We start from the raw sequence: 68812 nt of genomic DNA on the forward strand, positions 1-68812 counted from the left end.
AGCCTCTCTGACTTAGGCACTGACACTTCCGGGCAGAAATCGCTCCTTCCTATTTGCCTCATGACCTTTGGAGTGGAGGCAGCCTGTCCTGGCCACCGTGTGCTGAGGCAAAAACAGACAAAGTACAAGCACCAGAAGAAGGAAGGGGTGTGTGTGTGTGTATATGTGTGTGTGTGTGTGTGTGTCTTTGCATGCGTGTGCAAGCTCCCATGTGTGTTTCCGAATGTGCGTCCCAGTAGCTTGCATCTCCATGGGTACATGTCCCCGTGTGTGTATTGTTCTCGTGTGTACGTGTGAGCCTACGTGAGCCTCTGTGCATGTGAACGTGTAGGAGCGTGTCCCTGTACTCTTCTGCGTGCGAGTGTGTACGTAGCAGGGTCCCTGTACTTTGTGAGTCCCTCCCTGTGTGGGTATGAGCACGTCTGTGTTTCTGTGACCCTGTGTGGCCCGTGGGGCTTGGCAATGCTGGGCGGAGATTGGAGGGGCCGGCCAGACTGCCAGCTGGCACCTGCCTCACGCCCAGCCCTGCTTGTCACCTGCGAGACAGTAGGCGATGGGCCGTGTGAGACCTCATGACCTGTCACCACTGGGACAGAGCAGGGGGGTCCCAAAGGCTGGGAGAGATGAGGAGGGTGGTTGTGCCAGGGAGACTGTGGACCGCGAGTCGGGGAACCTAGGCCCCCACCCGGGCCGTCAGCCCTCAGCGTCCTCTAGAAGACGCCTATCTTGGTCTTGGGCACTAGGGCACCTCCCACCTGCCCTCGTGACCGGTAGATCTGGCTTTTCCCTGTTTACCTGCGAGCCCCCCACTCGGTATCCGCTCTCCATTTCTTCCTTCCTTTTTTTTTTTTTTAAGTTTTATTTCATTTGTACCTCTTTTTACTATTTATTTATATTTATTTTTGAGAGACAGAACGTGAGCAGGGAAGGGACAGAGAGAGGGAGACACAGAATCCGAAGCAGACTCCAGGCTCCGAGCTGTCTGCAGAGAGCCCGGTGCGGGGCTCAAACCCACGAGCTATGAGATCATGACCTGAGCTGAAGCTGGACGCCCAACTGACTGAGCCACCCGGGTTCCCCTCCACTTCTTCCCTTCTAACGTACCCCAATTTGTGGGGAAGCAACGTGCCTATGTAAGCACTTGACTTCTGAGCCTCCCTTGCAGCTAGGGATGGCCTATGACATGGTTCTAAGATGTATGCACCTGTCTGTGACCAGGAAGGGGTTTACTCCTGTTGACGACAGGGGACACACGGCGTGCCAGGTCCTTCTCCCTCTTTTATTCTGCCTGGAACATGAATGTGATGGCGGGATCCCAGGAGCTGTCTCGCAGTCATGAGTTAAGAGAGGGAGACTGTCATGAGTATAACGGCAAAGTGGAAAGAGAGCCTTTGTCCCTGACAACTAAACCAAGGTCAACAAAGTGCTTTGGATTTCTCCCAATGAAAGAAAAAGACACCTTCAAGTGCATAAGCCATGTTGGTGGTTTTCTGTTGCTGGCAGCCCAATGCAATCTTAACCGATCATTCCAGGTTGAGGGCTGGGAGGACAGGATGCCCGGCACTCCCCCACCGCCCGCGGTGGGCCCTGTCTCCCTCCTCAGAGACCTTCCCGCCTCCAGCCGCTGCCATTAACACCGGGATCCGTGTTCAGATCGGGCCTGGAATCAGTTATCATTTAGACCGACTCTCCATTTCCAGTCTTGGAGAGGCTTCCTGCTGAGTGACAGGAGAATAGATTGCTACCCTCGTGACAAAGAAGGGACTGAGGTTCAGAGAGGGCTGGGGCTTGCCACGAGTCACCAGCTGAGGAGATGACAACTTGGTCCCTAATTCTGGTGAGTTCTGTGGGCCCCTACAGGGAGTTCTCGTTCCCACCTCCCCTCGCCCACCTGCCTCACGGGGGCCTGAGATGCCCCCATGGAGAACAGGCAGTGTCCTTTGCAGGTTCATCCACTGAACTGCCCCCTTCTCGGGAGGGGGCGTTCTGTCTATGGGGTCCTCAGGGCACCCTCTCCGGTGGGTGGCACTGGACCCAGGAGGGCTTGCTGAAGAAAGCAGGGAAGGAGAGAGTGGAGGGGACCCAGCAGACTGACAGTCGCCTCCCCTCGGAAGAGGGGGCCCCGGGAGCAGCTTCCGTTGGCCCCTGTAAACGTGGGTGTGAGCCGTGGCCGGGCCACGTGGGCTTTCTCCGCTGGATGCCCCCGCCACTCGCTGGTGACTGAACCAGATTACTCACAGCTGCCTGCCTTAGTCAGAGAGGCGTGTCCGTCTGTAAAGAATGGGAACCGGGTACATGGAGTCCCGGACGCAGACACAGTCCCCCACCGAACCCCTCATCCCTGTGCTTTGTGGACTTGGGTCGCTTTCTCTCCTGAGCTGAGCTTAGACGTAAACTGTGACGATGAGTCCGTCTGGAAGGAGAAGGCGAAGACAGAAATGGTTACATACCTGAGATGCTGCTCAAATGTCCCCGGGCTTAAGGAGGAGTCCGTGTGGGTAACGATGGCTGGTCTAGCGCCTCTGAAATGCCAGGCGCCTGCCTGGCTGTCACTTCCTAAGTCTGTAAAACCGCTCAGCCAGAGAGGTCTGAACATCCCCACTGCACAGATGAGGGCATGGAGGTCAGGGCTGTCCAGTCCTGGCTCCCCCACGGCCTCTGCCCACCTCTCTGGCCCCCTTCTCTCCTCCATTCTCTGGGCCCCTTGGCCCGGCCGACACGTGCTTGTCCCTTGGGTCCCAACTTACACGTCCATCCTTGACTTCCCCGGCTGGACGAGAGGCTCCTCCCGGCTCCCAGGTGTCTCAGCACCCCTCACCTTGGTACTTAACACAGGGGACCATGGCTGCCTGGGTGAGATGTGGTCTCCCCTGGGAGCAGGCTGGGGCCGTGACTCTAGTGCACAGCACAGACAATAAAGAATGCCTTGGTCGTGATGTGGCAGGGTTGAAATCCAGGTGTTTCTGGTCCCAAAGCGCATCTTCTTAAAGCTCTGGGACTGGATGGGGGCACCTGGGTGACTCAGTCGTTTAAGCGTCCGACTTCAGCTCAGGTCACGGTTTCGCGGTTCATGAGTTCGAGTCCCGCATCGGGCTCTGTGCTGACAGCTCGGAGCCTGGAGCCTGCCTCGGACCCTGTGTCTCCCTCTCTCTCTGTCCCTCCGCTGCTCACACTTTCTCTCTCAAGAAGGAAAAAAAAGAAACCCTGTTCTTTTGCTCATCCATAGGATGCAATTCCTCACCCATTCATGTTTTATCCAGAGATTGAAGCCCTTTGATCACGCGTTCAGGCTCCACTTGTGATTCTGGTTCTCTTGTTGTTTCCACAGCATCTGCAGTGGCCTCCTCTGCTGGTCTTAAATCTCCAATTTGTAAAAAAAACCAAAACAAAACAAAAATGCACTACCTATGAGATGCAATAGAGAGAGGGATACCCACACTCTCTCCCTGGGCTTAGCTTGCCCAATGAGAGCCCACTTTGAACCTTTACTGGGACTGCTAACTACCCCCACTGCCGCAACGGGGGGCCCCTGGAGGTTGTTTCAAGGAGTCTGATGTTAGATGTTCCCAAAGTGATGAGGGTTAAGGTTCTGCAGCTCAGGAAGGCACTCAGGGCTTGGGTCAGAGATCATGTGATAACACAGGACCAAAGCATCTACCGCTGAGCTCATCGCCTAACCCCTGACCTGTTCCTCTTCCAGGGAGCCCATCTGGGGGACAACATCTCCACTACCTGCCCAGAAACTCTGACATCTCCTGCACTTCTCTCTCTCCACACACCTGTTTCAGGGACGTTGCTCTGTATTCCTGCTGCCACTACCCAGTCCAGACCCCCATCATCACTGTCAGCCTGGACTGTCACAATGACCTCCTCCTGGCCTCCAGTCTCTTTCTCGAGTATGCCCTCCATAGCGTTTGCCAAAATTATTTTTCTGAACCAGGAATTGTAAACCCAAATGCCCACGACGGTCGGACAGGAGACACGAGCCAAGAGAGTTGAGTTTGTGTATCTAACGCACATGCTAGTCTTCATTCCCACAAAGATAACGTTTGTGTTACTGAAACCCAAGTTCGGTCGCTTGTCTCTTGAAAGCCAATGCTCGAGAGATAGTGACGGCGGGAAAGGAAAGGCTGTTTTATTCAGGAGGCCAGCAACCTGGGAAGATATGGCGGACCAATGTCCAAAGACCATCTCTGAAGTCTCCGAGCAGTGGGTCTAGAAGAGGGAGGCACAGGGAAGTGTTGGGGGCTCAGCGTGCAGGGGAAACAGTGGTATTCTCGAAAGGACCTCAAGCAGACCTGCTGGTGTCAGGAAAGGCTATTTTCTTTTCTTTCCTTCTTCCTTCCTTTCTTCCTTTTCTTTCTTTCCTTCCTTTTCTTTCCTTCCTTTTCTTTCCTTCCTTCTCTTTCGTTTCTTCTCATCTTTCTTTTCCCTTCCTTCCTTCCTTCTTTTAAAATTTATTTCTTTATTTTGAGAGACAGGGGGAGAAAGAGAACCCCAAGCAGGCTCTGTGCTGTCAGCGCAGAGCCCGATGCGATGCTCAACCCCATGAACCAAGAGATTATGACCTGAGCAGAAATTAAGAATCAGATGCTCAACCAACTGAGCCACACAGGCACCCCAAGGCTAATTTCTAGTGTGGTCAAGCTTGATCTTCTAGGGACATCTGGGTCCTTGTTTCCCCAGGGTTAGTGTTCTGTTGAAATCTCAAAGAAGCTATAATTAGTCAAACCCCAGGTTAGAGGGCACAGGTCAGTGAATTTGCATTATGCAGCCTTTAGGCTACTTGGAACATTTTACTTGCTCTCCTGGCTTTTTGTTTGTTTTGGTTTTTTTTGAGACACATGTCCTCTCGGCCTCATTTGTTTTCCTGCTTTTAATACATGTAGAAAACAGTGGTGCGAGTAAAATGGTAAATAGCATCTGACACTTGGACCATGCTGGGGAGGGCATTAGGGAATGGTGGGGACTGTAATGAACTAGAGAGCCATGCCCTTCCAGTGGGGGTGGTTCTGCTCAGTTATAATCCATCATTGCCATGTGTAAATGCGGGACTGATGTTGACAGGTCTTCTGGTTTTCCGAAAGAAACCAGAGATCAGGATTTTTGTTAATGTTTTATTTTTGAGAGAGAGAGAGAGAGACAAAGCATGAGCTGGGGAGGGGAAGAGAGAGAGAGTGGGAGACGCAGAAGGTGAAGCAGGCTCCAGACTTTGAGCTGTCAGCATAAAGCCTGACTTGCTGCTTGAACTCACAAACTGTGAGATCATGACCTGAGCCGAAGTCGGCCGCTTAACAAACTGAGCCACCCAGGTGCCCCTCCCCATTTTTAACATAGGCAAATAACTCCAAGCTTTAAAAAAGCTCTGTGTGAGTCATTCCCCCATCCTGCTGGCAAGTCAAAATGGTACGATCTCCAAGGACAGAATTTTGACATTAATTATTAAAATTATAAGTGCCGCAGTCTGTAACTTGGCACCTGGACTTCTGGATATCCACCCAGCAGGTATACTGGCAACATGCAAAATGATGTGTTCAAGATGATTTATTTCAGGACTGTTTGCAACAGCAAAAAATCTGAGTGAATCTAAATGTCCACCTACAGGGTGCTAGTTAAAGAGATTACTTTGTAAAGGGATACTATTTAGCTGTAAAAAATGAGATGGTTTCTTACATAGGACATCAACAGCACAAGGGACAAGAGACAAAAATAGGTAAGTTGGAATTCATCACAATTAAAAACGAAAAAATTTAAAAACCTTTGTGCTTTAAATTAAAAAAAAAATTTTAACATTTATTCATTTTTGAGAGACAGAGAGAGACAGAGTGGAAGCGGGGGGTGGGGTAGAGAGAGAGGGAGACACAGAATCCGAAGCAGGCTCCAGGCTCTGAGCTGTCAGCACGTAGCTCAACGCGGGGTTCAAATCCACAAACCATGAGATCATGACCTGAGCCGAAGTCGGACACTTAACCGACTGAGGCACCCAGGCACCCCAAAACCTCTGTGCTTTTAAATGATACCATCAAGGAAGTGAAAAGGCAATCTGCAGAATATTTGTAAATTATATATCTGATAAGGAACTTATTTCCAGAATATATACAGAACTCTTACAATTCAACAATACAAAGGGAAATAACACAATTAAAAACCAAACAAAGCATTTGAATAGACATTTCCCCCCCAAAAGACAAATGGCCCATAAGCACATGAAAGATGCTCAATATCATTAGTCATTAGGGAAACGCAAATCAAAACCACAATGACGTACCATTTCACACCCACTAGGATGGGCTACTAAAAAAGGAGGGTGGAAATGACAAGTGTTGGTGAGGCTGTGGAGAAATGAGAACCTTCAAACTGCTGGTCAGTTTGTAACATGAACACAGCCACTGGGGAAAAGTTTGGCAGTTCCCCCCAAAAATTAAATGTGAAAGTTTGCCGTATGACCCAGCAAGCTCGCTGTAAGGTATCTAGCCAAGAGAAATGAAAACACGTCCACACAAACACTTGTACTTGAATGTTCACAGCATCATTGTTACAATAGCCAAAAAGTGGAAACAAATGTCCACCAACTAATGAACAAAATGTAATCTATCCATACAATGTAATATATTTGGTCTTAAAAAGGAATGAACAAGACAGGGATGTCCACTCTCGCCACTGTTATTCAACATAGTATTGGAAGTCTTAGCCTCTGCGATCAGACAACACAAAGAAATAAAAAGCATCCAAATCGGCCAGGAGGAGGTCAAACTTTCACTCTTGGCAGATGACATGATACTCTATGGAAAACCCAAAAGATTCCACCCAAAAACTGCTAGAATTGATTCATGAATTCAGCAAAGTTGCAGGATATAAAATCAATGTACAGAAATCAGTTGCATTCCTATACACCAACAATGAAGCGACAGAGAAATCAAGGAATCGATCCCATTTACGGTTGCACAAAAAACCATAAAATACCTAGGAATAAATCTAACCAAAGAGGTGAAAAATCTATACACTGAAAACTACAGAAAGCTTATGAAAGAAATTGAAGAAGACACAAAAAAATGGAAAAAGATTCTATGCTCCTGGATAGGAAGAACAAATATTGTTAAAATATCGATACTACCCCAAAGCAATCTACATATTCAATGCAATCCCTACCAAAGTAACACCAACATTATTCACAGAGCTAGAACAAATAATCCTAAAATTTGTATGGAACCAGAAAAGACTCTGAATAGCCAAAGCAATCTTGAAAAAGAAAACCAAAGCAGGAGGCATCACAATCCCAGACTTCAAGCTATACTACAAAGCTGTAATCATCAAGACAGTATGGTGCTGGCACAAGAACAGACACTCAGATCAATGGAACAGAATACAGAACCCAGAAATGGACCCACAAACGTATGGCCAACTAATCTTTGACAAAACAGGAAAGAATATCCAATGGAACAAAGACAGTCTCTTCGGCAAGTGGTGCTGGGAAAACTGGAAAGCGACATGCAGGAGAATGAACCTAGACCACCATACACAAAAATAAACTCAAAATGGATGAAAGACCTAAACGTAAGACAGGAAGCCATCAAAATCCTCAAGGAGAAAGCAGGCAAAAACCTCTTTGATCTTGGCCACAGCAACTTCTTACTCAACACATCTCCGGAGGCAAGGGAAACAAAAGCAAAAATGAACTACTGGGACCTCATCAAGATAAAAAGCTTCTGCACAGCAAAGGAAACAATCAGCAAAACTAAAAGGCAACCGACAGAATGGGAGAAGATATTTGCAAATGACATTATCAGATAAAGGGTTAGTATCCAAAATCTATAAAGAACTCATCAAACTCAACACCCAAAAAACAAATAATCCAGTGAAGAAATGGGCAAAAGAGATGAACAGACACTTCTCCAAAGAAGACATTCAGATAGCCAACCGACACATGAAAAGATGCTCAACATCACTCAATATCAGGGAAATACAAATCAAAACCACAATGAGATACCACCTCACACCTGTCAGAATGGCTCACATTAACAACTCAGGCAACAACAGATGTCGGCGAGGACAGAGAGAAAGAGGATCTCTTTTGCATTTCTGGTGGGAATGCAAACTGGTGTGGCCACTCTGGAAAACAGCATGGAGGTTCCTCAAAAAACTAAAAATAGAACTACCCTGCCAGCTAGCAATTGCACTGCTAGGCATTTATCCATGGGATACAGGTGTGCTGTTTCGAAGGGGCACATGCACCCCCATGTTTATAGCAGCACTATCGACAATAGCCAAAGTATGGAAAGAGCCCAGATGTCCATCGATGGATGAATGGATAAAGAAGATGTGGTGTATATATATATATATATACACACACACACACACACACGCACACACAAGGGAGTCTTAGTCGGCAATCAAAAAGAATGAAATCTTGCCATTTGCATTTGCAACTACGGGGGTGGAACTGGAGGGTATTACGCTAAGTGAAATTAGTCAGAGAAAGACAAAACTCATATGACTTCACTCATATGAGGACTTTAAGAAACAAAACAGATGAACATAAGGGAAGGGAAACAAAAAGAATATAAAAACGGGGGGGGGACAAAACATAAGAGACTCTTACATATAGAGAACAAACAGAGGGTTACTGGAGAGGTTGTGGGCGGGGGGGATGGGCTAAATGGGTAAAGGGGACTAAGGAATCTACTCCTGAAATCACTGTTGCACTATATGCTAACTAATTTGGATGCAAATTTTAAAAAATTAAATTAAATTAAAAAATAAATAAAATTAAATTTAAAAAAAGATAAAAAAACAGGAATGAAGTTCTGATACATGCTGCAAGGATGAACCTTGGAAAAACATTATGCTAAGTGAGAGAAATCGCACACAAAAGATCACGTTGTTAAGATTCCATTTGTAAGGAACGTTCAGAATAGGCAAATCCAGAGAGACAGAAAAGTAGATGAGTGGTTGCCAGGAGCTGGGGAGGGGAAATGAGGAGCGACTCCTGAAGGAGCTCTTTTTGGGGTGAGAAAAAAGTTCCAAAATTAGGTGGTGGTTGCACAATTTTTATGAACATAATACAAAAACCCACTAAATTGTACGCTTGTAATTTTTTTCAAGTTTATTTATTTTGTGAGAGACAGAGTGCAAGCAGGGGAGGGGGAGAGAGAGAGGGAGAGAGAGAATCCCAAGCAGGTTCCACCCTGTCAGTGCAGAGCTGGACACGGGGCCCGGACCCGTGAAACTGTGAGATCATGGCCTGAGCCAAAATGGAGCCCGGTACTTAGCTGACTTAGCCACCAAGGTGCCCCTTTACGCTTTTAGGTCTTATAGCATGTGAATTTTCTCTCAAAAAAAGCTATTATTAAAAAAAAAAATGGGGCGCCTGGGTGGTTCAGTCGGTTAAGCAGCCGACTTTGGCTCAGGTCATGATATCACTGTTCACGAGTTCGAGCCCCACATTAGGCCCTGTGCGCAGACAGCTCAGAGCCTGGAGCCTGCTTCAGGGTCTATGTTCCATCCTTCTCTGACCCTTCCCTGTTCACACTGCCTCCCTCTCTCTCAAAAATAAATAAAATAATTTAAAAATAAATAATAAGTAAAACCTTTAAAAAAATGAGGGACCACTTTGGTTATTGATATTTAATGATCTTTAGGAAAGGTGTATAGAATTTGTATTTATTAAAGAGGAGTTGGACAAAAATGTGTATTTGTATTGAATTTGAATTCTAAGAGACAACAAAAGTGACTGCCTGGGGTTAGGGCCAAGATTTTTCGCTTAAGCCTTCTTATAACAAGTTTTGAGCCATGTGAGACATTAAAAAAAAAAATTTTTTTTAAGGTTTATGTATTTTTGAAAGAGAGAGAGAGGGAGACACAGAACCTGAAGCAGGCTCCAGGCTCTGAGCTGTCAGCACAGAGCCTGACGCGGGGCTCGAACTCACAACCGTGAGATCATGACCTGAGCCAAAGTCGGACACTTAACTGACTGAGCCACCCAGGCGCCTCGAGATGCTTTTTTCCTAAAGAAATGGTCAGTTGTGTCCAATGCAGCAGAGCTCAGTAAGGCAAAGACCGAAAAACATCCATTGGATTTGCCTATAGTTAGACAATTGATGACTTTTCCAGGACAGAGTCAGGGCCCAGTGAGGGTAGAGGCAAAGAAGGCAGCTCGTAGTAGATTGAAAAGTAGATGAGAGGGGCACCCGGGTGGCTCAGCCGGTTAAGGGGCCGACTTCGGCTCAGGCCGTGATCTCACGGTTCGTGGGTTCGAGCCCCATATCAGGCTCTGTGCTGACAGCTCAGAGCCTGGAGCCTGCTTCCGATTCTGTGTGTCTCTTTCTCTCTCTGTCCCTCCCCAGCTCACACTGTTTCTCATTCTCAAAAATAAACATTAAAAAAAAAAAAGTGCATGAGAATCAGTTTTTGTCAGAGAATGTTGAATAGCCTATAACTGTATACCCAGCCTAGCTGAAGTTTTTATAGAGAGGTAACTAAAGTCTATGTATGACTCTCTTACGGTACTTTGTTTTCTTCCTGAATCAGACAGGACCATCACACAGATGCCCACCCAGTCCCCTGACTACGTGAGTTTCTGTGTTTTGCTGTTTTATGACCTCTACTTATACTGAAGGTCACTGCAGGCCTCATATTAGACATACTCGAGTTAGGGAAGATTGTCTACTGTGCCCCCTAAAGAAAGGCCATCCAAGTACTATTTTCAGACCTCAGTGACAGAAAATGTTCCCTTTCCTCAAGTACGGTTTATTAATATTCAGTGCAACAGTTAATATGGCTTTTTGTTATGCTGTGAGAAAAACCAGAAACAAATTCATAGCTCAACCTTAATTAACCGGGGAGACCCATATGGGATCTTTATATGTCTAAATACTAGATAGCTATTTTTCCAGGGGCTGACCTTAGACAAATATGTTTTTCCTTGACTTTTAAAAGACGCAGTATCTACTTTTTCATTTTAATGTATGATCCCAATAAACCTCTTAAAATTCAGTGCTGGGGCGCCTGGGTGGCTCAGTCGGTTAAGCGCCCGACTTCAGCTCAGGTCACAATCTCGTGGTCCGCGAGTTCGAGCCCCGCGTCGGGCTCTGGGCTGATGGCTCAGAGCCTGGAGCTTGCTTCCGATTCTGTGTCTCCCTCTCTCTCTCTGCCCCTCCCCCGTTCATGCTGTGTCTCTCTGTGTCTCAAAAATAAATAAATGTTAAAAAAAATTTTTTTTTTAATTCAGTGCTAAAAAAAAAAAAATGTATGGAAGAGTTACCAAGGGGCAGGAGCGGGGTGGGGGGGAACTGTCACCATTAAAGAGAAGGGGCTTCTGAGCAGCTGATAGTTTTTTTTATCTGAATTCAATACAACTGTTGTGTTAAATTTGTGAAAACTGATTGAACTATACACTTACGTCTGACTTTCTGTACGTAAAAAGTAAACAAAACAAAACAAAACACAACAGTGTGGAATATAAACAAAACAAAGGTTTTAAGATTTTATTTTTTTAGCCTCTACACCCTACGTGGGGCTTGAACTCACAACCCTGAGATCAAGAGTTGGCACGCTCTACCAGCTGGGCCAGCCAGGCGCCCCAACAAAACAAAATTTTTAGGAACAGTGTAGGGCTTGCCAAAATTCGTTCCTGGTCTGGATCCACTTTTCAGCCGCTAGTTAGTGATGTAAGGAGACCCTCTCTGCCCGGCACTCGGAGTCTAACCATGGGGTTCCACCCACCGGTCATTGATCATTATTCAGGGCAGAGCCTGCGATCCTGTACTTCTCGCCTCCATACCGTTGTCTGAGCCCTTCCCTCTTCTCACTCGGCGTAAAGAGCCACCTTTGGAGTCCCTGCTCCAAAGCCCTTTTCCTTACAGCACTACCTCGAGCTTCCTGAAAACCTTTCCTCCCCACCATGTTCATACTTGTCCCCGTGTCACCGCTGCCTCCTCCGCACTGAGCTTTTGAGGGATGGTGCTCGATGAGTATTTGCTATACGGACGAACGAACTACCGGCTCCGGAGTGGGGCGGGGCACCTGGATCCCAGTACTGCTTCCTCCCTCTCTGGGCTCGGCTGACCCGCTCGCTCTCCCCCTCAGCTCCGCCGCAGCCCAAAGAGCGGAGACCACCGCAGAACCACCGACGGAGAGAACACGCAGGAGGCCGGGAAAACCCGAGCGGACGCCCGGGGACTCCGGAAGCTGGGCGGACGACCAACCACCGGAAGTCAGTGGCGGCTTCAGGCCGGCCGCTCTAGAATCCCAGAGGCCCAGGGTCTCTGTGGTTGGACGCGTCGGATCAACCCTATAGTTTGGCCGGCGCATTACCAAGAGCCGAGCTCCCAGCCGATCGGGAAAAGGAGGGGGTGGTGCATAATTCCTCGGGCGATGGGGACTGATAGAGGGAAAGGGGCCTAAGAAGGGAGATTTCATGAGCCGACCGAGAAGGTGACAGATCCACGCACCTCAGCCCTTCCAGCTCCCGGTACCAGAGGTGACTAGCGAGCAAAGCGCAGGATGGCAGTGCGCGCGCACGCACGGGGACGTTGCCTTCCATTCACGCGGCGCCCGGGGCTGCTACTGCGCATGCGTCAGAAGACGGCGCTGGGCGGAGGGTGCACCCCTGCGAAGCGCCGAGAGCCCTTTGGGCGGCTCCCTCGGGCAAGCTGGACAGCGGCGCGCGCGCGCGGGCGGAGGCGTGGCTTCCTCTGCAGGTGGGTTCGGATTGGACGCAGCCAGTAGAAGGGGTGGGAACCTCCTCAGAGACCGCCCAGCGATTGGCTAGAGGCTGGAGGGAGCGTGGTCTTGGGAGGCGGGGCGGGGGGACCGGCTGGGCAGAGCACGACGCTGAGGTGGTGGCGGCGGCCTTAAACAAGTGAGCGAGCGACTCTTTTAGTACCCCTCCACCGGGCACGGGAGATCGGGGAGGCAGGGGCCACCGGCGACCTCCGAAGGCCCCGAGGAGGTGTCGGAGTGGGGCGCCATTCGGTGAGTGTTGACCGAGAAAAGCGAAGTGCCCCGCCCCTCCCTTTCTTCCTGGACCGCGCCTGGCGGCGCCTCCCCCACCTCCCACCCAGCGTTCCACCCCGGACCTGAGCTCTGGGTTCCAAGTCCGGGTGTGGGACGACGACTGCGTGCCAGCCGCTCTCTTTCGCTCCCTACCTGGCCCCCGTCGGCTTGGGGAACTTGGTAACTCCCTGGTACTGCTCCCCAGCCTCATAGAGGGGAAACTGAGGCCTGGGAGGGCGGCGGGCCCCTCCTCACCAGCGTCTCCGCACAGAAGCCATGGCCGAACCCCTGAAGGAGGAAGAAGGCGAGGACGGCTCTGGGGAGCCGCCCGGGCCGGTGAAGGCGGAACCCACCAACACCGCTGCCTGTGTAGCGGCCAAGAACCTGGCCCTGCTGAAAGCGCGCTCCTTCGATGTGACCTTTGACGTGGGGGACGAGTACGAGATCATTGAGACCATAGGCAACGGGGCCTATGGGGTGGTGTCCTCAGCGCGCCGACGTCTCACCGGTGAGCTTCCCTATCGTGAACCGCTTACAGATCTGGAAGCCGGTTCCCTAGAGAGTGAGAAACCTGCTCCATCTCAAACAGCCAGGAAAGCTGGGATCTACATTCTGGCTGAAGGCAACAAACACCGATGAAGTGTCTTCTGGGGTGCCAGGCTCTGTGTTGGGCACAGTTCTCGGGAGCTGCCGTTGGTGGTTTTGCCTATTTCTTTAGAAAAAAAAAAAAAAAATGACAATACCAATTAGACCAGAATGGAGATCCCATCTTTGGTTTCTAAAAGAGAAAAGTGTTCTGGAGCCAGAGACTGGCGCAAGGAATTGGTGGTGGGATGGGTGAGGTCTGAGATGGAGAGAGAGTGTAGGTAGGGAGAATGAGCACAGGTTATTTAGAGTCAAGGCTCTGCTACTGATTAGCTGCACAACTAGCTAGTTACTAGCAGGTAACTAGGTTACCATGGGGGGTTATCATGTCCGACATTGAACTACTAGTATCTGTCTCAGGACAGATGTGAAGGGGAAATCTGATAATGTATGCAAAGTGCTTAGGACAAGGCTTGGCACATAGTAGGTTCTTGTTATAGGATAGTTGTTATTCAGTATATGGTAACTGCATTCTAGAAGGGAGATGTTGGGGGGGGGCTGGGTGGCTCAGTGGGTTCAGCTCAGATCATGACCTCGCGGTTTTGTGAGCTGGAGCCCCGCACAGGGTTGTGTGCTAAAAGCCAGAGCCTGCTTCAGATCCTCTGTCCCCCTCTCTGCCTCTCCCCCACCTTTGCACATACTCTCTCTCAAAAATAAATAAAACACTAAAAAAAAAAAAAAATAGAAGGGAGATGCTGAGAGTGGCCTTTTGCCAATCTGCAGCCATTCTAAGGTACGTCATGGTATCTTCCTTTTCCCTGCTCCCCAGGCCAGCAGGTGGCCATTAAGAAGATCCCTAATGCTTTTGACGTGGTTACCAATGCCAAGCGGACCCTCAGGGAGCTGAAGATCCTCAAACACTTCAAGCACGACAACATCATCGCCATCAAGGACATCTTGAGGCCCACGGTGCCCTACGGGGAGTTCAAATCTGTGTAAGGAGCAGGGATGGGAGAGAAAGGCAGAGGCGGGACCTTTTCTGAAGGCCGGGGCCATGTTGCTGAAGTTTCCGAAGGGCAGCTGAAGGCAGGCTGGGAAATGTCCCGTGATTCCAGGACCAGTGTCCCTTAGGGCTTTCCCCGGGACAACCGTGATTACTCGTGAAGAGTACAGACGTTACGGTTTTATGAAATCTCGGTATGTGGGACGGCAGACGCGGGACCTTCGTGAGATAACGTCACCCTTTTGTTCCCATGGCAGATATCACTGGTCAATCACAGAGCACTTTCTTAACAAAACCTGGGCAAGCCTGCGCAGTTTTCACATAGTCTTTCAAGCAGCCACACCAAACAGTGGAGATGGCCCCCAAACTAGACCTATCGGCCAGCCCTGGTTTAGTCCAGCCCTGGGGAAACTGGATCTAGACAGAAAAATGATTTAACTTCACTTGAAGTTATGGAAGAGTTGGAGAAAATCCTGACTCTTCATACCATGCCATTGGCCCCTGCAGAGTGCAAGGATGAGGCCATTACCTGTCGCGCTGGGAGGGAGTAGTGAGGCTGAGGCTGGGGCTGCCGCGCCGGCGAGGCAGCCATGCCTGTCTTTCTTGCCCCCTCTAGCTACGTGGTCCTGGACCTGATGGAGAGCGACCTGCACCAGATCATCCATTCCTCCCAGCCACTCACTCTGGAGCACGTGCGCTACTTCCTGTACCAGCTGCTTCGGGGCCTCAAGTACATGCACTCGGCTCAGGTCATCCACCGCGACCTCAAGCCCTCCAACCTGTTGGTGAATGAGAATTGTGAGCTCAAGATCGGTGACTTCGGCATGGCCCGCGGCCTGTGCACCTCGCCGGCTGAGCACCAGTACTTTATGACTGAGTATGTGGCCACGCGCTGGTACCGTGCTCCTGAGCTTATGCTCTCACTGCACGAGTACACGCAGGCCATCGACCTGTGGTCTGTGGGCTGCATCTTTGGTGAGATGCTGGCCCGGCGCCAGCTCTTCCCAGGCAAAAATTATGTGCACCAACTGCAGCTGATCATGATGGTGCTGGGTACTCCATCGCCGGCCGTGATTCAGGCCGTCGGGGCTGAGAGGGTGCGGGCCTATATCCAGAGCCTGCCGCCACGTCAGCCCGTGCCCTGGGAGACAGTGTACCCAGGCGCTGACCGCCAGGCCCTCTCACTGTTGGGGCGCATGCTGCGTTTTGAGCCCAGCGCCCGCATCTCCGCAGCCGCTGCCCTTCGCCACCCCTTCCTGGCCAAGTACCACGATCCTGATGATGAGCCCGACTGTGCCCCGCCTTTTGATTTCGCCTTTGACCGTGAAGCCCTCACCCGGGAGCGCATTAAAGAGGCCATCGTGGCTGAGATTGAGGACTTCCACGCGCGACGCGAGGGCATCCGCCAGCAGATCCGCTTCCAGCCTTCCCTGCAGCCTGTGGCCAGTGAGCCTGGCTGCCCCGACGTTGAGATGCCCAGCCCCTGGGCTCCCAGCGGGGACTGTGCCATGGAGTCCCCTCCGCCAGCCCCGCCGCCGTGTCCTGGCCCTGCACCTGACACTATCGATCTGACCCTGCAGCCACCCCTGCCCGCCAGTGAACCAGCCCCTCCGAAGAAAGAGGGCGCCATCTCAGACAACACCAAGGCGGCCCTCAAAGCTGCCCTGCTCAAGTCCTTGCGGAGCCGACTCCGAGGTGCCTTGTGGAGGCAGCGGCTGGCCAGGGAGTGGGGCTGCAGAGGGGGTACTCCCAGCTTGGACAGGCCACAGACTCTTACCCTCCCCCTGCCAACTTCTCTGCAGATGGCCCCAGTGCTCCTCTGGAAGCTCCTGAGCCTCGGAAGCCGGTGACAGCCCAGGAGCGCCAGCGGGAGCGGGAGGAGAAGCGGCGGAGGCGGCAGGAGCGAGCCAAGGAGCGGGAGAAGCGGCGGCAGGAGCGGGAGCGCAAGGAGCGGGGGGCCGGGGCCTCTGGGGGTCCCTCCACTGATCCCCTGGCTGGGCTGGTGCTCAGTGACAATGATCGCAGCCTGTTGGAGCGCTGGACTCGCATGGCCCGGCCCCCAGCCCCCACACCGGCCCCGGCCCACGCCTCAGTCCCGGCCCCCACCCCAGCCCAGCCCACCAGTCCTCCGGCTGGCCCCCCACCGCAACCTGTAGGCTCCACCTCTGGCCCCCCACCGCAGCCTGCTTGCGCACCCCCTGGCCCTGCTCCCCACCCTGCCAGCCCTCCGGGGCCCGTCCCTGGCCCTGCTCCACTCCAGAATGCCGCCTCTAGCCTCCTGGCTCCCCAGTCGCTTGTGCCACCCGCTGGGCTGCCTGGCCCCAGCTCCGTAGGTGTTCTGCCTTACTTCCCATCTGGCCCGCCCCCTCCAGACCCCGGAGGGGCCCCTCAACCCTCCACCTCAGAATCGCCCGATGTCAACCTGGTGACCCAGCAGTTGTCCAAGTCACAGGTGAGAGGCGAGGCCCGGGCTGTGGGCTCTCCTGGATCTGGGCCCAGAGAAGATGGGTCTGGGGAGTCCTTGCTGTTTGGTGGGGATGGGGGATAGGAGAGTCTTTGGTGTATCTTTATTCCATGAAAACTGAGTGGCAGATGGGGCTTATCTCTGAACTTGTTCTCTTGCTCTTAGAAGAAGCGTAATGCCAACAAGCAGGCTGTCGGGAGACAAATAAGATGCTTCCTGGGAAGAGGGCTTGGACCAAGCTGGTCCCTAATTAGCACTCGATGATTGTCAAGGATTGTCAAGGGTGGTGCTGTCATCTCCCACAGGTGTCCAGGCAGAGTCGCCGGCAGCATCAGGACGGACTTGTAGACGTCTGTCCGCTCTTGATGGTGCCTGTGTCGTAACCTGCCATCATCCGTTGCAGGTGGAGGACCCCTTGCCCCCGGTCTTCTCGGGCACTCCGAAGGGCAGTGGGGCCGGCTATGGTGTTGGCTTTGACCTGGAGGAATTCCTAAACCAGTCTTTCGACATGGGCGTGGCTGACGGGCCACAGGATGGGTAAGATGGCAGGACCGAGCTTCTGGAATGGGGCTGTGGGTAGGGTTTCCTGTTGGAGGAGGGGCTCGCCTGTGGGATGGGCAGGGAGCCAGCCTAGGCTAACAGTGCCTTTCCCCTCCACTCTCCCTGCTTCCCTTATCCCCGCAGCCAGGCAGACTCGGCCTCACTCTCGGCTTCCCTGCTTGCTGACTGGCTGGAGGGCCATGGCATGAACCCTGCCGACATTGAGTCCCTGCAGCGTGAGATCCAGATGGACTCCCCAATGCTGCTGGCTGACCTGCCTGACCTCCAGGAGCCCTGAGGCCCACGGCCTGTGCCTTGCTGCGGGGGGCGGACCCAGCTACCGGACTCACAGAAACGTCTCCAAGGGCTGGAGCCTTGGGCCCAGCAGCAGAAGCTTGGCTAGATTATTCTGCAGGTTCATCTCAGACACACTCTGCAGCCTTAAGCAGCCACCTGAGCCACCACCAAGCCATGGAAGGATCAGGAAACCTCTACTCCTTGAGCGATCCTTTTCAGTATTGTATTTTTATTATTATTATTATTATTATTATTATATTAATATTATTACACAGTCTTTTTGCCATCAAAATGAGGCCTGTGAAATATAAGGTTCCCTTTAGTGCCTAACTCTAGGTGTCTTTTTGGAGTTGAGAGCAGGGTGTCGTAAGTAGGGGAGCAAGGGGGAGCCGGGTCCCCCCACGTTTGGGGGCCGAGCAGACAACACTTGCACGCACAACAGCCAAAACCAGTTCATTCAGATCCTGAGGTTTATTGGGATCTTCGCTCCCCACCTGCTTCCAGCCCCACAGGAGGTGGTCCTCTGCCCCCTCATGTGGTCAAACCTCAACCCTGGGGTGGGTGGGGGACCTTGTGTCTATGCCTACCGTGGTTGTACCTGTTTTCGAGCGGCATGCGGTAACTGTGCTGAAATACAGTTTTGGCATTGAGCTCTGGGGGCTGGGACAGGCAGGTAGGGGAAGCTGAGTATGACAGTGAGATGGGGCTGGGGGTCCATGGTGCTCACCGTTGGGGGATGAGTTGGTGGGAGGGAAGCGGAGGACGGAGATACTCGGAACGGTGCGGGGAGCGCCGGGCTGTGGCGGCAGTGGCCACATGTGGGTAGCCTGGCGCACGCCGTGGGTATTGGTCAGGCTACGCCAACTCAGTCTAGCACACTAGGGTGGCTCCAGACCGAGGAGCCCGCGGTGAGGAAGCTGGCTGAGGTGGAATGCGGAAGCCCACAGCCGAGGAGAGCGGTTCGGCCTTTGGGGTAGGGCAGAGGCAAGGAAGAGTCTCGCGGAGCCCAGTCGGGTCTGGGCCAGGACGGCTGCGCCTTTCGGAGGAGGCCTGGGTCAGCTGCTGGCCGCGTGGCCTGTGACGAAGGGAACAGAGGCCTGGCCTGGAGATGGACACCCTGGGGGTGATGGGATCCGCTGGGGCGAGAGCCGTGAGATCCCCTGTGAGAAGCAGGTGCTAAGAGAGCAGTAGGCAGGGGTGAGGCAAGGGCGCAGAGGGAGCACTCATGGAAACCTGGAGCAGCTAGGAGGGGGAACTCGGGGCCTGACGGGGGCCAGCCCCTCAGGCCCGGCGGATTTTCATCTCGGTGCGCTTGAGGGAGTAGTAGAAGCCCTTCCACTGGGCCCAGTTGATGCCATTAGCATAGGAGAGGTGGGAGCCGCCCAGGTAGAAGCCGTTGAGGTTGGCAAAGTGGCAGCTGCGGAACCAGAAGGCTCCCGAGGAGAGGGCTGCACAGTTCTGCACAAAGAGGTCCTGGTCCCGGTCGAAGGTGGAGAATTTCTGGCCGCTGTGGTAGGACAGGGAGTCGCCTGGCGGAGGGGAGGAGGGATGGGGCCACTGAGGCGGGGTGCAGGGCCCCGTGCTGGCAGGGACGGGGATGGCGGGGACGGGGGACGCTATGCGAGGCGTCACGTGGCAGCCTGGCGGGACGGGGCACCCTCCCTGAGTCCGCCGTTGGGTAGCTGTGCTCCTGCAGTGAAGGGAAACAGCTGCTCCCCGCAGCGCTGCCTGGAGTGAGGGGACGCGGCTTCTCCCAGGGCCGAGGCCCAAGCTGGGTGGGAGCCAGCAGGGCCCTTTCGGGCCAAGCGGGGAGGGAGGGGCCCAGAAGGGGCTGGGAGCCAGCTGGGCAGTGCCAGCCCTGCCTTCTCCCCGCCCCCCCCCCCCACAGCCCCTTGTTAGGGCGGCAGCAGGGGGTACCTGCCCCGCCGTCCTCGAAGCCTGCCACGTAGAGGGTGTAGCCGTCCTCCTCGGCACTGACCGCGTTGGGCGAGATGGAGAATTCGGCGTACTTGGCCGAGGCCGTGTTGTTCTCAAAGTCCTCCAGGTCCACTCGTAGCTCGTACTTCTGCTTCAGCGTCAGGAGGTGCAGGTTCTGCAGCCCTGGGGGGGGGGAGGGGCAGCTGCTCAGCAAAGCTCTGGCTCAGGGCGGCCCCCAGCCCACCGGACGCCCCTGCCCCCGCCTTACCCAGCCAGTACTCCCCATCGGCACGGCCAAAGCCCAGCTTGTAGTCATTCCAGCCCCGGAAAAAACTCACGGAGCCATTGAATCTCTTCTGGAAAACCTGGAGCACAGAGGACAGGCCTGGACGATCAAGAGTCCAGGGGGCGGGGGCCTCACGCAGGCACGGACCCTGTGGTGCTGAGGGGCTTCGTTAAAGGACCAGACTGGGGCCTGACACGAGCCACACACTGGCACCGGGCCCCTCGGCGAGCAGCTCCCGAGTGCCAGGGAAGGGTTAAGAGGGGGAGTAAGTGGTTCTAGAGTTCAGGCAGCTGGCAGTGAGTTCCAGTGTGGGCTGTGTGACTTTGGGCAAATGACTTCACCTCTCTGGGCTCCAGTTCGTCTATGGAAGTAACCTTTCTCCCAGGATTATTGTGAGGATACAGGCACTAGCCTGCCTTAGGCACCTGGAATTCAGTGTTGGCGGCGGCTCACAAGCTACACCGCGGATATCGTGACCCCATTAGAGATGACAAAACCGAAGCTCCCGGAGGTGAAGCTCGGTCACACAGCCGGGGCAAGAACCTGGCCTCCGTTCCTTCCTCCCACTCACCGTCCACTTGCCGCCCCCGGTGGTCATGTCACAGAAGACAGGCACAGGCACGCTGGGGCCCGAGGGGTAGATGAGGTACACGCCGTCCTCCTGGTAGCCCTGGGCGTAGATGTCATCGCAGTCCAGGGGCTGCTGAAGGCAAAACTTCTCCAGAGCTGGGGGCAGGGGCGGAGAGGGTGAGGAGAGGAGACCAAGGCATACCCGGCACCCCGCAGCTTGCCCCCGTTCCTAGGGGCACAAGCAATCATGGCATTTCTTCCGGGGTGGGGCAGGGGGGATGCTCAAAGATCACCTCCACCTGCCCCGTGCTGTAGAGGAGGGGATGGCATCCCGGCTCCCAGAAATGACGGCTCAGAGTACTCTCTCCTCGCCCAGACTGCTGGCCGGGCTGCTTACCGTCTCCCCGGATCCCAGAGGCCTGGGGGGCGCAGGGGGGTGTGGAGAGAAGCAGCAGCAGCGGCAGGGCCAGGAGGGCCTGGGACAGGACGACAGGGTCACCTCACCGCAGCCCCCCCCTCCCCCCCCGCCCTGCAACCAGCCCCAGAGCTCCTTGCGTTCTCTGCACCGGTCCCTCAAGCAGACCACCCCCTGTCGGGAGCCCCTTGCCTTCCCCCTCTGGCCCTTTTTTCCCAGCCAGAGGAACACCACGCTCTGGGACAGGCCCGGGGCCAGAGGAACACCACGCTCTGGGACAGGCCCGGGGCCTCACAGCTTAAGAGTCTCCCCTGGATCACAGGAATGTCCTGTGCCTTCATAGCCCCCTCTCTGGTAAGGGCCCTCTTCCCCCAAGGGGGCTCAGGCCCCCGGTGCCGTGAGTCCCCTGCCCCGGGCCCAGTACCTTCATGCTGCCAGTTCAGCTCGGAGCGGCTGGGTGTCTGCTGCCCCAGACTGCGCCCCAGACTGCACCCGCCCAGAGTTATGTGCTGGGCCCTGGCCAGCCGCCCTGGCCCCGCCCCCTGTAGCTGCAGAGCCCCCCTCACCCCTCCCCGGCTCTGAACCAGCATCTGCTTTCACGGTCAGGGGGGCCAGGGGATGTGGGGCCCGGGCCAGGGGACCACCTGCGTCTCATTAGGCCTGTCGGGTAGATTACTGGGGAGTTCACTCCCTGCTGAGTCACCCCGCTCCCTGGAGCCCCTCTACCACCCACCCCCTGGACCTGGTACCCCCAGCCCATCCCCTGCTTCCCAATGTCCCCCCCCCCCAACACACACACCCCCCAGATGTCTGTTTATTTTCTTCCCCGGCCTGTGTTTCATCAGCCTTTGGGGGAAGGCTAAGGAGTGGTGGGGAGGGTGTGGGCATGCCTGGGTTCTGGGGAGGGGAGGCCCATTATGGGGGAGCAGAGGGCTGGGGAGGCAGCTTAGGAGCTCCTGATGTGGGAGCCTGTCTGGGGCTGGAGGGGGATAGGGGCAGCGGGGGCCAGGCCGTCTCCTGGCAGGGCTGGGACATTTCTGAGCCATGAGCACAGCCTGCAGGCGTCCAACTGCTGTCTGCCCCAGCTCAAGCCAGGGCCCCTCTCCAGCCCCCTCCCAGCCCCCCTTGCTCTGGCCCCTCAGGCCCCCTCCTTTCCCCTCCCACAGTGTTCCCCGGGGATCTGTCTGGCTCCTGCACTGAGCGCACCGAGCGAGGGGCCTCTCTTGTTCTCTTCACCTCACCCCACCTCCCTTCCTTCTCCCAAACCTTTTACCTCAGCCCCCATCCCACCGCCGCCTCCCCACTAAGACCCCTCTTAAGTAGTGTCTCATTTTCTCAGCCCTGAAAGCCTGCCTCTTGCCTCCTCGCCCCCATTGAGCCCGGGTGTCCTCCTGTCCGCCTCCCAAGCATTCCTAGGGCCCACCTGCTCCTTTCTCCATTTAGGTGCCAGGCCTCCTTCGAGCCCTCCCAGGTGCTCGTCACCCCCAGCCTCTTCATGGATGCCCCTGCTTCCGTTCCCTCCGCTTCCTTCCATCCTCTGCGCAGGCTGCCAGCACAATCTTTCTGGAGGGCTGCTTTGTCATCACCTGCTTGAAGCCTCTGGTGGTTCCCTATCGCCTCAGGGCTGAGACTGTTGCTCACCTTGGACTCGAGAGGAATTTTAAGTCCGGCTTAGGCTTACCTTAAGGACCTCATCCCCTGACTGCCTGTGACTCCTCAAGTACAATCTGGCCACACCAGATTTCTCGCCGTGGAGCTCCCCCCTCCCCCGCCTTTGCCCACTCAGTTGTTCCCTGAGGGGCCCACCCGGTAGAGTCGTCTCCACCAGGCATTGGGTGCAAACGGGCCAGGTCTGTGTCATTCCTGCACGCTTTGCACACATCACAGACTGGCATGTGTGTTCGGTCACAGATCAAATATCTTTTGAGCACCCACTTTGTGCTGGCTGTTGGGGACACAGTTTCTGCCCTTAAGGAGTGGCAAACACCGGCATTAGCTCATTGCAGATGTTAACGTGGTTATACAGGAGCCTCTGTGGAATGGATGAACAAATGAGGTATCCAGAGGCACAGAGTAAGAAAGGGCTCTGGCCCAGGTCCCCTCTCCTAAGTCAGTAAGCCCCTTGGATGAGCCCAGGTGGCTTCCTTGACTTCGGCTGTGTAATCGCTGGTAAGCGTCGTCTCTCCCCCTAGTTGTGTCGTGCCCTGGAGCCAGGTTGCCAGCTTTCAGATCCCGGCTGTGCCACCTGTTAGCTGGGAGACCTTGGACAAGTGCTCTCTGCTTCAGTTTCCCCCTTTGTAAAATGAGGATAGTAATAGTATCTCCTTCCCAGGGCTGTGCTAAGAAGTAATCTAGAACAAGCGCCTATATACCATACGCCACAATACCCACGACGCGTGACTCTATCTACAATCGGTAAGTAAGAAATTTTAGTTATCATCGTTAACGTCACGATTGTGATCTCAGGTGAACGGTGTGCCTTCCATGTGATTTTTCTCCTTGCCTGTGGAAGAGATAGTTGCCTGCCTCTCCGCATCCTCCATCGTTCCCTCAGTCCTTTGTAAAGGCAGGGAGCTACTCCGTCTTCCTGCCGTTTGCCCTGTTGCCGGGCACGATGGCTGGAGCTCCAGCCACCTCTTTGGCGAGTGAGGATGAGGCCCCGTCAAGAGATGGCAGAAGGTGGGTGTGTCTGGCTGGCTCATTCGGTAGAGCATCCAACTCTTGACCTCGGGGTTGTGAGTTTGAGCTCCACGTTGGGTGTAGAGAGCACTCAAAAAAGAAAAAAAAAAAAAAGAAGAAAGAGAGAGATGGTGGAGCATGATCAGGGAGGAGCTGGGTCCCTCAGGACTTCGTGGAGTGGGTCCAAGGCCAAGCTCTGGACTGCCCTTCCCTAAGCCTCATTTACGTGCAAGAGAAAGACACTTTTATCTAGCTTAAGCCTCCGTTGTTTTTCTCCTGTTACACACAGCTGAATCTAATCCTAATACATCTCTCCTTTCAGCAAATGCCAGCTAATTTTAGCACAGGCTACAAATAGGAAAATCATGAAAAATCAGTCATCAAAACAAATAATAAAATATGTAGTAGAATACAACTAATAAAAAAAAATGTAGGCAGAAAAAATTAAGCAGGGAGGCATCAGTCATATTTTGCCTTTTTTTTTTTTTTTTTTAACTTCACAAGAACGTATGTAAGTGTGGCAAAGCAGGCACTCTGTTCACTGGATGTGGTCGGGAATTCGTTGAACCTTCCAGAGAAAGGCTTGGTACATACCAAGAGTCAGGAACACCTCTCTGAAGCTGCTGTCTGAAGGAAATACTCTGACATTTGACAAGGCGCGTGTACTGGTCAGTGGGCATATTCGTGGGCTGCCCACCACGGGAATCTTCTTCCCGTGTTTGGGGGATCCCCCCCCCCCCCGGAATACCTGTGCTTGCTCTCCCAGCCTTCCTTGCGGTTCTGTTGAGGGCACCTGACCTCGGTTCAGCCAACCAAAAGCATTGCCCTGGGCTTTGTTTAGGGAGAGCTTGGTTTAAGAAGCAGGAGATTGAAGAATTCACTCTTGGGGCGGTAGTGACCCCCGAGGCATCTGACTTCTGGTCCTCTGGCTGGTTGGTGGTGGCTTTGCAAGCACGGTGCCGAGTCACATAGGCTCTGGCTCGGGCTGCAAAGCCCTGAGCTTGGTTCTCAGCACCTCTTGGCAATTGGTTTTCTCTGCCCACGATCTGCTTGCAAAAGACCCCCTTCTCATGAGTGAAGATGTTTACATGAGGGCTTTTTCACGGCCAACAGCAGACGCCAACCCTGACCAACTTTGTTGGAAGGCTTTCGGGGCCTTGGAATTGTGGAGGACTAGCAAGACTGGGGACCAGTGGTTGCTTAGGCTGCTCCAAGGTCCTCAGTGGTGGTCTTGTAGTGGGGACAGTCTGTCAGGGTGGTGCTGCTCCCTGGACAGGCCGGGTCTTGGTCAGCCTGCGAGCCAGGAGGTGGGGAGCGCCCGTCCCACTGGCCTTGCTTCGGTCGCTTGCCTACCCACTTGGCATTTGCCCCTCCACCTCCTCATCACTGGGTTCCCGTGGCCCCTGGCTTCTGGCTGGTTTTGGCCAGTGGGAGGCACCAACAGGAGGTGGAAGAAGAGGGAGGTTGGGGTGTTTGTCCCTGGCTCCCACCCTGCCTAGGACTGTGGTTTCAGCAATGGCTGGGCCCGCCTCCCCACCTCCAATTATAGCTCTTGCCGTAACCCCCTTCACTGGCCCTGATAACTCCATATCCTCCCCTTACCCCTGCCGCCTGGGATGCTAAGGCCCCCACCACTGCTAGTCCCAGGGTGGCTTCCTTAATGCCCACGCCCAAGTAAGTAGTCCATTAAATTCCCTTACAAACAGAAGCTGAGGCTGCCTTTGTTTCTTGCCAGGACCCTGACAGACACGAGGGCTTTCTTAGGTTTTGTTCTAAAAGCCCAGCTCCCGTGGACTGTCTTAGACAACAGCCAAAGACAAGACCCCCGCACTGTCTGTGGGTGCCGGGCATCGTGTCTCCATAGGACTTTCCTAACTGCCTCATCACCCGGCCTTCAGCCCGAACCGGGAGAGGGCTGAGGAGGGGAGTTTTTGAAGGGAACTCCTAGGAGCAGAGGGCACTCAAGGAGGGGAGAGGGTGTGTCCCCCAACTCGGGCCATGAGAGGGGGCTCCAAGAAGGGTGAGGCTGTCTGTAGGAGAGACCCTGGCTGAGCGGCTGCAAAGGGCCGCTACTGCAGCAGGGGGAGGGGCTGTTGGGAAGAGGGCTGGGGCCCTCAGGGTCACTGGCAGGACAAGGATGTAGTGTCCCTTGAGCACCTCTAGGACACAACAGGCACCCTTTAATCCCTATGTAGGCAGCAGCGGACAGACATGACTTTCAACCCTGCTGGAGCTAGAGGGGGAAAAAATGACAACGTGAAATGATGAGCATAGTGAAAAAGAAAGCAGAGGAGGGATGGGAAGGAAGGCCATGGTGAGAAGGGGTGACGGCTGACTCGGGGTCCCAGGTCCGCCGTCGCTTTTGTGGTGGGGGATGCTTCCCTCCCCATATTCTCCCTCTTTGTCAAGGGGGCAATGAGGAAGCGTTTGGTGTCTCTCCCCGCTTTTCTTGGTAGTTTGGGGCAAGTTCAGTTGACGGAGCTCAGAGGGTGGCCAAGAGTAAAGCAGGTTGGAGATGCGGAGGGAATCGATTGCCAGGCTAAGTCACTCGAAGCGGACCCTGAGGCCTTTGGAACTGGGGTGTGTTGAGGCATGATCTTGCGTCTCCTGTTTGCCCCCTGGGATTTATGTAACCTGGGGGCTTGATTTTATTTTGGTGGGAGAGAGGTGTGCATGCTGCCTACCAGGGAAAACATACAGGTGATAGGTTGGTCTTCCTTTCTTAAAATAAAGGAGGGGCGCCTGGGTGGCTCAGTCGGTTAAGTGTCCAACTTCGACTCAGGTCGTGATCTCATGGTTCGTGAGTTCAAGCCCCACGTCAGGCTCTGTGCTGACAGCTCAGAGTCTAGAGCCTGCTTCAGAATCTGTGTCTCCTCCTCTCTCTGCCCCTCCCCTGCTCGCTCGCTCTCTCTGCCTCTCAATAATAAATAAACGTTAAAATTTTTTTTAAATAAAATAAAATAAAATAAAATAAAATAAAATAAAATAAAATAAAATAAAATAAAATAAAAAAGGAATGCATAAGCATAGTTGGGAAAAAGGTGTGCTGAAAGGCCCTTCCTTGAAAAACAGCATTCCCACCCTTGTGTTTGAGTCCTTCTGGTGGGTCTTTTCCGTTTCATTGTGTGGCCACTTGGGGGCCCTTCCACACTGGAGGCTGTGTCCTCATTCTGAGAATGTTCCGCTCTGTTGCCTGTTCTCCATTTTCTCTGTTCTCTCTCTTTTTAGCTTTAAAAATATTATTCTTAAGTAATCTCTGCACCCAGCGTAGGGCTCAAACTCATGACCCCAGGATCAAGAATCTCACGCTTCACCGACTGAGTCAGCCAGGCACCCCTCTGTTCTCTTGTAATTTTATTAGTTAGATGCTGGACCTCCCAAATCAATCCTGTATTTGTTCTTATCTTTTGTCTGACATTTTTCATCTCTGTGTTTTTAATTCTAATTTCTGGAGCCCACCCTTAATGTCCAACATTCCTATTGACTACAATATTAGCTTTTCATGTTATTTTTATTTTCCAGGTCCCTCTTGTTTTAAGGCTTTATTTGGGGTATAATTTACATATCATAAAATCTACCCGCTCCTTTAAAAAATATAGTCTTTATTTTATTTTAGTTATTTTTTTTAAGAGAGGGGGGTGCAAGTGAGCAAGGGGGCATGGAGAGAGAGATAGAGAGGGAGACAGAATCCCGTGAGGGGCAGACAGAGAGAGAGAGAGGGAGAGAGGGAGTGGGGCTCACCCAAAGCAGGGCTTGTGTTTTACCCAGAGTGGGGCTCGTGCTTACCCAATGTTGGATTCGAACTTGTGAACCGTGAGATCATGACCTGAGCCAAAGTCAGATGCTTAATGACTGAGCCACCGAGGTGCCCCAGTAGTCTTTATTTTTTTGAAGACTTTTACGTTCACGGCAAAACTGAGAGGAACGTACAGAGGTTTCCTATGTAGCCCCTGCCCCCACACATGCACGATCAACGTCCCCTAGCAGAGTGGGACATTTGTTACAGTGGGTGAACCTTCACTGACACATCATCGTCACCGCAAGTCCATAGTTCACACAGGGCTCCCTCTCGGTGTCGTACATTCTATGGGTTTAGATGGATGTATAACCACATCCCACCACTAAGCATCATATAGAATAGTTTACTGCCCTAAGGACCCTCCGTGATCCACTGATTCGTCCCCGTATCCCCTGGCAACCGCGGATATTTCTACTGTCTCCATAGCTTTGGCTTTTTCATAGTATCACGTAATTGGGATCATACAGCACGTAGCCTTCTCAGAGGAACCTCTCTGACTTAGTGATGTACATCTAAGGTTCTTTGCTGCCTCTCGTGGCTCGGTAGCTCGTTTCTTTGTAGTGCTGAATAATATTCCATTTTCTGATGGACCACAGTGTACCCACTCACCTACAGAAGGACACCTTGGCTGCTTCCAAGTGTCGACAGTGGTGAACGAAGCTGCTATGTTTGGGTGAATAGCAAGGGGTGTGGTCGCTGGGTCATATGATAAAGAGTACGTTTAGCAACATAAGAAACGGCTGAACTGTCTTCTCCAGTGGCTGCACCCCTTTGCACTCCCACCAGCAACGATTGAGAGTTCCTGTCATGCCACATCCTTGCCAGCATTTGGTGTTGTCGGTATTTTGGCTTTTGTGGTTTTGTTGTCTTAACTTGCAATTCTCTAACGACATGTGATGTGGGGCCCCTTTCCACATGCTTACTTGCCATGTGCATGTCTTTTAAAAAACTTTTATTGTATTTTATTTTTCGAGAGCGACCGGGTGCAAGTGACTGAGGGAGGAGAGAGAGGGAGAGAATCTCACGAGGGACAGAGAAGCACGCTCACCCAAAGCGGGGTCCCAGACTCACCAGATCCGGAACTTGAACTCATGAACCGTGAGGTCGTGGCCTGAGCCGGTCAGATGCTTAACCAGCTGAGTCACCCAGGCACCCCATCTGCATGTGTCCTTTGGTGAGGCATCTCTTCAGATCTTTTGCCCATTTTTAAATCCGGTTGTTTTCGTGCTGTTGAGTCAATTGCTCCTTTTTAACGCATGCAGTGTTTTTGGTTTTGCTTTGTTTTGTTGTGTTTTATGAACGTGCATCTTCTCTTCTTTGGAGATACCAATCACAGCTGTGAGGTTTTCTTCCGTTTCCTGCGTTATCTCTACTTCCTCCATTTTTTTAAACGTTCACTTATTTTGAAAGAGAGTGTGTGTGTGAGCTGGAGAGAGGGGCAGAGAGAGAGGGAGAGAGAATCTTAAATAGGCTGCATGCTCAGTGCAGAGTCTGATGTGGGGCTCGATCCCATGGCCGCGAGATCATGACCCACGCCAAAATCAAGAGTCAGACGTTCCACCGACTGAGTCACCCAGGTGCCCCTCCTCCATTTTGCTTATTTGATTTGGTCGCCATCTCGTGTGTTTGAGGCTTTCTTCAAATACCTGCTGCTGATTTGTTCAAGTTTGGGAGAAGGCTCTGGAACCTGTTAGGAAGCTCTGTGGACCCAGGTGGGGCTGGGCCTCACTGTGGCTGACGGGTCAGAAGGTGTATCCTCCATAGAACAGGAAACCTCACTATAGTGGCACAACCAGCTGGAGGTATTTTGTTTCTGTTTTTCCACAAGAAAGAAACAAACTACAGAAATGGACAGAGCAGGGCTACTTGAGAAGCTGTAACTTTTTTCACTTCCTTCCTGTATTTTCGGTGGATTTTGGAAGGAAGAGGAAACGAATGTGAGAGATAAATCCACCAGATTTAACCCCCCGGACTATTTGCGTATCTCGTTTTATTTTAAAGCATTTCTTGCTGTTGGCACAACGTTCTGCCTTCTATCAATGAAGAAGCTGATGCTCAAAGAGGTGGCGGCACCGGGGCTCGAACCTGAAGCCCATTCTTTTCCCATGTTTCTGGGAGCCCCAAGAGACTTGTGATCCCATGGGACAGGAGGACATTAGGTACGCGGGACACGTGTGGGAGCAGGCCAGGCCACATTCAGTGAGGCCGTGGTTAGAGGGAGATCCAAGTATGGAGGAAGACAGAGACTCCCAGCCCATGGAGGGTGAGGAAGGCTTCTTAGGGCCCCAGGCGGCTGGCATGACACAGGCCCTTGCGGGTGCACACAGCACTCTCCGTGGTGCCTGCCACACAGTGCCTGGTCGGCCAGGTCCTGGCTTCTGTCGCTTTGTTTCCCGTACCTGCCTGCCCGTCAGCTCCCTGAGGACGGGAGCTGGCCCTGAGCCTGTCCCCCGGCACCTGGCAAACACCGGAGAGCCACCTTGAGGTGCTGATGGGCGGGGTGGGGGCAGCTTTCCCTCCAGATGCTAACACCTGCTAAAGGAAAGAAGTCTGGGTTCTGGGGTCCCAAGAAGGAAGGAGCAGAGCCATGGAGGGGTTTCCGGGAGGGGATGGGGAGTCCAGGGGCCTGGCGGAGGGAAGGGTGAGAGAGGGAGAGCTGGTGTTGGGGGTCAGCTCATAGCACAGGAGGGCTGTAAGCCTGGAGCAAAAGTGATGTCACTTTGTAAACTGTGAAGTGCTCTCCATATTCAAGAGGCTTCTTCCTGAAGATCGTTTGGTAAAAACAATAGAATTGGGCGCCTGGGTGGCTCAGTTGGTCAAGTGTCTGACTTCGGCTCAGGTCATGCTCTCATGGTTCTTGAGTTCAAGCCCCGCGTCGGTCTCTGTGCTGACAGCTCGGAGCCTGGAGCCTGCTTCGGATCCTGTGTCTCCCTCTCTCTCTGCCCTTTCCCTGATCACATCATATCTCTCTCTCTCAAAAATAAATAAACATTAAAAAAACTTATAAATGAATTGGGAAATGGTTCCTCCTCCTTCCATTTTCCTGGGAGATATCGTATAAAATTCATGTTTACTTATTCTTTAAAAGTTTGGTAGAATTCTCCAGTGAAACCCCTTGCTCCTGGAGATCTTTTCCTTCCTGAAAACATACTGTGTCACTTTCTTCTGCCTTCATGGCTTTTTTTTTTTTTTTTAACTTTTTTTTTTTTTTTTCAACGTTTATTTATTTTTGGGACAGAGAGAGACAGAGCATGAACAGGGGAGGGGCAGAGAGAGAGGGAGACACAGAATCGGAAACAGGCTCCAGGCTCCGAGCCATCAGCCCAGAGCCTGACGCGGGGCTCGAACTCATGGACCGCGAGATCGTGACCTGGTTGAAGTCGGACGCTTAACCGACTGCGCCACCCAGGCGCCCCTGCCTTCATGGCTTTTGAAGAGGAATTTGCTGTCATTTGAATTGTTTTCTCCTGTAGATATGTGTTGTTTTTCTCTGGCTGCTTTAAATATTTTTTTCTTCTCTTCAGTTTTCAGAAGTTTAATTATGAACTGTCTTGCCTAGAATTTGGGGGGGTTCTCCTGTTTGGGATTTGCTCATCTTCTTTAATCTGTAGGTTTATGCCTCTTGTCAAATTTGGGAGGTTTTCAGGCAGTATTTCTTTGAGTACCTTTTCTGCCCCTCCCTCCTCCTCTCCTAGGACTCCTATGACAGAAATGTTAGATCTTTTGTTACAGTTACATGGGTCCCTGACTCTTAAATTTTTTTTTTTTTCAACGTTTATTTATTTTTGGGACAGAGAGAGACAGAGCATGAACGGGGGAGGGGCAGAGAGAGAGGGAGACACAGAATCGGAAACAGGCTCCAGGCTCTGAGCCATCAGCCCAGAGCCTGACGCGGGGCTCGAACTCACGGACCGTGAGATCGTGACCTGGCTAAAGTCGGACGCTCAACCGACTGCGCCACCCAGGCGCCCCTTAAATTTTTTTTCCCCATCTTTTTTTTCTGTGAGTTGTCACTGGTCTGCCTTTGTCCCATCCATTCTGCTGCTGAGCCCGCCCACTGAGCTTTATATTTCTGTTATTGTGTTTTTCAGGTCTAAGATTTCCATCTGATTCTTCTTTACAGCTTTTATCTTTTTTGGTGAGGCTTTCTCACCAAAGTGAGAAAAGTGAGGTATTCATTTGTTTCAAGTACGTTTGTAATTGCTTGTTGAAGCATTTTATCATGGCTGCTTTAAAATCATTTCAGGTAGTGGGGTGCCTGGGTGGCTCAGTTGGTTAGGCGTCCGACTTTCGGCTCAGATCGTGATTTCAAGGTTTGTGAGTTCAAGCACTGAGTCGGGCTCTGTGCTGACAGCTCAGAGCCTGGAGCCTGCTTCTGATTCTGGGTGTCTGTCTCTCTCTGCCCCTCCCCTGCTCATGCTCTGTCTCTCAAAAATAAACATTAAAAATTTTTTAGGGGCGCCTGGGTGGCTCAGTCAGTTAAGCGTCCGACCTCAGCTCAAGTCATGATCTCGCGTTTCGCGAGTTTGAGCCCCGTGTCGGGCTCAGTGCTGACAGCTCGGAGCCTGGAGCCTGCTTCAGATTCTGTGTCTCCCTCTCTCTGCTCCTCCCCCACTCACACTCTGTCTCTCTCTCTCACAAATAAACATTAAAAAAATTTTTTTTTAAATCTTTTCAGGTAGTTCTAACATCTCTGTCAGCCTCTATTGATTGGTCTTTTCATTCATTGTGAGATCTTCCTGATTCTTGGTATTGAGACAGAGAAACTGGAGGGACCCCATGAAGAAAAGCTAATTTTTTCTTTCCCCTTTTTCCTGCCCCTGTTCTCGCTATGACCTGCACGCCCACCTTACATATGCCTTGTAGAGCAGATAATGTATGTTCTCCTTGTGAGGGTCAGGGAGTTCATGATTTCTCTGGAGTCTCTCAGCACAATAGATAACATCGAAGGAGTGACCAAGTGACCTTTGTTCCTGGATTGCTGAGAGGACACGTGCACCTCCGTCTTCAGTAAAAAGACTCCCTCTTCTTTCTGAGTCTCCCAGACGCCCTGTCTGTATCTGCACTCCCTCTACAACTTTAACAGGCTGTGTTCTCATTTCCTCTTGGCCCACGGTTGATTTCTGTGCCGTGCGAAGCCAATGACCCTCTTGGCCGGTCCGGTGGGACCCCCTCTGGGTCTGCAGACCACGCGTCAGTGTGATCAGTGATTTTCAAACGAAACCTGGAAAATGTCTGATTATGTTGTGAGACACTGCGTCCTATTTAAACCTATCTGAGCTGGCTTTCTGTGGCTCCCCTCTGGCAGGGAGAAAGGGGCACTGCCTCAGTATGCCCGGTGAGGGAGAAGTCCAGGTTTCTCTTTCTGCCTCATTGACAATGCCAGCAGGGGCTCCCTGTGACTGCTGGGCGGATCAGAGTTTTGGCTCCCCATGTGGCCTCTGTTAACACTTCATGGTCAGGGAGAGCACTTGTTTCCGGCTGGGAGGAAAGTCAAACCCCTCCACTTGGCCTTCTCTTGACAACAGCCAGGATGTCTGGTCTTTCCACCCAGTCTCCACTGGTGTGAGTGGGGGTGGGGCTGCATCTTTTCTGTGTTGTCTGGCTGAAGTATTATTATCTAAAAGTTTCCTGACTTCAAAATAAAATAAAATAATAAAATTAAATTGTAAAAAAGGAAAGGAAGAAAGGAAAGGAAAGGAAAGGAAAGGAAAGGAAAGGAAAGGAAAAAGGAAAGGAAAAAGGAAAGGGAAGGGAAGGGAAGGGAAGGAAAGGAAAAAGAAAGCTTCCTGACTTGCCAGGCTGTCCCTTTCCTGGGGTTTTGGCTAGAGAAACAGGCTTTTGTTGTTGTCATCGTTGTTCTTGTTTTTGTCTGTGCCCACTGGCATTTCCAGAATGCTTGCTCTGCCAGCCCCCAGTCTGTGACAGTGAGACAAAAGGAAAACCCAGGGCATGCACCTCTGTGTCATTCCTTGGGTTCTGAGGTTCCCAACCCGTTTGCTTTCTTTTCTCTTTCCGTGTCTCTTTCTTATATTGTCAAAAAGGAACCAGGGGCACCTGGGTGGCTCAGTCATTTGAGCATCTGACTCTGGATTTCAGCTCAGGTCATTGTGAGAAATAAGGCCACTGACCCAATCAGAGGAGGGACGCAGACACTCGAGCGCAGTGAAGCAAGGCTTTAATCAGGTTCTTGCAAGAGCAGGTGTCTCATGGACAGGCACACTTGGGGCAGTTACCGCAGGCAATTTATCTCCTAGCGTGCAAGGCCCTCCCCTGACTCCTCATTGGCTGAGCACTACAGAGGTGAGTCCCTCCCCTGGTTCCTCATTGGCTGAGCACTACAGAGCTTACAGCCTTCAGTTCTTTGGTGCATGCTCGTTGCAAAGCCCGCAAAAATAAGCCTGTGAAATGGAGAGGGGAAGAAGAACCAGGAAGTGAAGTGTCTAAGGGTTTGGGACTCCAAGTGCGGGCGGGTGGGGATGCGGTTGTACATATTTCCAACAGGTTGTAAACTTATTGTTAACTAGACAGCGCAGCTTTTATTTGGTATTTCAGAAGATGAATCCTCTCACTTCTCGCAGTCATGGGACTGAGCCTCACATCAGGCTCTGCGCTGAGTGTGGAGCCTGCTTGAGATTGTCTCTCTCTCCCTCTGCCCCTCTCCCCCACTTTCATGCTGAGTCTCTCTAAAAAAAACAAACAAAAAAACACCACAGAGCCAAAATGGAGTCACTATATTAAGCTCCATCAAGACTGAACACCGAACGTAATTGCAGTTTCAGCCTCTCCCATGAGTAGAATTTTAAACCAATCAATCTGGAATTTTTCTGGTCAGCACTAGTGAGGTAATCTGCATGATACCATCCCCCTGCCTTCCCCTAAGGGAAGGTGACCTTGCCTGAAACAGTCTTTTCTTTCGCTAATAACATCCTGTCCCACCCATTACTGGCCCATAAAAGCCTTCCATTTTGTGCAACTCCTTGGAGTACCCTTCTGTTTGTTAGGGGGGGATGGTGAATAGAGCCAATTAGATATTTAAGACTACTTAGTTGAATTTTTGCTCTTTAACCGTCTCTAATGTCCACAGTGTCTCATATCTTGCACAGGAAGAGGAAGAAGTGTATCTTCTCCATCTTCTGCAAAGCGCAAGTCCCTTAAACCGAATTATAACGAGGTGTTAACGTCCATGCAGTGCGGCAGACCCGTCTTCACAGACAGGTACACCCGCTCACCACCACCCAGTTGAAACATACCCGGCAGGCTCCCTTCCCTGGTCCTGGGAAGGACTCATGTTGACTCACAGTCTTTAAAAAACCCCGGCTGGCTGGGTGGAGGGTGGGTTGGTGAAGGGCAGGGGAAGGAGTGGACTTCTCAGGCCGGTCATCCGTTCCCAGGGGCCACCGTGGGTGGGGCGGGAGTGGCCTGTGGCCTCGGCCCTGCGTCTGGCTCCCAAGGCTGCTCAGGCCTCTCGGCTGACCGGGTCCCTCTGCTCTGGCACTGGGATATCGTTAGGATGCTGCACACTGGGTCATCTGATCGGGGTGGGGGGTTCCTGCCCTTTTGCCGCCAGACTCACTGTCAGAAGGCGGGGGGTGGATGGAGCTGGGGACACGTGGGCACAGTGGGGTGAGCCACCAGGCTTGCCTCCAAGGCTCTTTAAGAGCTAGCATTTATCGGGCGCCAACTGCACGTTAGGCCGTCTGCAATAACCCTGCACAGGAGCAATTATTACCTTCAGTTTTACTGCCGGGAAACTGAGCTCGAGTGAGAGGAGTTACTTGGCCTGGGGAGCTGGGTGGAACCAGTATTTGAACTGAGGCCTGTTTGATGCCAAAGTCTGGGTGCTATCCAGTGCCCCCCACAACCTTGCTGGTCTGGTCCCGCTGAAGGAAGGTGTAGGCCAGCTGGCCGGGGAGGTCTATACGCAGAGGTCTGGACCGCAGCCGGCCCCCGGCTCTGTTCAGTCTGACTGTCTGCTTATGTCCAGCTGCGAGGCACGGGGGAACCTGGGTCCAACTGGGCAGAATCTATGATGGGAAGTTTGCTCCTCAGGGGCCAGCTGGCTGCGACTCCCAGCTTCTTGGCTGACCGCCTGGATGCTCCAGACCTGGGTAGGCGGCATGGGAGTCGGAAAGGGGGTGGAGCAGGGGAGCGGAGGGGTCTGGAGCCAAGTCTACAATCTGATGGGGGGGGGGGGGCGGGGAGATGATGCATGAGGGCGGGTTGGCTGCCCGCAGCCAAGGCCCCCTGCCAGCCAGTGTGAACCTCCAGAAGGGTGCTTGTGGCATCTTCTGATGTCACCACTATCACCTCCTTCTTCCTCTCCTGCTGTCCCCGAAGTCAGTTAGTGCTCCCCAACCTGTACATCCTGCTTGACCCTGCCTTTGCCACAGACCTTCCTATCTCTTGATATTTGAATTTTGGCTTCTCCACTTTTTCATTACACTCAGCAAATGTCTGTTAGGCCACCTTAGGCCTGACTGTTTCAGTTGCTGAAGCATCAGTGAAGAAACTGATGTGAGTGTTGAGGAAGTCACTTAACCCCTCCAAGCCTCAGTTTCCTCTTCTGTAAAATGGGGGAAGGGTTCATTCTCACGTCAGGGGTCGTGAGGGTTAACAAGAGGTGGCTCCCATCTCCAGGTGCCTCTTGCCCTTCCTCCCGACCCCCCCAGACTGGCCCCCAGCTTCTCTCCCCTTCTGATCTTCCACACGAGTTGCCAGGACGAGGGCCCAGATGCTCTGCTGAAAACTCTGCCCTTTTGGTTCCCGGTTTTATTTTTAGGGGACAGAGTCTAGTTTTCTTAGCCTGATAGCCAGGACCTTTCTGGTTCCTGCCAGCCCCTCCAAGCTTCTTTCCTCACTCTGTCCACATTCACATGCTAGTTATTGTGAGAAATAAGGCCACCGACCCAATCAGAGGAGGGACACCGACCCTCGGAGCGCAGTGAAGCAAGGCTTTACTCAGCGTTCTTGCAAGAGCAGGTGTCTCATGGACAGGCACGCTTGGGGCAGTTATCGCAGGCAATTTATCTCCTAGCGTGCAAGGCCCTCCCCTGACTCCTCATTGGCTGAGCACTACAGAGGTGAGTCCCTCCCCTAGTTCCTCATTGGCTGAGCGCTACAGAGCTTACAGCCTTACCCGGAAGTCACCTATGCCCGTGTAAGACAAAAAGTAGTCTCATTGCAACAAATGTTCATTCCTGGGGTGACGCAGAGACTTCAGTTCTTTGGCGCATGCTCATTGCAAAGCCTGCGAAATGGAGAGGGAAGAAGAACCAGGAAGTGAAGTGTCTTAGGGTTTGGGACCCCGTTGGTGGTGGGCGGGGAGGGGGGGGTTGTACATATTTCCAATAGGTTGTAAACTTACCGTTAACTAGACAGCACAGCTTTTATTTGGCATTTCTGAAAATGAATCATCGCCCTTACTTCTCACAGTTATCCACTTGGGGCCTGTTATGAGCTGAATGGTGTTCCCTCAAAATTCACATGTTGAAGTCGTAACCCCCAGTGTCTCCGAATGTGATTCTATTTGGAGACAGAGTCTTTAAATAGGTAATTGAGGTAAAATTAATTGGGGTGAGCCTTTAAAAATTTTTTTTAAATGTTTATTTATTTCTGAGACAGAGAGAGACAGAGCATGAGCGGGGGAGGGGCAGAGAGAGAGAGAGAGAGAGAGAGAGAGAGACAGAATCAGAAGCAGGTTCCAGGCTCTGAGCTGTCAGCACAGAGCCTGACGCGGGGCTCGAACTCACAAACCATGAGATCATGACCTGAGCTGAAGTTGGTCACTCAACCGACTGAACCACCCAGGCGCCCCCGGGGTGAGCCTTTAAATAGGTAATTAAGGTAAAATTCATTGGGGTGAGCCCTAATCCAATAATTTGTGCCCATATAAGAGGAGACTGGGACACAGACACTCACAGGGAAAGCCACGGGAGAACCCAGGGAGAAGGCAGCCATCTATAGGTCAAGCAGAGAGGCCTCAGAAGAAACCAGCCCTGCCCCAAAACCCCCAAACAACAAATAAACAAAAAGGGGCGCCTGGGTGGCTCAGTCGGTTAAGCGTCCCAACTCTTGATTTCGGCTGTCGAGCCCCGTATTGGCACAGAGCCCGCTTGGGATCATGACCTGAGGGGAAATCAAGAGTCCAACGCCTAACAGATTGAGCCCCCCAGATGCCCCAACAGCTTGGGTTCTAAACAGAAATCGACTCAGCAATCAACAACAGCTTTGCCTAAGTCTCTGAATTATGTCTCATTACTTCATCAACTACTTATTTATAGCTGGGTATTTAGGATGCTTTAAAGCTTCCCCTTTAAAAGGACAAAAACAACAACAACAACCCTGTTTTTGGCAACAAGACAGATAGATGACCTCAAAACTCTGGAGCAAACTAGGAATGCCCAGTAGACCGCAAGAAGCGTCTTTTAACCTGCGTGGCTGCAGTTGGCAAAGATCAAAGCGCGTGATGAAGCGCTGTGTCGGTCAGGACGTCCTTAGATCACATCATCCAGGTGGGAAGTGTGTCAGAGCAGGAACGTTCGCTACAGCACCGCGTGTTACAGCAAAACGTTAGTGATGCCCTTGATGTCTGTCACTAGAGGACTTGTGGGAGACTAGTTAAATATACTCAAAGGTGCCTAAAGAGAGGTAGCTGTCCAGAACCACAAGTGGTCTCCTCCGGTCCATTCAGGCGAAGTAATGGTTCAGGGACACGGATCTGATCACATGCCACCTGCTTAATATCATTTATGGTTCCCACTGTCACGCAGCAAGAGACTCTACATGGTCCCCTACAACCTGTGGCCTGTGGACTGCGCTCTGGGTCCCCCCACCCTGCCTCTGCTCTGACTAGCCCCCCTGCGGTGCCACACCCGCACTGGCCTTTTTTGCACGTGGCGTGGAATCCCCCCCTCCCGGTATCTTTCGTGGGGTTAACTCCCACTCATCCTACAGCGCTGAGCCTCAGCGGCCCCCAAGTCTGGGACAGGGGCTTCCCCCGGAGGCCCACAGGTCCCTGGGCTTCTGTACCAGCACTGACCGCGCTGAGGGTCAAGCTGCCTGTCTCCTTGTTTGAGCCTAGTCTTTGAGCGCCTCGGGACAGGGACCCTCTTTGTTACTTGTAGCTCCAGCATCGGGCTCCGTGCTTGCTTGGTACAGAGGAGGCATCTTCTGACTGAAGCAAAGGGCAGGAGAGAGAAGGCTGGGGAAAGTTCCCTGCAGGAAGTGGGAGCCAACCTGGACCTGGCTGAGAATGGTGAGGGTGTCCCAGGCAGGGGAGTGGCAGGGGCAAAACGTGGAGGTGAGATGTCGAGAGACCCTCTGGACACGGTAAAGCCCACAGGACCGGGTGGGCAGTCGAAGGGGCGACACAGGCCTGGGAGTCAGGGAGCCTGGTTCCCCCTGCCAGGCCTGGCACAGGAAGTCTCTTCAGCTTTCTGAACGTCAGTTTCCCCATCCAAAAAATGGGGCTAATAATCACCGTGTTGTGGGAATCCACTGAGGCGGTTCATGTGGCAACATACGAATGCTATACTGCTAAGTAAATGTTGGTTTTTTTTTTTTTATCATGAAAATTATTTCAGGAAGCCTGGGATCAAACTGATGATGGGGGCTTCGAAAAGGAGGCAGGGGGAGCTCAGACTTTCCTCCAGCTTCTGACGGGAAGTCCCATACGCTGGCACACAGCAGGGAGGTGCAGCCAGGTTTACGGGTCAGGGTCACGAGCAGCCACACATGGGCCTGGCCCCTCTAGCATCTGAACTGTCTCCTGCCCATCCGTAGAGTTCTGGGACTGGCCTTGATATCGCTCTTTGCTAACTGTCCCCCTGGGACCCCAGCTCTGAACACAGATGTTGAAACTAGGCACCACTTATAAGCACGGCCATCTGTGGAGTGGGAACATGTGGCCTCCCGACTGAGCTGGCCGCAGCCTCCCCCCCGTGTCATCAGGGTTTCAGGCATCTGGGCTGCAGCCTGGAATTGGCCTTTCAATCCAAGGGGGTGTCTCAGGGCAAGCCTGGGGCACCTGTGATGAAAGAGGACTGACGGACACTGTCGGGGGGGGGAGGGGCGTCCACTTAGCGGCTACTTTGTTTTGTCTCCACAAAAGCAGGAATCCCACACATGCTCGGCCTTATCTTGCTCTTTACTCAAAACTCAAAGATGCCGGCCAATACGGCAGGTGCTGTGGGAGCTGGCGCCTTCTTCCAGCTCCGTTGTCTCCGGTCTGGTTCTCGTTCCACTGCTCTCCTTCAGCTGAAGGAGGCCTGACCCCTGGGGCCAGCTGTGTGGGCCGGGGCTCTGAGGCTTGCACAAGGGGGCCCGGCACGGAGGCACCTTGGTAAAGGCCACGGTGAGAGTGAGGGCGACCACTGGGCCCACAGGGCGTGGGGAGCACCTCAGGGGCCAGGGTGAAGGCCAGGGCATGAAGGCAGCTGTGCTGGCATGGGCACCAGGGCAGCTGGGGCTTCTGCAGCACCCGCCGCACCCAGCTCACCACACCTGACAGCCCAGGGGCTGTTGGCTTGACAAGATAGTGGGCTCCTGAGCCCCGCAAGAGAGCACTGTGGGGCGGGACACGAGGGATGATGGCAAAGGGTTGGGGGCTTATGTGCCCCTGTGGGCCTTGGCCCCTGTTCCCCTTGCCTCTCGTCGCTTCGTAAGCTACACAAACTAGGCTCTTTATCTCACACCTCGGGGTCTTTGTGAGTACTGGTGTCCCTGCCAGAAATGTTGTCTTCCCGCTCCCATGGCTTTGCCGGCCAGCTTGTGTTTGTCATTCAGGCTTAGCTTGGGCATTGCCTTGTGGAGGATGCCTTCCAGATGTCCAGATCTGCGTGAGGTGCCTTTGTTTGGTCCTCCTGCCTCACCCCTGCCTCACCCTCGTCAGATCACCCAGGACTTGTCTAATGATTTTTCTGCCTCCCCACCACTAGACTGGAAGCACCATGAAGGTTCACTAGTCTACGCCTGGGGCCAGCATGATGCCTGGTATATAGTGCTTAATCCATGTTTGCAATGTGGATGGATAAGTGTGAGAATGGATGATTGGATGGACAGACATAAAGTGGAGTGATGGCTGAAAGGATGGATGGATGGCTGGGGAGGAGGGGGGGCAGGTGGTTGCACGAGTGGATGGGTGGGTGGGTGGGTGGGTGGGGGAAGGGGAGTGGGGGAGTGAATGGATGGGGCAGGTGGGTGGGGGTGGCTGGATGGAGGGCAGGTAGGTGCATGAGTGGATGGGTGAGTGGGTAAGTGGATGGAGGAAATCGTACATGTGCGCATGCTCACGAAGGCGCATGGCTGAGTATCCAGGGAATGGATGGACGAAAGAATATAGGACAAGAGTTGTGTATACATGGGGGAATTTGTAAAGGATAATGAAGGAGTGGATGCCTGACTGGGTGGGTGGATAAGTAAGTGGATAATAAATGGGTAGATAATCAGTGCATGTATAATGGATGGCTGGGGGAATGGACAGTGAATTGATGGGTGGATGGACGGGTGGGTGAGTGGACTCCTCACTCACCCGCCAGGCCTCGGGGACACGTCGGGGGGAGTCAGTACACAGCACATCCCGCTCAGTGATCAGGGTCTCTGGGCTCTCCCAGGAACAGCTGCAGCAGAGACCTTCACAGGCTTCCCAGGGCAGGAGCCACCCAGAAGTCTACTGGGGAGATGGTGCAGGAGGAAGAAGCTGTGGGAGAAGGCAAGGAGTGACAGACTCTTGCCTGGGCCACAGCCAGAGAGAGCTGTTTGCATCTAGGGAGGGGGACCCCGGACAGGGATGCGGGGCTGGTGAGGGAAGCTGAGGCTCAGGCTGGGGCGGGGGAGGGAGCAGGGGGCCGGGAGCAGCTCAGGGAGGAGTAGAGAACAGTGTAGCTGGGTTCAGGCTGGAGACAGGTGGAGGGATGTCACCTCAGCCCCAGCCTGTGGGTGTGTCCGCCTTTTCTTTCTCCCAGCCAGTCACCCGTGGGAAGTGCCCTGGGGCAGCTGGGCGGAAGCCAGGGGATGCAGGTGGCTAGATCTTCCCAGAGAACGCACGCCCCAGAGACAGAAAGGCACCACAGCAACAGTAGAGGGGGGTGTGCCGATCCCTCACATGGCCTGCACCGCTGGCAGTGCTCGGGGCATCCAGGTGGTTCCCAGGAGCACGGAGGAAGGAGAGCCGTCCAGGCGGCAGGGCTGGGAGCGAAGGGATCCAGTGCTCACCAGCACGCACTGTGCCAGGCTTCCTGATGAGTGCCGGCCTGCCCCGTGCCTTCTGGAAGCTCCAGGCCGGGGAGGCAGGAGAGGAGCAAGACACTCCAACAGAAGGGACTTCTGGTCTCACTGAGCCCCTTTCCATTTACGTATCAGGAAACTGAGGCCCAGAGAAGGTCGGTGACTTGCCCAAGGTCACACAGCAAGCTGGGGTCAGAACCATCCAACACTCAGTTGCCTGATTCCTAATTCCAATTTCTACCTAGACCAGGCCTGGGCCAATTTTTCTTTCCTTCTCTGAAGTAAAGGGCTACATCCTGAGATACAGCAAGACCGCATACTGCTTTCCCGGCTTATCGTAATTGAGATGATTTCTGCCACCCAGGAAAACCATAGAATGTAGTGGTTAAGAGCTTGGGTGCAGGAGCCCGACTGTCTGTCTGGGTTTGGATTTTAGTTCTGCCACTAATGGCTGTGTGACCTTGGACAAGTGACTTAACCTCTCTGGCCTGTTTCTTCATCTGTAAAATGGGAGTAATACAGTACTTCCATCATAGGTTGTGTTATTGAGGGTAAGTTCATAGACACAGGTGCTTGGAACAACGCCTGTGGTTAGGAGTGTATGATGTGTGTGTGTGTGTGTGTGTGTGTGTGTGTGTGTGTGTGTATGCACATGGGAATAAGTGGGAGCTCATGTATAAGTGTGCACACGTATGAGGGCCTCGTTACACATGCAAGTGCGTTTGTGTTGTGTGTTAATGAACGAGCATATGGGTGTGTGTGCGTGTGACTCTAAGTGCAGGTGTATATGACTATATACACAGGTGCATGAGTGTTTGGGGGGGTCTATACAGACAAGGGAGAATGTATACGGTATGGGTAAGTGGTAGTATGTTGACTGGGTATGTGTGTGAATTTACATGCAAGGGCATGAGAAGGGGTGATTAGGTGAATGAGTGAGAGAGAGAGAGAGAGAGAGAGAGAGAGAGTGTGTGTGTGTGTGTGTGTGTGTGTGTGTGTGTAATAGCTCCTCCCTGCATCAAGGGACCCTGAAGCTTTCCCAAATAGGATCCCAGTCTGGGAGACCTTGGACAAGTGACTTAACCTCACTGGCCTGTTTCTTCATCTGTAAAACGGGAGTAATACAGTACCTCCGTCATAGGTTGTGTTATTGAGGGTAAGTTCACGCCCGTAGGGTGCTTGGAACTATGCCTATGAGTAGGAGTATTTTTGGCTCCTAGTTTCTCCAAAAGTGTCTCCGCCCCCCTACCTCCTCCCAGGCCGGAAGCTGGAGCCAGAGGTCAGGAGGCCAACGGCCTGAGCTGGGCCAGTAGGAGCTGGACCCACAGGGAGGGAGGAACCACGATGTTTGTTGGGTGAACGAATGGACAAATGGATGGAATAATGAACGAGTCTGTCTCCAGGGCCTGAAATTCAACTCCCTCCCCACAGCTCAAGCTCCTGAAATGCAGGCCCACTCTCTTGCCAAACCCCCTTCATGTGGGCTCTGCTCTCTCTGAACGCACCACTCAGCTCTCCGAGCTCCCCAGAGGCCTGTCTACCTTGTAGGGCAGGCCTAGCTCAGTGTGGCCTTTCCTGACCCTGTGAGTCCCTGGGGTAGGCTGGGGGCACTGTGGGAGGCCCTACGTGGTATCCTCGCCCTACAGAGCCGGCGTTCTTCCTTTCCTTTCCAGCCACTGTGGGCCCTGTGCAGGTGCATGGGGCTACCCTCCCAGGGCCCCCTCTTGGGTGGGGCTCACCTGCCAGGCTCAGGAACTTTGACCTTGGGGAAATCTCCCTTCACATCAGCGCAGACATGCCAAAACAAGGATCGCCCATAGCCCACACGGAATTGAATTATTTTGCCATGAATTCTTTTAAAGAGGATTTATATGATCTTTACAATGTTGAATTTGTTAAGAACAGATTACTTGTTACTGGGTATGAACACGAAACGGCTATTACGTTCTCCATTTTGGTCACGCCTGATGTCCCAGGATCTAGCTCAGTGCTCAGCACTCAGCAGGTGCTCGGTAAACATTCGTTGACTCCGTGGCACTGAAGATTTGCATCTGACGTCACAGATGACACGAGCTGGGTTTACCAGCTGACATCACGTGGAGGGTAGCAGACACCCAACTCAGCAGGTATGACGTTTGATTTGACGTTTTCTTCTTGGAGTTTGGAGATTATCCCATTCCCATCAGGTTTCAATCCTTCCCAGAGACTGTAGAGACATTCACAGGCCTACAGAGCCTAGTGGAAAGAATGGGACCATCCACACCTAACCTCTACAGCCAGGCTCCCTGGGCAGCGGGTTCCCCTCAGAGCCCCAGATAGCAGCAGGGGCCTCTAGGAGCAGAGGAACGGGGTCCAGGCCTTTCTCCAGGAGTACGGGGCTCTCAGCCTGAGGGTGCAGTGTACTTCTCCTGCCTGCCCCTCTGCCAGGCCGGTTCCCACTATGGCTCACAGCGAGCCTCTCTCAGGTGCCTGGCCTGGGTGCGGGCCCTACCCTTTTAGCCGGCCTCCCCGCCCACCTCCAGCCCTTTGTAAAACGGTGTCCACCCAGCAAGCCAGAGTGACCAGGGTCGACTTCTTTTGTGTGACCGGTGCAGTCACTCTGGGCCAGCCCTCAGAAGGGACCTGTGTCTAGGCATCCGCACTGGGCATCCCCATCTGGAAACTCTTCCTTAGTGTAGCTTGGAGTTTGTGTTTTGGTTTTTTGAGGTTATGTGGTGTTTTTGTTTTTGTTTTTTTTTCAAAGCTTATTTATTTATTTTGAGAAAGAGAGAGGGCGAGAGAGCAGGGGAGGGGCAGAGAGAGACAGGGAGAGAGAGGATCCCAAGCGGGCTGACATGGGGCTCAAACTCACAAACCTCAAGATCATGACCTGAGCTGAAACCAAGAGTCAGTTGCTTAACCCACTGGGCCACCCAGGCACCCCTGGAGTTTGTGTTTTTAAAAGTGAAATCTACTGGAGTGCCTCAGGCTCAGAGAGAATAGCAGCTTACCCAGGTCTTGCCAGGACAGGGCAGGTGTAGACCTTCCATGTGCGTCCAGCCCCCTGGCTCTCTCCCCTGCATCTCTCTGCCAGCCATCCAAGTCCATGGATAGGGGAAGCCTACTCTCTGCCACAAAGATGAGTGCCGGTCTAGGGCTCTGCTCCACTGCTCCCTAGAGTGAGGCTTTGCTGCCGGCCCACAGTGGGTTCGGGTTCGCCAGCTGAGCTTCTCCATCCTGGTGGGAAAGACAGGAGCGAGCCATATCTAGCCCCACCTGCTGGGAATGGTCCCCAACGGACTTCTGGTGAATCCATCACCCCTCCCCACCCTCGCCCCCTCCCCTCTGCACCAAGCTCCCAGGGCTTAAGAATAACTTCCTCTGGGCAAGTGGCTTTCTGTACATACTTGTGACCTCAGAGCTTAGAGGAGTGAAGGAAAGCGCCCAGGGCCCCTGGCTCATACGGGTCAGATGGGAAGTCTGATTCCGGGACTTGGGCCCCTCGGCCACTGTCACAATCAGGAGCCTGACCATGAGCTACCTGATGGCAAGTTCACGCCCAGTCGGGAAGGGGGAGGCGGGGAAGCTCCGGGAGGGGATCGCATCTGAGCTGGACCTGCGAGGGTCTCTCAGGAGGGATGAGGGGAAGCCCCGCCGCAGGCGAGGTGCAGAGGTGCAGAGGCAGAGAAGGGTGACAGAGGGCGGAGGCTGGAGAGGAAGTTTCAGGCCCTCAGACGCAGGCCGGGTGGTTTGGATTTTGATCTGATGTTGTAGAGAGCCATGGCCGGTGCTGGAGCAGCATGGGACCCAGCTGTGTTCAGGCAGATTCTGCTGGCCGTGCACCGGGGAGTAGATGCGAGGGGCTAGAGGCGAGAGTCACACGTTTGAAGCAGAAGTCACACGTGAAAGCTTCATGGAAGGGGAGATGCCAGGGAACACACAGCCAGCGTCAGAGAAGTCAGGGGGCCAGGAAAGCTGCAGCTTTTCACCGTTGGCACCAGTGAGATGCCCGGGGCAGGAGGGAATGCGCCGGACCACATGCAATCTGCTGGCATCCCGGGGCCCCACACAGAACTGGCTGCTCAGGAAACTGTCCCTCCAGGGACCGAAGGGAGGCTCCGCGTCACTCTCCGGGGGTGCGATATCTCATCTCCCACACCTCCCCTTTGGCACACCCTGTTCAGTGGCCTGGGAAGAACCCTGGCTGGGCCAGTAGGGGCAGTGCCTGCCCACAGTTCCATCTCTGCCACGCGCCCATATGGCTTCTCTCTCTCCATCCCTCCTCCCCCTCCCTGTCCTTATCTTTCCCTTCCGTCACCATGGCGACTCACCACCTCGGCTCGCCTGCATCCCAGCCTCTGCCAGGGATTCTGAGCCCGGCTCTGTCCCTCCCTCCTCCGGAGCCCTGGTTCCCGCAGTCCTGTCTCCTCCCCCTGGGGTGAGTCCAGAGGCAGCCTCCTCTTTCCCGACTGTCACATCTATTTTCCAGCTCTGACGAGTCGCTGCCGGCTCCTCTGGGGAGACCATCCCCCACCCACCGTCCACCTGCCACTGTTCGGCCAGCCCTTAGGAGGAGAGCCATCCTCACTGCAGCTGACAGTGTCTCGGGGCCTCGGCTCTCAGCTTCCAGACCTCTCCCCGCTCCCAGCCCCCCATGCCGAGGTCCGCCTTGTCAATCATTTCCTTCTGTCATCGGCTTGGCAAACAGGCAAGCATTGGGTCCTGAGATCCGGGGTGCCGGGTGGGGGGGTGGGGGTGGAAAGGGCCACCTGGGGACAGGGAGGGATGGGTCTTTGGAGGGGGGATGGGGTCCACTGAGACCTAGGAGGAAGACAGAAATCTGGATTCTCTTCTAGATAACGTTTTATCCCACCCCCACCCCCACCCCCAATTATGTCTCCAAGGAGAGAAAACGGAGCTTCATGGGAAACAGCCGCAACAGTTGGTGAGTGGCAGGGCCACCCGGCCGGACTGCCCCAGATCCTGCTCGCTAGGCTGGTCCGGGAACCGGAGGCCTGGGGCCACCCGGCCTCCCTCCAGAGGGCTGTGCCAGGGGAGGGCCTGAAGCGGGATCTGCCAGGGTATGGAGGGAGGGACGGAGAAAATCCGGCGGGTGCTGCATGGAGACCAAATCCAGCTCAGAATGGGAGAGCGGAAGGAATCTTCTAAGAATCGGAGCCATCTGCCCCACCGCTGGGAGGCTCCCATCCACTCCTTATGGTCCCATAGTGTAGCATATGCAGGTATCACCCCTGGGGGGTCCGGCCGAAGCCAGTAACTCCTTGAGGAAGCCCTTGCAGCAGAAGGCTGTGGGAGACGGTTTTCAGTGAGTATTCGTGCCGGGCACCGGGCAGGGCTCTGCACATGCACCAGCTCGTGTGATCGCCCCAGTGGCCCCGTGAGGCAGGGACCGCTAACCTCCCGTCTCGGACAGTCAGGAAACCGGGGCCCAGATCAGTGCGGGAGCTTGCCCATGGACACACGGTGACTCCATCCAGGCTTCTCCCTGCCGGGAGCACTGTCACCGCTGTTCTGCTGCCTCCCCCCCTGGGGTCCCAGGCTCCGGGGTGCAAGTCAGTGAGGAACGAGCAGGGCGTGGCCTTGCTGGGAGCCCCCCGCCCCCCCAAACTCCTGACCCGCCCTCCCCGCGCCCCACACACTGCTCCCAACAGCCTGCTCTGCACCCCCAGGTCTCACGCGCCGTTCCCCAAGTTGGAGCTGGGCCTGGGGTCCCGGCCCGCGGTGCCGCGGGAGCTCCCCGCCTGCTCCATCTGCCTGGAGAGGCTGCGGGAGCCCGTCTCGCTGGACTGTGGCCATGACTTCTGCGCGCGGTGCTTCAGCACACACCGCGTCCCGGGCTGCGAGCCGCCTTGCTGTCCAGAGTGCCGGAAGATCTGCAAGCAGAAGAGGGGCCTCCGGAGTCTGGGGGAGAAGATGAAGCTCCTGCCGCAGAGGCCTCTGCCCGCTGTGCTGCAGGTCCAGGGTCCAGGCCTCGGCATGGGGAGGGGGCGTGGAGGCCCCCGGGTCTGACGGTGGCTCCGTCTCCATTCTAGCATGTCAGAGCGGGGAGCGGAGTTTGGGGTTGGACACGCTCCCCGCTTGGGGCCCGGCTCCCACTGCCTGGGTGCTCAGGGAACCCTCTCCCCCCCCCCCCCCGGCCCAGGAGACCTGCTCCGTGAGGGCCGAGCCGCTGCTGCTGGTGCGCATCAATGCCTCCGGAGGCCTCATCCTGAGGATGGGGGCCATCAACCGCTGCCTGAAGCACCCCCTGGCCAGGGACACCCCTGTCTGCCTCCTCGCTGTCCTGGGGGAGCAGCACTCAGGGAAGACCTTCCTCCTCAACCACCTGCTCCGGGGCCTGCCGGGCCTGGTGAGGGCAGGTTAGGGGTCCCCGCCCGGCTTTGGGAGGGGCATGGGGGCTGGAGGGTCCACCTGATGCTCTCTTCTCTGCCCCACAGGAGTCAGGGGAGGGCGGCTGGCCGAGAGGAGGAGGGTCCCTGCAGGGGTTCAGGTGGGGTGCCAATAGCCTCACCAGGGGCATATGGATGTGGAGTCACCCCTTCCTGCTGGGGAAGGAGGGGAGGAAGGTGAGGGGCCCAAGGGCAGAGGAGGTGAAGATTGGATGGGGGGGGTGGGTATCAGGGGGAACGTGGAGGGTGGGGGGTTGGTCGGGGAGAGCAGGGACAAAGGGGAGGGGAAATGGAGAAAGAAAGCTTTGGGGACAGGGACGGGAAGACGGGGTAGGGAGAGGCAGGGTTGGGGGAGCACATGGAAGAGCGAGGCGGGCTTGACCCCGTGGTTCAGCCCCCACCCCCACCCCCCCGTACAGGTGGCTGTGTTCCTGGTGGACACAGGGGACGCCATGAGCCCGGAGCTGAGCAGGGAAACCAGGACCAAGCTCTGTGCCCTCACCACGATGCTGAGCTCCTACCAGGTGAGGGCGCTGTGACCTGGTCATCGGCCCCATCTGCCCGGCTCCAGCTCAGGAATCTCTCCAGACTGGACATCTCAGCCCCGTCCAGCCCTGGGAGTGCTAGGGATGGTTACCCTGATCTCATAGACTTCCGTGTCCAGGGTCCCCACAGACTCTGGGGTTGCCCCTGCAAGGGAGGGTCGCCCCCGGTCAGTGAAGGTGGGAACATGGCTTGTTCTAAAGGGAAGTCAACAGCCGCTGGGAGCAGCTGAAGGTCAGCAGGACCTTCCACCCCCTCGAGGCCAGTCCAGGCCCTGCAGGCTGTGCAGGCTCCCAGGCAGGTGTCTCCCAGGTCCCGGCCTCACAGTCGGCCTGCGAGCTCCTTCCTCCCCGGGGTCTTCCCAGTATCTCTTTGCCTTTGCAGACCCTCTTCCATCTTGTTCTCCTTGGTTCCAGATCCTCAACACCTCCCCGGAGCTGAAGGATACAGACCTGGAATATCTGGAGGTGAGGAGACATTTGGTCTTGGGGTGCCACCCTGTCCCTGTCCTGACCGTAAGGCCAGGGGACTGGATCAGCCACAATCAGAAGTGCCTTCCATTTCTGGCCGAGGAGTTCATGCAAGACCCGGAGCTGGGCTGGGGGGGGGGGTGGGGGGGGCGGTCAAGGGCAGAGGGTGACGTGTGGGATGCCTGGTTGGGAGAGGCAGGGGAGTCCCAGAGCCGGGAGCTGGGGGGCGCGGGTTCCCCAGTGTGCCCAGAGGGGAGGGGGCCACAGTCCTTGCAGTGGCCCAGCCATGACCCTCGGTGCCTCACCCCCAGATGTTTGTGCACGTGGCCGAGGTGATGGGCAGGCATTATGGGATGGTGCCGATCCAGGTGAGACACCCATGTCCGGACACGTCACCCCAGACTCTAACACCCCACAGCTGCTGGTGTCAGGACCCCTTCTCTTCCAGCACCTGGATCTCTTAGTCCGGGACTCATCCCACCCCAACAAGGCAGGGCTGGGGCGCGTGGGTGACGTCATCCAGGTGAGGGGTGCAGAGGGCGGGGATGAAGGTGGCGGTGGGGGAACTGGGCAGGAGGTGAGGGGAGCTGGGGAGGGCGCCTGCAGGGAGCTAAGAACAGGAGTGTGGCCCCTAGCTCACAGGTCTCCCCTCTGCGCTCTCAGAAAGCCTCCAGCAAATACCCCAAGGTTCAGGAGCTGCTCCGAGGGAGGCGAGCCCGCTGCTACCTCCTGCCTGCTCCCGAGAGGCGGTGGGCCAGCAAAGACCACGGAAGCCCAGGCGGTGAGTGTCCCCGGGAGCAAGGCCTCCCCCGCCTGCCCTCCTCTGGGTGAGCCCCCCTTGCCCTAGCGAGCCTCTCCCTGCCTCTGACACCCTTTCTCCTCCCAAAGCCCGGTCCTGCTCAGCCCCCGGTCCTCAGCATGAGGAATCTCTTCTTCAGACACAGATGACGATGTCCGCCACCTCTGTGCCTACGTCGCCGATGTGCTGAGTGCGGTCCCCCAGCACGCCAAGAGCCGCTGCCAGGGGTACTGGAGCGAGGGCCGCCCCGCGGCCAGGGGAGACAGACGCCTGCTCACCGGGCAGCAGTTAGCTCAGGAAATCAAGGTGGGCCAGCCCCCAGCCCCAGGCCCCGGAGAAACCGCCCCCCGCCCCCCGCCCCCGCGCCCCTTGCCCTCCCTGACCCCTCCCGTGATGTCTCTGCAGAACCTCTCAGGCTGGATGGGGAGGACGGGGCCCGGGTTCACCTCCCCGGACGAGGTAGGGGCCCCTCCCCCCCCACCCCCAACCCCGGGGAAGGGTCTTGGGGGCCGGGCGGGGGCGGGGCCGTGGGCCCCGGGACGGAGCGCAGGGCGCAGGCGGCCGAGGAGGGAGGCAGCCTGGCTTTGCCGTGGACAGATGGCCGCCCAGCTGCACGACCTGAGGACGGTGGAAGCTGCCAAGAAGGAGTTTGAGGAGTACGTGCGGCAGCAGGTGAGCCAGCCTCGAGCGGGGGGCGGCGCCTCGGGCGGCGGGGGCCACCCCCCCCCTCCCTGGGACAGGGCTCCGGGGCGGAAGGTCAGCGCGCCCTCCTTCCTCCCCGCCACAGGACGTGGCCACCAAGCGCATATTCTCTGCGCTCCGGGTACTGCCCGACACCATGCGGACCCTCCTCGCCACCCAGAAAGATGCCATCCTGGCCCGCCACGGGACGGCCCTGCTGTGCAAGGGCAGAGAGCAGACCCTGGAGGCCCTGGAGGCCGAGCTGCAGGCCGAGGCCAAGGTCTTCATGGACTCTTACACCATGCGCTTCTGTGGCCACCTGGCCGCCGTCGGGGGCGCCGTGGGCGCCGGGCTCATGGGCCTGGCGGGCGGCGTGGTGGGCGCCGGCATGGCCGCGGCCGCACTGGCCGCAGAGGCCGGGATGGTGGCGGCCGGCGCGGCGGTGGGGGCCACGGGGGCTGCGGTGGTCGGGGGTGGCGTGGGCGCCGGGCTGGCTGCCACCGTGGGCTGCATGGAGAAGGAGGAGGACGAGAGGGTGCAGGAAGGGGACCGAGAGCCCCTACTGCAGGAAGAATAACGGGGCCCAGGAGACCCAAGGGAGGAAGAGGTGCCGGGTGGGAGGGCAGGAGGTGCTGGAGGGGAGGACTTGGGGGCGGTGTGGAGAGCACGGCGTGCCGCACCGCCCTGCTCCAATGCCCAGTGTCCGGGTGGCTGGCCGAGCTGGACAATCCAGGTGGCTCCAGGATCCTGGGGAGGCCACCTGGGGCCAGGAGGCAGTGTCTGGGGGCAGTGGATAGAGGATAGGGCCCGTTCCTGGTTGCAGACCACTGCTAACCTGCCTGTGGTTCCCAGACCAACTTGACCCCAGGGTTTCCCACCCAGAGTGAGGCTCCACTGGCCTCCCTCTCCTGGCTTATTCCCCTGATGACCCTGAATTGTAGGAAGGCTGAGCAGGCACCATTCTGGAAGTCTCCCTTGGGTGGAGAGGATCTGTCCCTTCACAGATGGGAGAAGCCGCGGGGTCGGGTGACGTTGGTGCTCAGGACCAGGGAGCACTGATGAGGGGCTGGGGGAGAGAGAGAGAAGGAGCGGCCACTGGGCAGAACCAAAGAGTCCAGTGTGGTGGACAGCGACCTAATCCCCAGAGTGGAGACACTTTGCTCTGATGACTTTTCCCAGAGCTGCCCCCAGGAGGATAATGGTGGCCTCCCTGACCCTCCGCAGCCCCAGGGAGTCCACATATGCACTTTGAATGGGGGTCCCTGTAGATCTTCCCTCATGGGTGTGTTCTTTGTTGAGCAAGCTCAGACAGCAGAGTGCCCAAGTTCTTTCTGGAATGCTGTCCCAGCAATGGGTTAGATGCCAAAGAAAAATGCCCGTAATTGCATTCTGAGCTAAATCGGACAGCCCTCGTGAGTCTATGAAAGTCCTGCAAGGGACAGCAAAGGGAAGAACACATTCCATCCCGAACATGAACACGCCCTTTTTCTGGAGCCCATGTCTGCAGGAGACCTGGGTGCAACCCCCCACAGGAACCCAGAGGGCCCAGCGTCCTTCCATGGGACAGAAAAGTCCTGCTGGAAGACTTCTAGGCTATTAAGCTGTAAAGTATTCATGGGCGCCTTATATGAAAAATAAACTGTGTGTGCTTGAGTGTCAATTTCCCAGTAAATTATTGAAACAATACTCGAATTCAGCCCCCAGAGGGCTTTGGGGCACAGGGGCGGGGGAGGTAAACCAAGGCATTCCGTGGTGGGGACCTGTGGATAGGGAGAGCAAGACTGAAATTCAGGAGGTCTGGGACCTGAGTGTCCAACACCCCACTTGGGGGTTGCAGGAGGGCTCAGGCCAAAGGCCAAGGGCATAGCCACCTTCCACTAAGACTTGGGGTCTTGCTCTTCTGGTCTCTCCTGCCTCAGATGGCCCTGGGAATAGATTGTCACCGGGCATCTGTCCTGGCAGAAGGAGAGAGTTGGAGGTGTAGGTGAGGAGTCTTTGCTACATAAAAACTAGAGGGAGGAGGACCCCAGGCCAACCTCTGGTCGGGGGCGGGGGGGGGGGGTCAGCCAGCCAGGCATTCCCATGCTGTGTCTCCTCCCTGCCTCAGCTCCCCACCTCAGAATTTCAGCAGAGGTCACCGTGTCCAAACCCTGCCTTTTACAGATGCAAACCCAGAGAAGGGACGTCTCAGTTAATGCCCCCCAGCTGGCTGGTGGCAGAGTAGGGCAGCTCCAAACTCCTGATTCCCCAGCTGGTGTTCCCCCACATCCATCAGAAGAGTTTTTTGTTGTGGTTGTTTTTTAATGTTCATTTATTATTGAGAGACAGAGCATGAGCATGGGAGGGGCAGAGAGAGAGGGAGACACAGAATCCAAAGCAGGCTCCAGGCTCCAGCTGTCACCACAGAGAGCCCGATGTGGGGCTCCAACTCGCGAACTGCAAGATCATGACCTGAGCTGAAATCGAACGCTTAACCGACTGAGCCACCCAGGCGCCGCAGAGTTTTTAAGGTCAGCTGTCCTGAAATCCAGGTGCTCTTCTTAGTTGATTTCCTCCCACTCTGGTTCAGCTCTGGGAAGCAGTGTTGCGGGGACTGAGACGGAGGGACTTGGTGTGGGACAAGTGGCTTCACAGTAGAAGCTTCAGTTAGCAAGCTGGGGGCAAAATAATGATGCCAAGAAATCCCAAAGCCAGAGCTGGGGATAGGAGGGGCGAAGACGGAGGGCCGAGGGTGATCCTAACTTTTGGAGACTGGGGCAGAGGTGGGGATAGGGTCCAGACTTTGTCTGGTGTGTGCCCAGAAAAGCTTCCTAGAAGCATCTGTAGGGCCCTGCCATCATCATGTGGTGAACCCGTGAGCTACACAACCTCCCAGACTTTGGGGCTGGCAGGCTTAGAACTTGGATGGGGGAAGCCTCCGAGGAGACCCTGAGGGAAGGTTTCGTCTAGCGAGAATCCCACCCAATAGCGCTGCAAGGAGTTGCCGTGATCTACTTTGAATGGAAGCAAGTGGAAATGCTCTGCATAAGCAAGATGAGTCGTATTAAGTTGTACAGCATTTGTCTTGTGCCCTGTAGTTCAAAGCATCCTCCCAAACATCAGCTTCCTTAAGTCTCCACACCATCTCATGCAGCATGTGGAGTATCCATTTCTACAGAAGCCCGGACACATGACTAGTCAGACGTAAGCCAAGACTTGAACCCAATGTTTTCTGATGCCAGGTTCCTTGCTTAGGTGAGCCCTCACCGCACAAGTCTCTCCAGGCTCCTCGGCCAGGCTGTTGGGTCCCAAACCCAATTAGGGGGCTTCCTGGACTTTCAAGGTCAGTTCTGGAATTCACAAGAGCCCACACGACTCTGTGGTCAAGGTCCCAGCAGGGTGCTGACGTCTGGCTGGTTTCTCCTCTGTGACCTGTTGAAGGTCACTGACTCTAAGATTCTCAGGTGATTCTCAGGGTTGGAGATCTGGTGATTTGGCTTGTGGCTCCAGTTTCTGAGGCCACTCCTCATGTTGGAGATGGTGGAACCTGAAGGAACCTGCATTCTTAATTCTTACTGTGGACTGAACCCCACCCCCCACCCATCCTAATCCACCACACGTTGGTATTAGGAGGTGGGACATTTGGGAGGTGATTGGATCGTGAGGGCAGAGCCCTCACGAATGGGATTAGTGCCCTTATAAAAGAGTCCCAGAGAGATCTCTAGTCTCTACCCCCCCATGTGAGGACACAGCCGTCTAGGAACCAGGAAGTGGGCTCTCATCAGCCACCACACCAGATCTGCCGGCATCCTGATGTTGACTTTCCCTACCTCTGGGACTGTGGGAAAGAGATATTTGTTGTTTGTATGCTTCCCATTCTGCGGTTGTTAGAGCAGCCCCTCGATCGCGTGGCCCAGGGATCCCTCTAACTGCCCGGATCTGCGATAAACCATGCTCTGAGCAAGGAAGAAACACTACTTGCATGAAGTGAATGAGATGTATGGGTTTACTTATTACTGCACCACAGCCTGTCCTACCCTCACTAACATGGAAATTTGCTCCCGGAAATGGGGTGAAGACCTGAAATAGTCCTGGCTGGGTGGTGGGCAGTAAGGAAACACAGTGCTGGATCCATTTTACGGCCTCATGAAATATTGGGTAAAACTATCCTCTACAGTCACACTGAAGACAGACCCTTATACTGTTGTATTTTCCTTTCTAAAAATAAAACCTGCCAACCCAGAAAACCCTCCCTACAAATGTCAAAAAGGAATAGTTCTGGTTTTGAGTAAGCATGAGCTCAGACTGGCCTGTGTCCCAGGTGACCTGCTATTTAAAAAATAAAATTATTAAGACAGAAAAGAAATCCCACCATTTTTTAAAAAAAAAGATTTTATTTTTAATTAAAAAACAAACAAACAACCACGATGTGGGGCTTGAACTTACAACTCGAGGGTCACATGCTCTACCGACTGAGCCAGCCAGGCACCCTCCCCATCCTGCTTCCCTATAAGCCAAGCAGATACAACCCCTGTTTGCATGTTCCCAGGTATGAGCACTTGTCGGGTGAGGAGACTCCACAGTCCTGCTCACTCTACGTGCTTTCAGAGTTCACTCCGCATTCCCCTGGTCATTGGGGTGGCCATCTGTGCGAGTTAATGGCCTCTATCTGGGGAAAAAAAAAAGAAAGAAAAGAAAATTCTTGTACCTCTACGACGAGTAGGTAGTTGAGATGCCTCAGCTAGATTCCCACAGTGACAGGGCGATGGGGCATTGTCTTCCTTGATGTTGACATTGAAAAGAGATGGCTCCCAGGCCCTGCTGAAAAATATTCCTGGGTTTTAATTCTGATAAGAGGCTTATTTAACCTCCGATAAGATTCGCATGCGTATCAAAAGGACAGAGGAATTCTTTCTATCTTTATTTTATTATTTTTTAAAAAGTCTTATTTATTTAAGTGATCTCTACACCCAACACGGGGCTCGAACCCACAACCCTGAGATCAAGAATCACACACTCTTCCAACGGAGTCAGCCAGGCACCACAGGAATTCTTTACAAATACAGGTTTTCTCTCTGAAATGTTCTAAGAAAAAGGAGGAGAAAAGATCTCATTCCTTTCGGAAAGGAAATTCAATCTTATTTTTATTTACCCTTTTGTTACTATTTTATTGTAATAGCATAATTTCTAATGATCTCCATTTCTGTTTCTCTTGGCATTTTGCAGCCACTGAAATATTCAGCGTGTGTGGGGAAATGTGAAGCAAAGTAATTATCAGAATCACGTTGGGATAAATTAGAAAATTCAGTACAATATGGACTTGGGGAAGAAGAGTCTTTAAGTGTGTACCAACGATATGCTTAATTTACTTAAAGCAAATATTTGATTACGTAAGGGAGGAAAAAATATCTTTTCGTTTTACTTGTTAAAAACAACAGGCCCTAAATGGAATTGCTTATGCTAAGCCCATGTCAACAAACTGAGACTTAACTTAGAGTTTTGGCTCTTCTAGAAATCAGACCTTACTGAGAGACCCTTGGCAATCTCCTAAAGGAAAGTGACCTTGTAATAAGCAACTTGCTTTTCTGCCTGGTAGAACTTTCTTGTTCCTGCTCCCTTCTGCTTATAAAAGTCTTCTGTTTCATACAGCTCTGTGGAGCTCCTTCCCATCTGCTAGATTAGATGCTACTCGATTGAATCATTAAACAAATATTATGATAATAATAATAATAATTTCACTAGAAAAGCTCTTTTCTTAAAAAAAAAAAGCAAGCTCTTTTCTATTGAGCTCAATATCAATGTCAGTGATTCTAGAAAACTTGTTTCAAGTCCTTGTGGGAACCCCAGTCCCTTCCTCCTGAGATGCTGACTTCACATCAGAAGCCTGAATCCAACTGGATTTTTCTTTCAGTTTGATAACCATATCAAAACATGTAAAAGGGTCCCTCCCAGTGTGGTGACAGGCATCTTTCCTCTAGAATACCATTTATTTATTTATTTACTTATTTACTTATTTATGTGCTTATTTATTTATATTATAGAGAGAGTGTGCATGTGAGTGGGGAGAGGAGCAGAGGGGAGAGAGAGAATCTTAAGCAGGCCCCATGCTCCACATAGAGCCCGATGTGGGGCTCGATCCCACGCCCCTGGGATCATGCCCTGAGCCAAAATCAAGAGTTGGTCACTCAACTGACCAAGCCACCTAGGCACCCCTCCTCTGGAACACCTTTATGTACATGAAATCCCCCCAGCAGAGGATGGCAGGCCTCCTCTGATGTCCTCCAATGGGCCCTTCCAGGTCCTTATGATTTTAGGTCTCACAGCCCTTTTAAGTATTGAACATGATTATGAGAGGATTCACCAAATTGGGCACAGACCCAAATTCATCAGCCTATCAAACTGAAGTTCGTAAGTTCAAAGGGAGAGACACCATACTTTCTGAGGGGGTGCTATAGGCCATTTTCACCTATAGACATCTTTTTTTTTTTTTTTTAATATTTATTTTTAGAGAGAGAGAGAGAGAGGGAGAGCACGAACAGGGGAGGGGCAGAAAGAGAGCAGAGCCTGATGCGGGGCTCAATCCCACGAACCGTGAGATCATGACCTGAGCCAAAAGCAAGAGTCAAACGCTCGACCGACTGAGCCACCCAGGCATCCCCTCACCTATAGACTTCTAAATGAAGTTTTCAGTGTTGGATTCATCCACTCCACTTGTCTTCAGGGCTGAGGGGACAGGGCAGATCCCAGCATGATTTGCACGCCTCCTGAATGACAGCGGACGTCAGGTCACCTGCAAATCCCGCAGACATAACGAGACAAAGATCTCTTACTTTCCACAAGTGTCAATTCTATGGAATTGAACTGCCACCAAGTGTCTCCTGTGCTCACCTTGGCAGTGGCCCGAAAAGAATTCTGCCGACAGACAGCACGTCTCTGATACATTTTGGATAAGGTCACCTGTTTGGTCGTCATTGGTAAGAGTCTAGTGCCTTTAAAATTCCTCTCAGATGTTTGACTCAGATGATTTTGTTGATGACACATTACTGGTCTGATCGTGCACCTGCAGTGCTTCTGCACTTAAAAGATGGTCCTGGGGCGCCTGGGTGGCTCAGTCGGTTAAGCGTCCGACTTCAGCCCGGGTCACGATCTCACGGTCCGTGAGTTCAAGCCCCGCATCGGGCTCTGGGCTGATGGCTCAGAGCCTGGAGCCTGTTTCCGATTCTGTGTCTCCCTCTCTCTCTGCCCCTCCCCCGTTCATGCTCTGTCTTTCTCTGTCTCAAAAATAAATAAACGTTAAAAAAAAAAAAAAAAAAAGACGGTCTAGGACATACACAGAAGTCAAATGATCCAAAGAAAGGCTTGAGCTCTTTGCATAAGTGTGGCTGCTACCACCACGGCGTGGAGGCATCCAGAAGAACTGAGAAATAATGCTATCGGTCTAGAGTCAAATGCCAGCCTCAGAGCTCAATTCTGCCAGCAGTCAGTGTCTTTGTTTCCATGGTAAATCACGTGGAAAGCTTTTTCAAAATTTGGAATCCTCACAGCGTGGGGAGAGACCGTGACCAATTTCAATGGTTCAAAAGCTTCCTGCGGATTCTAGGGATCCGACACAAGGGTCTAGAGTATTATCAGTCGGTTGGTCTATCAGAGGATTTGCCCGCTCTTGAAAAAGCTGGAATCCACCGTGGAGAATATGTCACTTGTCCCCCAATTGTTGCTTTGTTGTTGTTGTTGTTGCTGTTGGCTATTTCATCTGAGAAATTGGCTAACTCCGGCATTCTAACACTTTGTGGACTTCCACGACAAATTCCCTAAATATGTGACCCCAGTTTGGCAATATTGCAGTTTGTCTAGTGAGGCCGTATGTCCCCGCCAGGTGAGGAATGGCGAGAAGCCAAAGTATCACTTCTGCGTTACACTTCAGTTTCTGAAGCTACCAGCAAATCATCCCCATACCGAATAATTATAGATCGCTCGGCGAGACAGATTTCCCTAAACGGGCTAGACAAAACAGTAGGAGTCCCCCAAATCCTGAGGAACATTTTGCTCTGAACACTGGACTCCTTCAAAGGTAAAAGCAAATGGGAATTGGAACTCATTAGCTAGAGGAACAGAAGAAGAAAAAAAAAAACACAGCAGAATGTAGAGAAAAACTGTAGGCGACAGAATCAAAGTCAGAAAAGTTGCAGGGGGACCATGGAGCTTAATGAAACGACAAACTTATTCACCTCTCTCAGATCTGGTACAAAGCCCTACTGGGGCCAACCCTCTATCTCAAGGTCACCTTCCCTCCTTGCTGGAGGTATGGGAATATGACAGAGTGAGTGTCCCTTTGAAAAAATGATGGCTTGTTTTCTGATTTTTTTCAATAACGTGTTTGATTTTCTCCAGCTGAGCCCTTGACGAAGGATCTGGTTTTCCACATGGCCCTGGCTTACCTTTTCGGTAAGGTATTTTTATCAGTTCTATATCCCCAGTTAAACCAGGATACTAAATCCCAAAGCCCCAGAGTGGTGCATGGATCTGTCTCAGCTGGGTGCTTTTCCAGCATGGTCTGAGACTGCCACTCTGCGATTCCCCCTTTCTTTCAGGAGGCACAGGGTCGCCGGGTCAGCCTTTTGTCCAGGGAGGTCCACAAACACTCCATTGGAGCACAGAATATGGTAGGTTCTCACGTGCACAGCAAGCATGTCCCCTGCGGATTTACTCGGGAATCAGGAGAGAGTAAGAATGCTGTTCCTCAGCCAGGGAGGGAACCACAGAGAAAGAGGAACCGTTGAGAACTCTTGCTTTTGGGTGGAGTCTTTTAAAAAATGGTAATTAGGTCAACATTGTTTACAGCATTGCTAAACCTTCTGTGTCCCTACCGATTTTATCTACAGTTATCAACTACTGAGAGAGGGATGTGAACATTTCTAACTATAATGGTGGATTATTTATAAATATATTCTAAATAGGATGCACATAAATGGTGGTCTACTTCCCCTGGCAATTCTATCAGTTTCTGCCTCACGCATTTCGAAGTCCTGTTATTTAAGAGCGTGCATATTCAGGAATGTCCTGTCCTCCCCTGAATGCAGCATATTATGAAATGTTTCCCTATCACCCTGCTAATAGTCCTTTTGCGGTCTTCTCTGTCTGATACTGATACAGCTACTTCATGTGTGTATTATGGAGTGCTTGGCTGGTATATCTCTTTCATTCTCACACTTTTAACCAGCCGTGTCTTTATATTTAAAGCGTGGTTCTTATAGAGGGCATATTTTGGGTCTTGCTTTTTTACCCAGTCTGATAATACCTGCCTTTTGTTTGCAGTCTTTAGGCCATTTACATTTAAAGTAATTATTAATCGGACGTGCCTTGATGTGGTTTTCTTTATGTTTCCTTGTGCTTCAGGTTCACTGAACCTCGATCTGTTGGTTTCTGTCAAATTCAGAATATTTCAGGACATTATTCTTTGAAGTTTTTCCTGCCTCTTCTCATTCTGGGACTTCAGTGACATGAACGCTGGACCATTTGCTATTGTCCGACAAGTCCTTGATGTTCTTTTCTCCCGTCTCTGTATTTGCCTTCTCTGATCTTTACTCTCTAATATCCACTCTGCTGTAAATCCCATCTAGTCTTTCTTTTTAAAGTATCTTCTTTTTCACTCCTGATCCTCTGCATTCTTGAGTACACAGAGGATATTTATAACTGTTTCTGTGTCTTTGTCTATTAATTGCCTCATCTCTGCCACTTAGCGATCTGCTTCTCCTGATAGATTTTCCCCTTGATTATGGGTAATATCTTCCTGCTTCTTTCCATGCCTATTGATTTTTTTCTGAAAAAAAAAATTAAATACTGGTAAAATATATATAACACAAAATTTACCATCGTAACTGTTTTCTAAGTGTGCCGTTCAGTGTGCTAGTCAATGTGTTAACTACATTCACATTAGTGTGTGACCATCACTGCCAGACTCCAAACTTGCAAAGCTGAAACCCTGTCTCCCTGAAAAAATAATGTCCCTCCCCCCTCCCTCCCCCACCCAGCCCTGGCGGCCACCACTCTACTTTCTGTCTCTATGAGTCTGAGTACTCTGGGGACCTCATATGATTGGAATCATGCAATATTTGTCCTCTTGTGATTTGCTTATTTCATTTAGCATAACGTCTTTAAGGTGCATCCACATTGTAGCCTGTGACAGGATTTTTCCCCTTTCTGAGTCAGGCCTACTGATATTTATTTATTTATATTTGAGAGAGAGAGAGAGAGAGAATACACAAGTGAAGCAGGGGGTGAGGGGAGTAGAGAAAGAATCTCAAGCAGAGTCCACACTCAGTGCAGAGCCCTACACAGGGCTTGATCCCACGACCCCGAGATCATGACTTAAGCTGAAATCAAGAGCTCGCCACTTAACTGACTGAGCCACTGAGGCGCCCCACGCCTACTGATTTTTTAAAAAAAAAATTTAACGTTTATTTATTTTTCAGAGAGTGCAAGCAGAGGAGGGACAGAGAGAGAGAGAGAGAGAGAGAGAGATACAGAATCTGAAGCAGGCTCCAGGCTCTGAGCTGTCAGCACAGAGCCTGACACGGGGCTTGAACCCATGAGCTGTGAGATCATGACCTGAGCCGAAGTTGGTGCTAAACCAACTGAGCCACCCAGGCACCCCAAGGCCTACTGATTTTTAACTGAATGCTAGACCTTGTGAGGTCCCATTGTCAGGTCCCAAATGTTGTTGAATTCCTTTAAAGAGTGTGGGATTTTCTTCTAACAAACAGCTTGAAAGGATCAAATGGATCTCTAGTAGCTTAGCTGTTTTCCAGAACAAAGTACAGCAGTCTTTCGAGAAAGACAATATCTAGTCTCATGTACTACAAGGCCTCTTTCCATGCTGGATTTTTTCCCAGCCCTGCGTGAGTGCCAATGACTATTCAGTCTACAAGTTCCAAATCAGATTTCTGGGGAAAAAAAAAAAAAAAGAAAAAAGCTTCCTTAGGGGCACTAAGCAAAAGGCCAATTAAAAAAATTTTTTTAATGTTTATTTATATTTGAGACAGACAGAGCGCAAGTGGGGGAGGGGCAAAGAGAGAGGGAGACAGAATCTGAAGCTGGCTCCAGGCCCTGAGCTGTCAGCACAGAGCCTGAAGCGGGGCTCCAACTCATGACCCATGAGATCATGACGTGACCCCAAAGTCGGACACTTAACCTACTGAACCACTCAGGTGCCCCCAAAGGCCAATTTTAAATATTGTATTGGTATCCATGAAGACTCAAGACACCATAAATCTAGAAACACAGTCCTAATTGGCTCATTCCTATTATAAGAAATGATATTTATCCTCCTAATATAATATAAACTTCACTAGGATATTACTTCTCATATGGACATCAGGCTTATACTTGTCTACCACATTCTAATTTATTCTGTGTAACCTGAGTAATTGTTAGAGAGGTATCCAGATATTTAAAACCACCACCCCTCTAGTCAATCATGCGTCCTAAAAGGGACATCCAGAAATTCCTAAAACAAAAGAAACACAAATTATTCTTAAAAACTTCCAGAAGGGATCATCGGTTCTCATTTCCTGCACACTCCCCAAAATACAACGCCCACAAAGGGAGCGAAACAACTAGAAAAGGTGTTCACACTTTTCTCTAACCTTCACAAAAGTCATAAAAGATGACACTTCTGTTCTGAAGGCCCAACAAACCAATCTAAATGCATTAGCTAAAGTAGCCATGGCAATCCTACAAGCTTTGATTTGCTCTTAGCTAGTCAAGGGGAGCTAACGCTAAAGCACATCTTGTTACACCTATGTAAGTGCCATGGGGCAAGTAGAAAGGTCCGTGATTGGCTAAAGGAAAAGACCTGACTCTCTAAAACAGACCCACTAGGTTGTGGGACCTATTGGCTTTGAGACCTATTACAGGCGTTAATAGTCATTTTGTTTGTGTTAATTGCCTATTTTACTGTCGATTTATATGTCCTGTCCAGAGTTGTGGTTTTTTTTATTAAAAAAAAGTTTTTTAATGTTTATTTATTTTTGAGAGAGAGAGAGAGACAGAGCATGAGTCGGGGAGGGGCAGAGAGAGAGGGAGACGCAGAATGTGAAGCAGGCTCCAGGCTCTGAGCTGTCAGCACAGAGCCCGACACGGGGCTCGAACCCATGAGCTGTGAGATCATGACCTGAGCTGAAGTCGGACGCTTCAGCGACTGAGCCACCCAGGCGCCCCTGTCCTGTCCAGAGTTTTAAATGCTACTGCGTGGTCACTGTCACATCAGGTCCTACAACAGAGAGAAAAACAGAGATTGACCTTGGGTCAACTATGGAGTATGTTCGATGCATGGGCTTTTGATCTTAATCAACAACATCTTGACAAGAGTGAAAATCTAGACATCATGAATTCATGTCCTGGAGCCTGACGTCATCTGTCCTTGGCCAAAAGAGAAACTGAGAGGGGAAAAGCAGCCCCTGACATCTGGAACTGATCTAACAGTTGTAGCTAGATCTCAGCATGATCATGAGCCCGTCTGAGGCTGACAGCCAGGCCATTTTGTTCTGTTGGATGTAAGGACCTTCAAAGACTTACCAGCCTCAGAGGTTACTCTGAGACCAGGGGTAAAAATGAAACAAAACAAAGCCGCTTCATAATTTCATCTAAGAACAGATGCAAATAAGGCCACCGACCATCCCACGAAGTGCCCAATGATAAAGCCGTCACCGGCTTTCTAATGGCACTCCATCTGGACCAAATCCATGGCTTCCTTGAACCCTTCACCAAATGACCCACCCAACGCCCAAATCCTGTAACAGGTTGTTTTGGTTTTTTTTTGCCTAGCACGGGGGCTGTGGAGCGGGCGTGGCCAGGGTCGTAGCTGGGCCACTTACCCGCTGTGTGCCCGTGTCCCATACACTGTTGCTCTCCCTGTCTCAGTTTCCCCAGACGCAAAAAAAAAAAAAACCTAGGAGCATTCTCTTTCAAAGGGAGCTGGCCACAAACAGGGACTGTTTACCATTCTTAATTGTTACTATCGTAAATCATCCCAACCACAGCTCAAGATCTGGGCTCCAGAGATGCAGATCTTCCCAGGAGGCCAGACTAATTTGGGCCCTGTAAGAGGACTGCAGCCGGCCAGGAGCATGCCTGTCTGCACTCAGCCCTGCCCACTGCCCCTCTGGTCCTTACCACTTCTTCCCTGGCATGAGCTGGGCGGAGTGGGTCAGATGGGAGCTGGGTCCAGGCGGTGGGGGTAGGGCAGGCTGTGCTGGCCACAGTCTTCAAGGGTTTAGGCACAGCACCTCGCCAGGCAGGGCCCCAAGTGTCACGGCCACTACTGCGGCTCCTTAGGCCATCCAAGTGGGCCAGGCTGGCTCAGGGCAGGCTCATTCTCCAGGTGAAGCAGAAAGGCTCACAGACCTATTTCCCCTCCATCTCCTGTAGAACGCAGCCAGCCTCCCCCGCTCCCCTCACACCTACCATGGATGGAAGCATTGCCGTTAGCTTTAATGTCTATGTAGCCAACTCCTTCCGGAATCTAGAGATTATCCTCTAATTCCACAAGGGTGTGGCTTTTTTATTATTTATTTATTTTTAATCTTTATTTATTTTTGAGAGAGAGACAGAGCACGAGCAGGGGAGGGGCAGAGAGAGAGGGAGACACAGAATCCGAAGCAGGCTCCGGGCCCTGAGCCGTCAGCACAGGGCCCGACGCGGGGCTCGAACTCACGAACCGTGAGATCGTGACCTGAGCCCAAGTCGGACGCTCAACCGACTGAGCCACCCAGGCGCCCCAAGGGTGCGGCTTTTTTAAAGAAAGAGGTGGTCAGACCTCACCTTCTACTGAGGGCTGAGCCCTGTCTGTAACCCACCCTCCCTCAGCGGAAGAGAGGGGATTGCAGCAGACATCTCCTCCCAGCCCAGCCTTGTATCCTTTCCCCACAACGCAGCAATGGATTGCGAGTTGCAATTCACGCAGCGCCCTTTAACATTTCTTTTTCAGTTAAAAAATCTATTTATTTTTATGGTGGTAAGATCCACATAACATAAGCTTGACCATTTTAACTCTCAGTGTACAATTCTGTGGCATTGAGTACATTCACGTTCTCGTGCAGACATCACCGCCATCCATCTCCAGGACTTTTCTCATGATCTCACACGGAAACTTCAGACCCATTAAATCATATCTTCCCATCCCTCCCTCTCCCCCAGCCCCTGGTGACCACCACCCTCCCTTCTGTCTCTATGAATCTGATTATTCTAAGTACTCATATAAGTGGAATCAGACAGTATTCATTCTTTTGTGTCTAGCTTATTTCACTTAGCATAATGTTCTCAAGGGTCATCCCTGTTCTACCACGTGTCAAAATCAAATTCCTGCTTATGGCCTAATAATATTCCATTGTCGAGGCGCCTGGGTGGCTCAGTCGGTTAAGCGTCTGACTTCAGGTCAGGTCACGATCTCGCGGTTCGTGTGTTCAGGCTCTGTGCTGACGGCTCGGAGCCCGGAGCCTGCTTCAGATTCTCTGTCTCCCTCTCTCTCTCTGCCCCTCCCTCGCTCATGCTCTGTCTCTCTCTGTCTCTCAATAATAAATAAATGTTAAAAAATTTTAAAAAAATAATATTCCATCATGTGTATATACGTATTTGTTTCTCCATTCATTTGTGGGTGGATATTTGACATTTCCACCTGTTGTTGGTAATGCTGCTACGAATATCGTATATTAATTTTGTATTTAATGTTCTCAGGAACCACCATTTTGTCTGTAGTCGGCAGTGTTCTCCATTCCCACCAGCGGTGCACAAGGGATTCAACTATTCCAAACCCTTGGCAGCCCTGTGTTTTTGTTTTGTTTTGTTTTGTTTACTAATAGCCATTCTCATAGGTTGTAATGATATTTCATTCTGATCTTCATTTTGCATCCCCCTCCTGACTAATGATGCTGGGCATCTTTTCATAGGCTTATTGGCCATTCGTACATCTTCTTTGGAGAAGAGTTCTTTATATATTCTAGATACTAGACCTTTATCAAATACATGATTTGCAAATGTTTTTTCTCATACTATAAGTTGTCCTTGCCCTTTCTTAACGGTGTCCTTTGATGCACAGACATTTTTAATTTTTATGGAGTCCAATTTATCTGTGTTTCTTTTGTTACTTGTGCTTTTGGTGTTGTATAGGAATCAACTGCTAAATCCAAAGTCGTGAAGATTCACCCCTATGTTTTCTCCTAAAAGTTCCATGGATTCAGCTCTTATATGTTGATCATCGATTTAAAACTTAATTTGTAAATCAGTTAAGGGAAAAGAGTAGATGAAATATGCATTTATATATTTTTTTATGATTAGAGATACCTTTATCAGTTCTGTGTGTGTGTGTGTGTGTGTGTGTGTGTATGAATTCCCATCTGAGTTTAGTTGCTTTCAGCCTGAAGAATATTCTTCAGTATGTCTTTTTTTTTTTTAATGCTTATTTATTTTTGATAGAGAAAGAGAGAGTGCACACAAGCAGGGGAGGGGCAGACACAGAGGGAGTCAGAGAATCCAAAGCAGGCTCCAGGCTCTGGGCCGTCAGCACAGAGCCCAATGAGGGGCTTGAAATCATAGACTCTGAGACCATGACCTGAGCCAAAGTCGGATGCTCAACTGACTGAGCCACGCAGGCAACCCCCCCACCATTTGATTCTTGCATATAATTTCTTTTTTTTTTAATGTTTATTTATCTATTTTGAGTGAGAGAGAGAGCAGGTGTGTGCAAGAGGGGGAGAAGCAGAGAGAGAGAAAGAGAGAGAGAGAGAGAGAGAGAGAGAGAGAGAGAGAATCCCAAGCAGGCTCTGCACTGTCAGCATGGAGCCCGATGTGGGGCTTAAACTCGCAAACCCGTGAGTTCAACCTGAGCCAAAGTCGACAGTCTGGAGGCTTAACAGACCAAGCCACCCAAGGGCCCTGCACACAGAATTTTCACATATGTCATTAAGGAAAGGTCTACACAAATCCCACGATACTAGTGTTAAACACAGACACATGCTACACAGAATCTAAATACACTGGACTCTGTTAAACGCCAAGTTTTAACATACATTGTTAAGCAAGTACATCCATGAAACAGTACAACTAAATACAGTGTTTCACAAACCTATTACACACCGTGCCCTGTTAAACGCAGCGTTCGCACATATCTCAACAAAGCAATTCATTCGTGCACCACCCAGTGCTAAAAACACTGCTTCACAGAGGAATCATATACTGAATTAATCACACGCGTCGCTCTTAAATGCCAAGTTTCAGCACGTGTCACTGAAGAAAAGGTGCATGTGCCACACGGCACTAACCACAATGTATCAGAGACAGCACTGTTCCGAATCACGGACACACCTACCGTGTTTAGCAACTTGCCACGGATGAATACCTTTCTTGGTGGCGCATGCTTAAAATGTTTTAAAAATAGCGTAGGGGAGCGCCTGGGTGGCTCGGTCGGTAAAGCGTCCGACTTTGGCGCACGTCATGATCTTGTGTCTCGTGGGTTCGGGCCCCACATCAGGCTCTGGGCTGACAGCTCCGAGCCTGGAGCCTGCTTCGGATTCCGTGTCTCCCTCTCCCTCTGCCCCTCCCCCGCTCACACTCTGTCTCTAAAATAAGTAAACATTGAAAAAATTAAAAGGAAAAACTATCCTATGATCTAGAAACCATTAAATAAATAAATAAATAAATAAATAAATAAGCAAGCTTGGGTACATGATTATTATATATGGGTATATATACCCAATATATACCCAATATATATATTGGGTACATGATATTATATATATATATGTATATATATATATATATATATACACATTATATATATATATTTATATTTATATATATTTATATACTTATATACTTTATATATATATAAAGCTTGGGTACATGATTGATTCCAGAAAGTGAAGTCTCTGTGAAAAACTGCTTAGAAATGCATGGTGCATGTCACCAACTGACGCATGTTGACATTGGAATAATAGGCCAGCGTGTGTGATTTATTCCTTGGCGGTACATCCCTGTAAAAGAGCGTGTTTATGCACATACTCCTCTCTTGACTGACAGAAGTGGAAACTTTGCAGAACAGAGCTGGGGGCCTGAATATTTAGTATACGACGTCTGCCTGATGCATTCTGTGGAGCCCTGTGTGGTACATTTGCTCCGGACCTCGTGCCATACGTTGAAACTCTTCACACAAGTACGACAGGTGGTGACTGACCTGGTACATAGATGTCCGTGTGAAAGGATGCGTGTGACACGGTGTGCGTGTGTACTCATTTCTTTATCGCCATATATTGAGACTTCTGTTCATCAGAGCTCTGTGCGTGACCGATTTAGTACAGAGATGACTGAATCGCTGTGTTCAGTTCTCTGTCACGCATGTCCCTTGCTGACATCTGTTGAAACTCTGTCCTGTCAGAACTAGGTGCATGTTTTCTTTGTCGTGGTGAAGTCTCTGGGAACCATTATGATTAAGAATTGGTGCATCATGGCCCTTTCACGAGGATGGAACTGAAAGAGAAGGAGGAAGCCCTTGCCCTTCCCAAAGCCAAAGCCCGCAAAGGCTTTGAAAGCCGAGAAAGCTGTGCTGAAAGGTGTCCAAAGTCCCATACGAAAAAGAAGATCCGCATCCACATTCCGAAGGCAGCCCAGATAGCCTCCAAAGAGCACCCCCAGGAGAAACAAGCTTGACCGCTATGCCATCACCAAGCTCCCCCTGACTTCCGAGTCAGCCATGAAGAAAATAGAAGAACACAGCACACTTGGGTTCATTGTGGACGTCCAGGGCAACAAGCACCAGATCAAACAGGCTACGAAGAAGTTCTAGGACGCTGACGTGGCCAAGGTCAACATGCTGATCAGGCCCGATGGAGAGAAGAAGGCATATGTTCGGCTGACTCCTGACTATGATGCTTTGGACGTTGCCAGCAAAATTGGGATCATCTGAGCTAAGCCCAGCTGGCTAAATCTAAATATAAATTTTTCGACATATAAAAAAAGAATTTATGCATCATTTACTCCTCTTTAGTGACGTTAGCACACGGTTGTGTGTGCACTCTGTTTTTAGTGATCAGTGTTGGCACTCTGCATTTGAAGGACTAGGTGCATGAATGATTAAATATAGTGATATCCACCGTGTTTAACGTTGTGTGACTCGTGTATTTTGTC

General features: G+C 52.4%; 3 protein-coding genes and 1 pseudogene across 7 annotated transcripts; 3 read left to right on the forward strand and 1 right to left on the reverse strand.

The window, feature by feature from the left end:
• Positions 1-12820: 12820 nt before the first annotated feature.
• MAPK7 (mitogen-activated protein kinase 7) lies at positions 12821-18212 on the forward strand. Of its 2 annotated transcripts, none has more exons than XM_047089927.1 (7): positions 12821-12859; positions 13265-13501; positions 14408-14573; positions 15198-16276; positions 16384-17033; positions 17449-17582; positions 17730-18212. In XM_047089927.1, exons 2-7 carry the CDS (start codon positions 13270-13272, stop codon positions 17881-17883), a joined length of 2415 nt encoding a protein of 804 aa, XP_046945883.1. In that variant the 5' UTR covers positions 12821-12859; positions 13265-13269; the 3' UTR covers positions 17884-18212. The 2 variants fall into 2 exon arrangements, with proteins under 2 accessions (XP_046945883.1, XP_046945881.1); XM_047089925.1 differs by lacking the exon at positions 12821-12859 and adding an exon at positions 12866-12972.
• A 763-nt stretch (positions 18213-18975) lies between these two features.
• Positions 18976-23613, reverse strand: MFAP4 (microfibril associated protein 4). Its single transcript, XM_047090122.1, has 6 exons — positions 23574-23613; positions 21053-21154; positions 20657-20811; positions 20068-20164; positions 19800-19982; positions 18976-19411 (listed from the first exon to the last, which is right to left on the reverse strand). Exons 1-6 carry the CDS (start codon positions 23611-23613, stop codon positions 19164-19166), a joined length of 825 nt encoding a protein of 274 aa, XP_046946078.1. The 3' UTR covers positions 18976-19163.
• Positions 22121-52316, forward strand: RNF112 (ring finger protein 112). Of its 4 annotated transcripts, XM_047089839.1 has the most exons (16): positions 22121-23485; positions 43680-43900; positions 46243-46461; positions 46658-46698; positions 47444-47729; positions 47917-48123; positions 48212-48340; positions 48583-48687; positions 49123-49173; positions 49488-49544; positions 49625-49699; positions 49840-49957; positions 50115-50281; positions 50381-50434; positions 50573-50647; positions 50763-52316. In XM_047089839.1, the coding sequence occupies exons 3-16, from the start codon at positions 46408-46410 to the stop codon at positions 51231-51233; spliced, it is 1890 nt and encodes a 629-aa protein (XP_046945795.1). In that variant the 5' UTR covers positions 22121-23485; positions 43680-43900; positions 46243-46407; the 3' UTR covers positions 51234-52316. The 4 variants fall into 4 exon arrangements, with proteins under 4 accessions (XP_046945795.1, XP_046945794.1, XP_046945797.1 ...); XM_047089838.1 differs by lacking the exon at positions 22121-23485 and having other exon boundaries at positions 41415-43900; positions 45528-46461; XM_047089841.1 differs by lacking the exons at positions 22121-23485; positions 48212-48340 and having other exon boundaries at positions 41415-43900.
• A 15743-nt stretch (positions 52317-68059) lies between these two features.
• LOC124519446 (60S ribosomal protein L23a-like) lies at positions 68060-68712 on the forward strand (annotated as a pseudogene).
• Positions 68713-68812: the final 100 nt, after the last annotated feature.

Source organism: Lynx rufus, unplaced genomic scaffold (genome assembly GCF_022079265.1).
Source record: "Lynx rufus isolate CCGP_SWC_20201006 ecotype Redwood Valley unplaced genomic scaffold, mLynRuf1.p SCAF_28, whole genome shotgun sequence".
Taxonomy (NCBI): domain Eukaryota; kingdom Metazoa; phylum Chordata; class Mammalia; order Carnivora; family Felidae; genus Lynx; species Lynx rufus.

Excerpts from the sequence above, each read along its gene's own strand:
- RNF112 (XM_047089839.1), top strand. The coding sequence starts at position 46,408 with ATGCCGAGGTCCGCCTTGTCAATCATTTCCTTCTGTCATCGGCTTGGC. Across the intron at positions 49,174-49,487 it reads CAGACCTGGAATATCTGGAG|ATGTTTGTGCACGTGGCCGA; the intron begins GTGAGGAGACAT and ends CCTCACCCCCAG. Across the intron at positions 50,282-50,380 it reads AGTTAGCTCAGGAAATCAAG|AACCTCTCAGGCTGGATGGG; the intron begins GTGGGCCAGCCC and ends ATGTCTCTGCAG.
- MAPK7 (XM_047089927.1), top strand. The coding sequence starts at position 13,270 with ATGGCCGAACCCCTGAAGGAGGAAGAAGGCGAGGACGGCTCTGGGGAG. Across the intron at positions 13,502-14,407 it reads AGCGCGCCGACGTCTCACCG|GCCAGCAGGTGGCCATTAAG; the intron begins GTGAGCTTCCCT and ends CCTGCTCCCCAG. Across the intron at positions 16,277-16,383 it reads CTTGCGGAGCCGACTCCGAG|ATGGCCCCAGTGCTCCTCTG; the intron begins GTGCCTTGTGGA and ends ACTTCTCTGCAG.
- MFAP4 (XM_047090122.1), bottom strand. The coding sequence starts at position 23,613 with ATGGAGGATGCGGAGAGGCAGGCAACTATCTCTTCCACAG. Across the intron at positions 21,155-23,573 it reads GGCAACTATCTCTTCCACAG|GTGACCCTGTCGTCCTGTCC; the intron begins GCAAGGAGAAAA and ends GGCTGCGGTGAG. Across the intron at positions 20,165-20,656 it reads CCGGGGGCGGCAAGTGGACG|GTTTTCCAGAAGAGATTCAA; the intron begins GTGAGTGGGAGG and ends TCTGTGCTCCAG.